Genomic DNA, 72,089 nt, shown 5'->3' with positions numbered 1-72,089 from the left:
GAATCAACGAGTTAACTCTAAACACCTACAAAAGATTCCTGAGGCCTTTAAAACTCCCAGCCTGGTTCATCACTCAAAACCCCAATCATGGGTAAGACTGCCGACCTGACTGCTGTCCAGAAGGCCACTATTGACACCCTCAAGCAAGAGGGTAAGACACAGAAAGAAATTTCTGAACGAATAGTCTGTTCCCAGAGTGCTGTATCAAGGCACCTCAGTGGGAAGTCTGTGGGAAGGAAAAAGTGTGGCAGAAAACGCTGCACAACGAGAAGAGGTGACCGGACCCTGAGGAAGATTGTGGAGAAGGGCCGATTCCAGACCTTGGGGGACCTGCGGAAGCAGTGGACTGAGTCTGGAGTAGAAACATCCAGAGCCACCGTGCACAGGCGTGTGCAGGAAATGGGCTACAGGTGCCGCATTCCCCAGGTCAAGCCACTTTTGAACCAGAAACAGCGGCAGAAGCGCCTGACCTGGGCTACAGAGAAGCAGCACTGGACTGTTGCTCAGTGGTCCAAAGTACTTTTTTCGGATGAAAGCAAATTCTGCATGTCATTCGGAAATCAAGGTGCCAGAGTCTGGAGGAAGACTGGGGAGAAGGAAATGCCAACATGCCAAAAGTCCAGTGTCAAGTACCCACAGTCAGTGATGGTCTGGGGTGCCGTGTCAGCTGCTGGTGTTGGTGCACTGTGTTTTATCAAGGGCAGGGTCAATGCAGCTAGCTATCAGGAGATTTTGGAGCACTTCATGCTTCCATCTGCTGAAAAGCTTTATGGAGATGAATATTTCATTTTTCAGCACGACCTGGCACCTGCTCACAGTGCCAAAACCACTGGTAAATGGTTTACTGACCATGGTATCACTGTGCTCAATTGGCCTGCCAACTCTCCTGACCTGAACCTCATAGAGAATCTGTGGGATATTGTGAAGAGAACGTTGAGAGACTCAAGACCCAACACTCTGGATGAGCTAAAGGCCGCTATCGAAGCATCCTGGGCCTCCATAAGACCTCAGCAGTGCAACAGGCTGATTGCCTCCATGCCACGCCGCATTGAAGCAGTCATTTCTGCAAAAGGATTCCCGACCAAGTATTGAGTGCATAACTGTACATGATTATTTGAAGGTTGACGTTTTTTGTATTAAAAACACTTTTCTTTTATTGGTCGGATGAAATATGCTAATTTTGTGAGATAGCAATTTTGGGTTTTCATGAGCTGTATGCCAAAATCATCCGTATTAAGACAATAAAAGACCTGAAATATTTCAGTTAGTGTGCAATGAATCTAAAATATATGAATGTTAAATTTTCATCATGACATTATGAAAAATAATGAACTTTTTCACAATATGCTAATATTTTGAGAAGGACCTGTACTGGAGTTAAAGCAAATGAGATGGCAGATAAGATGGCTAAGAAGGCAACACAAGATCCTTTCAATTTTACAGTACATTTAAGTAAATCAGAGGCAAAGAACATCATTAAACAGAAATTGAAGGAAGAATGGTAAACTGCGTGCAAATAGCAAAACCGAGAGCACAGTTTAATAAAGTGTGAGAATGGTTTTGTACAGGCTTTGTTTTTTTTTGCGACACTTGACGGGCTCCGTAAAATACAACAGCTGGAGCATCAGTTAAATGTGGATGAGGTGTCTGTACAGCTGGATGATTTTATTTATTTAACCAAAAACTAAAGTATTTTCACTTGCAGGCAATAAAGAACACTTAATGAAATAAAAGGACAAATGGAGTTTAAACAAAAATTCAACCTGGAAGACTCACCTCTACCTCCAGCTCCATTCAATTACTCCACCATGTGTCTCCACTTGAACCAATCAACGTCAAGTCCTCATCCCTCTCCAGCCAATCATCATTCAAGCTTTGCTTTAAAATACTTTCATTCATGGAGCCACCCGATCTTCGGCCGAGCCTCGACCTTCTTCCACCCCATCTCCACCATCCTGCTTCCAAACTTCTCCAGGCTCCCTTACCTCCTCTGGCCTCCACTCCACCACCAGTCAGATCCCAGGGGTAAGATATCTCTAATTCTAATTCTGAGATGTTCATTCAAGCTCACATCATTCTCAGCATTCAGGTCTTCCTCCGGGGTCCGAGTGCCAAAGAAATAAACTATTGCTAAAAGACTTTTCTAATTGTCATCTGTGTTTCTCTCATTTCTGAGTCTTTCCAGGTTGAAATGTCTTTACTTAGAGAAGTAATTGGCAAATCAGAAATTATTACACCTATGATTATATATAAACTCACCACGGGCAAGCCTAGAACTCAGTATGGAGTCATGCACAGACTCAGGCATTGGTGATAATGTGGGCTGCATCATACATGTTCTTCACAGACGCTATTTTAACTACATTTATATTAAATAAGTATTTAATACAGAAAAGGGTAGAAAATCCTTTATTGTCCCACAATAGGGGAAATGTGGGTTTGTCAGAAACAATGCAAAATGGAATAAAATCTAGGCTAGCATCTAGGCTCATAAATCACTAGAACCATAGAAAAAGTTACCAAAATAGACGCTAAAAGAACCAAACGGGAAAAACAGGAGTCACAAAAAGTTTGAAGAGGCTGTATAATAAAGGAGAATAAAACCCAAGAAACATTAAATATATATTTGAACAAACTGTGTGGTTATCAACAAAGCATACTCAGATTAATTAAATGAGAGGTGCAGCATAGTCAGATGACAGAATCAATGTTAACACTTGTTGAGCAGATGATAAACTCTGCAATATAATATAAAACAAATAAAAAACAATCTCAGTCATTCAGTGAAGGAGCAGTGAATATACAGTATCAGTTTAAGAGCAACAGTAACATTCCTGACAGCACGACAAACAGTTGCCTTTGAAGGATTTTCTGCATCACCTTTATTATACAAAAAAAAGCTGCTGTTGGCATAAAAACGACGTGCAGTCATTGTGTCATAGGAGCAATGTGTGGGCTGAGAATATTATTGAGATACATTGACTGTGGCAAAAAACAGTAACGCTCCAAAATATATTCATTTGAAAATGACAAGACATCTAAATGCAGTCTGATCACCCTCTCCTGACTAGGGATGGGTCCCTTTCACATTTGAACAGATATGGCACCAATACTTGGTACCTGGGAATTTAAACCGGTACTTGCTGGTACTTTACTGTGATGACTGAATTATTAACCTTCGGCCGTCTCAACATGAACCTCTGGTAAGATCTTTCAAGACTCTTTGGAAAACCATTTCAGGTGACCACCTCATGAAGCTCATGGAGAGAATGTTACGAGAACAAAGCAGTAATCACAGCAAAGGGAGGATATTTGGAAGAATCCAAAATAGAAAAATTATAGCTTTTATAGAAGCTGTTAATTTAATCTAAAATATAAAAATGTTGTTATTTCACATTTTTTGTTTACTACATAACTCTATATGTGTTCCTTCAAAGTTTTGTTGCCTTTGATGAGAATCTACAATGTAAACAGTCATGAAAATAAAGAGACCCATTAAGTGAGAAAGTATATCTAAAACGTTTGACCGGTAGTGTATGTATTTCTCAATATATAAACTTTATTGAATATATCAAAACAACATCCAGCTGTTTGTATTGTAACATCTCAGATGTTTCAAACATTTCTTCAACATTAAAACCCTTAACTACGCAGTTTTTGTTTTCTTAATAAGGCACAAATTTAATGCACAAATTGCATCCATTAGCAGGCGTGTTGACGGTGCTGAATGCAGGAGTTGTAGCTATATATCTGAGACTAACGAAAACTGTGAAGTCTTCAACCTTGATGAAAATCTGGTGCTTAACTAGGTGCTTCCTCAGATTAGAAGTATTCCCACCACTGGCCTTGAACTTCACATCACAAATTTTACAGCGAACGTGATCTGTTTGAGCATTTAAACCTTAATCATTTTCCTCTCTAGTGTGGATTCTCATGTGTCTGTTTAAACTTAATTTATGGCTAAATCTTTGTCCACATAGATCACAACAGAAAGGTTTCTGTCCCGTGTGGATTCTCATGTGTGAGTTCAAATTTGTTTTTCGGCTAAATCTTTGTCCACATAGATCACAACAGAAAGGTTTCTGTCCAGTGTGGATTCTCATGTGTGTGTTTAAACTTAATTTATGGTTAAATCTTTGTCCACATAGATCACAACAGAAAGGTTTCTGTCCAGTGTGGATTCTCATGTGTGAGTTTAAACTTCCTTTTTGGTTAAATCTTTGTCCACATAGATCACAACAGAAAGGTTTCTGTCCAGTGTGGATTCTCATGTGTGTGTTTAAATTTGTTTTTCGGCTAAATCTTTGTCCACATATATCACAACAGAAAGGTTTCTGTCCAGTGTGGGTTCTCATGTGTGTGTTTAAACTTAATTTATGGTTAAATCTTTGTCCACATAGATCACAACAGAAAGGTTTCTGTCCAGTGTGGATTCTCATGTGTGAGTTTAAACTTCCTTTTTGGTTAAATCGTTGTCCACATAGATCACAACAGAAAGGTTTCTGTCCAGTGTGGATTCTCATGTGTGTGTTTAAATTTGTTTTTCGGCTAAATCTTTGTCCACATAGATCACAACAGAAAGGTTTCTGTCCAGTGTGGGTTCTCATGTGTGTGTTTACACTTCCTTTTCGGCTAAATCTTTGTCCACATAGATCACAACAGAATGGTTTCTGTCCAGTGTGGGTTCTCATGTGTGTGTTTAAATTTCCTTTTCGGCTAAATCTTTGTCCACATAGATCACAACAGAAAGGTTTCTGTCCAGTGTGGATTCTCATGTGTGTGTTTAAATGTCCTTTTTCAGTAAATCTTTGTCCACAAAGATCACAACAGAAAGGCTTATGTCCAGTGTGGATTCTCATGTGTTTGTTTAAATTTGTTTTTCGGTTAAATCTTTGTCCACATAGATCACAACAGAAAGGTCTCTCTCCAGTGTGGATCCTCTTATGCATGTTTAAACTTCCTTTGTGGCTAAATCTTTGTCCACATAGATCACAACAGAAAGGCTTCTGATCAGTGTGGATTGTCATGTGTCTGTTTAAACTTCCTTTTTGGTTAAATCTTTGTCCACATAGATCACAACAGAAAGGTTTCTGTCCAGTGTGGATTCTCATGTGTGTGTTTAAATGTCCTTTTTCAGTAAATCTGTGTCCACAGAGATCACAACAGAAAGGCTTCTGTCCAGTGTGGATTCTCATGTGTGTGTTTAAATTTGATTTTTGGTTAAATCTTTGTCCACATAGATCACAACAGAAAGGCTTCTGATCAGTGTGGATTCTCATGTGTGTGTTTAAACTTACTTTTCGGGTAAATCTTTGTCCACATAGATCACAACAGAAAGTTTTCTGTCCAGTGTGGATTATCATGTGTCTGTTTAAATGTCCTTTTTGGCTAAATCTTTGTCCACATAGATCACAACAGAAAGATTTCTGTCCAGTGTGGATTCTCATGTGTGTGTTTAAACTTCCTTTTTCAGTAAATCTTTGTCCACATACATCACAACAGAAAGGCTTCTCTCCAGTGTGGATTCTCATGTGTGTGTTTAAATGTTCTTTTCGGCTAAATCTTTGTCCACATAGATCACAACAGAAAGGTCTCTCTCCAGTGTGGATTCTCATGTGTATGTTTAAAATTGTCTTTCGGCTAAATCTTTGTCCACATAGATCACAACAGAAAGGTTTCTCTCCAGTGTGGATTCTCTTATGTCTGTTTAAAGCGCATTTTCCAATAAAGGTTTTACCACAGTCTTCACAGCTAACCTTCACTCCTGTTTGGACTTTCTTTGGCGATTCCACATTTTTCTTCTCAGTGAAACAGTTCTTCCCATCCAGTGAGCTTAAAGCACCTATTTCTGAATTTATCATGTCTTTCTGAAGAAAGCCACGGCGAACAAATTGTTCAACAAACTCAGGGGAGCTAAAAGGTTTGTTAATGTTTCCATCGGACTCAGGAGCTCTGCTGTCCTTCCAGTCATCGTCCATGTCCTTAGATTTCAGTCCAGAGTCTGACAGGTGTTTGAGATCAGAGACGGGGTGCTTTACATCATCGGCCTTTTCATCCTTCTCAGTGTCTTCAGTTTCTGAGGAAATGGAACCATCTCCTTGATCTTGTATTCTGATGGATTCTTCTCCTCCATCGATGTCTTCTGGAAGCGCTCTGGTTTTAATTTGGTCTTGATAAAGCTGTGAGAGCAGAGGGGACTGTTTATCATCCTCAGTCTTTATGGGAGTAGCAGTGACTGGAAACCTGATGGCATCGATCTCCTCCTTCCCATTGAGCTGCTCTCCCCCCAGACTGGTGTAGACCTCCTCCTGTTCTTCCTTTCTGTGGTGGGGCTTTGGGTCATGTAGGCCAGCACAAGGTCTGTGGTTTACAGGAGTTTCTTCTTTAACCATCGGGATCTGCTTAACATCTGCAGGAAACACATCATGTATATTAGAAAGGTTTTTGACTTCAGCCTGGACTGAGTCACTTTTTAATAAAGATATTTAGGTGCTTTGATGACATAAAATTCTATGATTTAATTACCATTTATTCTTATCCTTTTATTTAGCAAGGTGACTTAATAAATTACAGATCTATATCCAATCTACCGTCCTCATCTACAATTCTTGAAAAAAGCTGCTAAACAAGTGTGTGAGCATTTACACAGCAATGATCTGTTTGAAGAGTTTCAGTCAAGTTTCAGAGCTCATTATAGCACTGAAACAGCTCTGCTGAAAGTCACTAATTATATTCTTATGGCCTCAGATAATGGACTTGTGTCTGTACTGGTTCTGTTAGATCTCAGTGCTGCATTTGAAAGTCGATCACAATATTCTCTTAGAAAGGCTGGAAAATGGTTTCTAGGATTTCCTTCTTTCGTTGCCAAAATTAGAAATATCCTACTCACGTTTAGACGCTGAAACATTTATCCATGAATCTGTTACTTCAAGGCTGCAGTATTGTAAGCCTTCAGCTGATTAAAAATGCTGCAGCAAGAGTTCTGATGATAATTAAAATGAGAGATCATATTTCTCCTATTTTAGCTTCCCTTCATTGGCTCCCTGTTAAATCCAGAATAGAGTTTTAAAATTTCCTCCTCACATAAAAAAAACTCTTAATGATCAAACTTCTTCATACATCAGAGATCTGATTGTTCCATATGTTCCTAACAGAGCACTTCAGTCTCAGAATGCAGATCTACTGGTGGTTCCTAGACGTGGGAGCCAAAATAGTTATCAGGCTCCTCTCCTTTGGAACCAGCTCCCAGTTTTAGTCTGTGAGGCAGACACCCTGTCTACTTTTAAGGCTAGACTTAAAACTTTCTTTTTTTGATAAAGTTTATAGTTAGAGTGGCTTAGGTTATTCTGAGCTATCTCTGTAGTTATGCTGCTATAGGCTTAGGCTGCTGGAGGACATAATGACCACTTTCACTCTCTCTGCTACATTCTCATACTACTCTCCACATTTGCATTATTTGCTGTTATTTCAGGTTTTAACTTTCTGTTCTCTCTCTTTTCTCTTCCTAGAAGCGACACCTAGCCTGACACTGTATCTACCTGTGACACCTTCCTGGAGGGGGGCATCGGCCAAGCTTCTGCTGCCAACAACTTGATGTTTACCTTCTACCGATGATACACTTGGTCCTGTCTTTCAGTGTTTAACCCTATCTTTCTCCTAGACATAGCTACTAACTGAGCTTTTACTGTGACTAACTACTAACCACTGTGACTAAATGTATGTGCTCTCTTTCATACTCATACATGCCTGCTGAGTATGAGGGATGGTGCAAAGTCAATGACAGCGACTGTCCACTGTCTCTAGATGCTAATCCAGGAGGAGTGAATGCTGCAAGTCACTGACTTGATGCAATCTGCTAGGTTTCCTTAGACAGAATTTTTTTTAACCAATTTAAATAGATAATTGAATTGACTGCACTGTTTGAAAGTTAGGATTAATTGGAACCTGGAAAAAGCAGGTACAGTTTTTCCCCAATTTTAATGTTTTCAACTGCAATGGTCTTCAGAATAGGTTCATACACAGAGGAGACAGAGAATAACAAGCCTACTAGAAGACATGAGGCAAGACGAGGAGGTATGAGCAGGAAGGCAAAAGAGCATTCACGGAAGGCTTGGTCCAACAAGTGTTTAGCAAGAATCATAGATGTAGCAACAGAAACTGGTTCATACACAATAAGTTGATCATGAAAACTGCTGGAACGTTGTGGCAAGGCAAAGAAATGATCTGGGATCGGAGGAGAAACAGGTAGAAATACTGGAGAAACAGGTGAGTGAAATGATCAGATAGTTGTGCTAAGCTGAGCAACATGGCCGATCACAAATCATGACACTAAGTCCTACTACGGTTTTCTGAAAACATATCGTTGATTGTTTTAATTTGATAATGAAACCTTTGGATGTCAGATGTTTGATTTTAACAGAACATAAATAGCAACAACCTCTGTGAAACGATGCACTTCATTAACTGAGAAACTTTATGTTTAGGGAAAAAAACAAGCCAATATTGCCTTTATGGTCTGGCTGCTGACTCCCGTATAGCTATCCGTGGTTGCCATGGCTGAAATCTGTGTTATGAATTGTGCAAAGTCATTAAAAAGTCATTAAAATCTATGCGTCTGGAAAGGTTTAAAGACATTTCAAAAGATTTGGGAATCCAGATAACCACCATGAGAGCCATCCAATATGCACTGGGAACAGGTCCGACTTAGTGCCGGCATGGCGGACCAAACTCCTGCTCCGCTCGTACAGGGACCGGATGGCCCCTAATAAAGGGCCCCCGATTCCATACTCCTGGAGCACCCCCCACAGGGCATCACGAGGGACACAGTCGAATGCCTTCTCCAGGTCCACAAAACACATGTGAACCGGTTGGGCAAACTCCCATGAACCCTCGAGCACCCTGTAGAGGGTATAGAGCTGGTCCAGTGTTCCACGGCCGTGAAGAAAACCACACTGCTCCTCCTGAAGCCGAGGTTCGACTATCGGTCGGACTCTCCTCTCCAATACCCTGGCATAGGCCTTACCAGGTAGGCTGAAGAGTGTGATCCCCCTGTAGTTGGAACACACCCTCCAGTCCCCCTTCTTATAAAGGGGGACCACCACCCCAGTCTGCCAGTCCAGAGGCACTGTCCCCGATAGCAACAACCTCTGTGAAACGATACACTTCATTAGCTGAAAAACTTTATGTTTAGTGAAAAAAACAAGCCAATATTGCCTTTATGGTCTGGCTGCTGGCTCCCGTATAGATATCCGTGGTTGCCATGGCAGATATCTTTGCTATGAACTGTGCTATGTTCCTGTCTCCCAGCCTCGTTGTTTCTTCCCTTGAATGTTACTCACTGCTTCATAATGTTGGTAGAAAAACCTGTTTCCAATGGAAAGCTGTTAAAAGAGCATACTCCTAGAATCTGAATACCACATTCATCCTGGTTCATAATAAAGTCATTGAAATCTATGCGTCTGGAAAGGGTTAAAGACATTTCAAAAGATTTGGGAATCCAGATAACCACCGTGAGAGCCATCCTCACCGTGGTTGAAGATTATTATTACATATTTATTTCTTTACATAAAACATTTATGTGAAAGTTGTAAAAATGTAATTAAAATAAATGTTCTGAAGGTCATTTTCCTGTTTTCCTCTTATATTCTCAACCGTTGCCAGGATCGGGTCCTTTCTGCTCCATTACCGTAATGCACCTTGTATGCGCAAAGCTAATCTTTAAGAGAGCTAGTGTCGGCTGGCGTGACCGCGTATTTCTGACTGTCGGCTCACTTGACCGCAGTGCAGCAACATATCTATAGGTTAACGCCATCTGTTCTCGACTTTTTAAAACAGAAAATCCACAGTTTCCCTAATCTTATGCTTAAGATTTACAAAGTTTCCCTCATCCCACTTTCTTACTCATCGTTGGTAAAATGGCGGAGTAAACAGTGTATAACAAGAAAATAAAGACACTAAATAATACTGCTGTTGAATGACTTACGTTGTGGTTGTGTTGTGGCTTTTGTATTTGTGTTGTGGCTCTTGTATTTGATCTGACACCTCTGGGCCACCGTACAATATTGCCTTTATGATCTGGCTGCTGGCTCCCGTATAGCTATCCATGGTTGCCATGGCAGAAATCTGTGCTATGAACTGTGCTATGTTCCTGTCTCACAGCCTTGTTGTTCCTTCCCTTGAATGTTACTCACTGCTTCATAATGCTGGTAAAAAAACCTGTTTCCAATGGAAGGCTGTGAAAAGAGCATACTCCTAGAATATGAATACTACATTCATCCTGGTTCATAACAAAGTCATTGAAATCTATGCGTCTGGAAAGGGTTAAAGACATTTCAAAAGATTTGGGAATCCAGATAACCACCGTGAGAGCCATCCTCCATAAAAAGAGACAATGTGGAACAACAGGGAACCTTTCCAGGAGTAACATGCCAACCAAAAAAAGTCAAGTCAAATTTATTTATATAGCGCTTTTCAGAAACAAGGCACTCAAAGCGCAGTACATGAGGAAAAACATTACAATGATACAGAAAAACAAATCAAATGATTTTAATAATCCTTGGGAGTTTACTGGTAAGAGCTGGTTCTAATGCAATCTTTCTAAAAGAGGTAATTAGCTCATTAAGTCCTCTGTGGTAAGGAATTCATCCGTTGCTAGAAGAAAAATTATAAATACTCCAAGAGAACTCATCTAATAGTTCATAACAAAACCCAGGACAACATCTAAACCACTGAAGGCATGACATTCCTTATTTAAGGTCAGTATTCTAGACTGAAATATAAGAAAGACCCTGGTTTAAAATGGCATCAATGGAAAGTTTCTATGGTGAAAAAAGCACAAAAGGGTCATCTCCCACTGGCCAAGTCAAACATGATGGAGATAAACCACCAAGACACCACTTTAGGCTTCACCATTTAGGCTTAGGCTAATAACATCATCATGTACAATACAGCAAATACTTATTCACCTCATTTGCATCTTCCTTCTATGTATTTAGTGTTTAGATTTATGTACTTTATCTTGTCTAGAGTTTGTATTTATGTATATTTTTTTCCCATTTCTGCCAAATATTTATTTTTGAAAGCATTTTACAGTCTAAATATTGAAATAATTCTGTACTATATGGTTTGTAATTCTGTTCACCTTTTAAATCATGGTTGTTTCTATTATTTATTTATGCTTCCTAATATTATTTTACTAGAGGCACATCTTTACCCTGTCCTGCCCAATTGATCTCATTGACTCCCATTATAACCACATATTTCTGACGTAAAACAGTAAACGCTTTGTTACTTGGTAGAAACGACTCACGTCTGCCATTTGATAGTGGTGAGTCGGTCTACGGGACCGATACAAGTCTGCTTAGAAACTGCGTTTTCTGTGTGAAAGAAGCTCTAAAACTTACTTTAACCCACTAGGCACCTTTGGTGACCAAACGTGTGCTTTCTGCTTTTTTTTTTAATTCTCAATATCTCAGACAATTTAAAGGTCAGTTCTATGAAACTTGGCCAGGATTTTCTTTTAACTTTTCTTTTTTTAATTAGTTTATTCTTTTGATTGCAAGGTACGTAGAACAAGAGCTACGAATTTAGCATACACTCTTTACCTTTGTTACTAATTTGGTCCCATTGACTCATTATGACCAAATATTTTTGATACACTGTAATCTTAGCATTTTATAATACCTTTCCCATGAGCACCAAAATAATCTAAGCCTCTACCTTCTTAATACAGGGAAAACTTGTTTTAGTTGTAATGACCCCCTTTAATAACCACGGGCACCATCGCTTCTTCTCTGGATACACAATGGATCCTTGGCAGCAGTGGAAGATTGTGTGCCTGGCAACGATGTCAGTCGAGGACATGGAAGATGTGTACATTATTGGATTTTTCATAATATGATTTCTGCTTTTTGGAGTTGCCAATTACTTGGCTTATTGAGTGATTCGCAAAACGTGGGCAGCTCTTCAAAGCAGTCCAAAGCTGCCTGCAATGTTGGATGGAAATTTACAACTGCCTAAACCAAAACATTTATTGTTTTTCTAAATTTGGTGCCCTAATATGGCCTTGGCAATTTCTACTGGCTGGCTTCAACCAAATTTCTCCTGGATGTTATATAAACATGACGCTCTCTCCCAGAACTCTCTGTACCAGCTGTGACCTGAATAGGACTTTGTGGCCGATTTATAAAATTTCCATCTCTTTTTTCAAGAACAATGGCGCTTCTATCAGTGTTAACAGTCTAATTCTTTCAAACACGCTCACACTTAAATATTTGCACCCTCAGGACTCCACCATGTCCTTGCGAAATCTTTGCTTAGGTGTGTGTTGCTTACTCGTGCTGAGGTTTTTTTTACTACTTCAAACTGTATCCAGCTAAGGATAGGGTTTGAAATATGATTTTTTCTTCCTATCTTACTTTAACTAAATGTGTGATTTAATTTCTTTTCATAGATTTTCACATTTCTCAAAAGGATTACCAGCGAAAGCCAAATATTAATATTAATAATTGAACATTTGGACTAAAGCTGTTTCTACACCAGTAACCCAGCTTCCATAGTTAGAATTAAATGGATTGCTTAGTTAGATCTCAGTGAATGCAAATTACTGTTATTGTTTGAATGATGGGACTACAAATGCATTATACCAGCGAGCACAAGGATCAATATTAACCTTTTCTTGCTTGATATTGCTTTATAATTATCTCTTTAGAAAGATTGGTTTAGAACCAGCTCTTACCAGTTTACCTCAGAGGATTATCAATGTAATTTGATTTGTTTTTGTGCTTGACTCTCTGTATCATATAAATAAACCCTAACCCATATTGTGAATATGGGACAGATGCATATACTGGATAAGCTTTGTGTATTTCTCCAAAACTCTGAAGTAAAATTCTAAAATATATATTGTGGTTATAGTATAGGTGACACAAAATCACCAAGAGATTGTGACTCTTGGTGACTGGAGTCACTAAGAGTCACAATCTCTGGATGAGCATTAGTAGGTAATTTGAACCAATATTTCTCCAAAAATCTACAAAGTTGGCTCAAATATTTACGTTTATGATTTACATAAATTCTTAAATTAACACCCTTTGTCAATCACATGAAAGCTTAGAGCAGTTGACCAATCAAATGGAGTCCTTCATGTGTTTTGCTAATCGGATGGATCTCTTTACATTAGATGCCAGCCCCCTATGTAGACGCAAATGGAGCGCAAAGAACTAAGCAATTTTAGTGAGAGTTGCTATGGCTGAGAGCAAGACAAGTGAGGAAACTGTAAGTAACGAAGAATTCGTGGTTAAAAAAAACTGCACGTTTCTTATTTGGAAATATTTCGGTTTTACGAGAGACTACGTTTTACAAACTGAGGTACTCTGCAAGGCATGCCGAACGCATGTAACAACTAGGAGAGGAAACACAATGAATCTTGATTGTCACCTCCAATACAACCACAAAGACTCGTATGAGGAGTTTCAAAAAACAAACGCTAGCAAAGTAAAAATAGCAGACGTCCATGTATCACTACTTATGAGAAAACATCAAAGCGATACAAAGACATAACTGAGGCCATTGCACGTTATTTGGCTAAGGACATGATGCCCCTGAATACAGTGAGCCAGGAGGGTTTCGTCAGTCTGATAAACCGAAGATACCACATCCCGTCACGGAATTACTTTTCCCATGTCACCATTCTGTAAATGTACGAAATATGCCGTAAGACAGTAAAATCCGAACTGAGCTGAATACTACGCAAGTACTACAGACCTTTGGTCAAGTCGCAAGACAGAGCCATACATGAGTTTTACTGTGCACTTCCTCACCGAAAACTTTGAACGGTGTCTAGAGCCTGTGTATTTTCCAGAGTTGCACACCGGTGAAAATAGATCCCTTGGATTATGTGAGGTGTTTGTCGAGCTGTGATCTTCAAAAAGACCAACAAGTATGTATCATCTCGGACATTGTGAAAGCTACAGAACTAAACAACTGGGTCAGGCTTCAGTGTTTTGGACACCGACTGCACCTTGCAATCTGTAAGTTTATTAATGGCTGTGGCAAAAAACATCTGTTTAGCACTGTAAAGGTGTTCTACATAATCAAATCATTTTGAATAGCTCTAATAGATTTAAATGAACATTTTTACTATATTATTGATAAGGATAGTGCTCAATTTGTCATGATTTTGTTTTCTTTTGTTACTGTATTAAAACGAATGTGAGAGAATGGAGTGGAGAGACCACAATGTACATACACAGATAAATTTATGAAGCTGATACTGTAGTGCAGTATAAAAGACATTAAACTGATAAAAAATTTACAGCAGATACAGTATTGGACAGCATGCTGCCTTATAATTAATTGAATTTCACATCATTTCTTTTTATTGCTTTAATTCGAATATCAGAATCAGCTTTATTGCCAAGTTCGTACATACAAACAAGGAATTTGCCTCCGTTACACTATGCTCTTTTGTTCTGTTTTTGCATTACAGAATATATATATTTACAATGTACAATATACACATATCTAATAAAAGGTGCATTTGCAACATCTGTATGCTGTTGTTTGGTACTCTATTGAATGTTCAACAGAGAAACAGCCTGGGGGAAGAAACTGTCTTTGTGGCGGCTGGTTTTAGTAAACAGTGCTCTGTAGCGACAGCCTGAAGGTAAAGCTCTAAACAGTTTATGTGCAGGGTGTGTGGGGTCTGCAGAGATTTTAGCAGCTCTTTTTCTGACCCTAGACCTGTATAAGTCCTGGATGGAGGGAAGGTCAGCTCTGATTATTCTCTCTGCAGTCCTGATTATTCGTTGCAGTCTGGACCTGTCCTGTTTGGTGGATGAACCAAACCACACTGAGATGGATGAAGACAGGACAAATTGGATGATGGCAGTGTAGAAGATGACCAGCAGCTCCTGTGGAAGGTTGAACTTCTTGAGTTGCCTCAGGAAGTACAGTCTCTGCTGGGCCTTCTTTCGAACAGTGTCTATGTGTGAAGACCATCTCAGGTCCTCAGAGATGGTGGTTCCTAAGAACCTGAAGTGGTCCACGGCCGATACAGTGTTGTTGAGGATGGTGAGGGGGGTGTATGGGGGTGGTGTTCTCTGAAAGTCCACCACCATTTCCAGTCTTGAGTGGGTTCAGTTCAAGGTAGTTCTGACTGCACCAGTGTACCAGCCGATCCACCTGCTGTCTGTATGCAGACTCATCACCGTCCTGGATCAGTCCAATGACAGTGGTGTCGTCTGCAAACTTAAGGAGTTTCACGGACGAGTCCGATGAGGTGCAGTCATTTGTGTACAGAGAGAAGAGGAGTGGGGATAGAACACACCCCTGGGGGGCACCAGTACTTATTGATCTGGATCGGGAGAAGATGCTCCCCAGTCTCACCTGCTGCTGTCGGTCCGTCAGGAAGCTGTTGATCCACTGACAGGTGGAGGCTGGGACGTTGAGCTGGGTGAGCTTCTGGTGGAGGATGTCTGGTATGATGGTGTTGAAGGCCGAGCTGAAGTCTACAAACAGGATCCTGGCGTATGTCCCTGGACGGTCGAGGTGTTGCAGGATGAAGTGTAGACCTAAGTTAACATCATCATCTGCCGACCTGTTTGCTCAGTAAGCAAATTGCAGGGGGTCCAGCAGGGGGCCTGTGATGTCTTTCAGGTGCTTCAACACCTGCCGCTCAAAGGATTTCATGACCACAGACGTCAGGGCTACAGGCCTGTAGTCATTTAATCCTACGATGGTGGGTTTCTTGGGCACCGGGATGATGATGGATCGTTTGAGGCAGGAGGGGACCTCACATTTCTCCAGTGATTTGTTGAAGATCCTTGTGAAGATTGGAGCAAGTTGATGTGCGCAGGCTTTCAGGCATGATGGGGAGACGTTATCAGGTCCTCCAGCTTTCTTTGTTTTCATGCGCTGAAAGAGCCTGTTGGTTGCTTTATGGGAGGAATTTGTTCCTGAATGGAATGTAGAGGGGATGATTTGAGGTGTGAATGGCTTCTTTTCATGTCTGCAGTAGAAGCCATTCAGATGGTTGGCCAGGAGACGACTCTGTTCAGGGTGGGTGGAGGGGCTCTTGTAGGCAGTCAGGTTTCTCAGACCGGTCCAGGGAACCTTTCCAGGAGTAACCTGCTTATATCAAATTCCATTCATTTTTAGTCGCTTCTGGGTGCGGGGAATCCAGGTCCTAACACGCTCATAAGGTAATGTCCAGACTGGGAGATAAGTTTGGGAATGCTCCCATTTATTAAATACAAGCTAAGTATTGAATGAAATCCAAAGTCCAGGGTGGCGGTTTAAACCAGTATACAACAGAGAGCGGTAACAAACTGCATGACCTCCACATACCCCAACCCCTGATGCCCTCTAAACCTGACACCTATATAGATTTCACCCACCAGTGGTAGAGTAAAATATAGGTCAGAGTGTCCATTCACATGTAAACCAAACACTGTCACCCAACCAAACCGAATTATCAAAACTAAATAAGACAGACCCAAACTATGACCAAACACAAAGAAAAAACTATAAATGACTCCTATACTGCCTACCAAAAAAAGTCTGAGAAAACTCATCTAATTGGTCACCAAAAAACCCAAGACAACATCTAAACCACTGAAGACATGATATTCCTTATTTAAGGTCAATGTTCTAAACTGAACAATAAGAAAGACCCTGGTTTAAAATAGCATCCATGGAAAGGTTCTATGGTGAAAAGAATCACAAAAGGGTCATCTCCCATTGGCCAAGTCAAACATGATGGAGATAAACCACCAAGACACCAATTTAGGCTTCACCATTTAGGCTTAGGCTACTGACATCATCATGTACAATACAGCAAATACTTATTCACCTCATTTACATCTTCCTTCTATGTATTTAGCGTTTAGATTTATGTACTTTATCTTGTCTAGAGTTTGTATTTATGTATATTTTTTTCGAGTTTTTCCCATTTCAGCCAAATATTTATTTTTGAAACCATTTTACAGCCTAAATATTGAAATATTTCTGTACTATATAGTTTGTAATTCTGTTCATCTTTTATTCATGGTTGTTTGTATTATTAATTTATCCTTCCTAATATTATTTTACTAGAGGCACATCTTTACCCTGTCCTGCCCAATTGATCTCATTGACTCCCATTATAACCACATATTTCTGACGTAAAACGGTAAACGTTTTCTTACTTGGTAAAAATGACTCAAGTCCGCCATATTGGTAGAGGTGAGTCGGGCTACGAGACCGATACCAGTTTGCTTCTGTGAAAAAAGCTCTAAAAATTACTTTAACCCATTAGGCCCCTTGGGAGACCAAATGTGTGCTTTCTGCTTGTTTGTCTTTCCCAATATTTCAGACAGTTTAAAGGTCAGTTCTATGAAACTTGGCCAGGATTTGCTTTTAAACTTTATTTTTTTTTATTTGTTTATCTTTTTGATTGCAAGGTTTGTAGAACAAGAGCTACGAATTTAGCATACGATCTTTACCAATTTGGTCCCATTGACTCTCATTATGACCAAATATTTTTGATGCATTGTAATCTTGGCATTTTATAATACCTTTCCCATGAGCACTAAAATAATCTAAGACTCTACCTTCATAATACATAATAATAATTCATAATAATACTCAAAATTCTACAAACAAATATGGATGTTAGGAATAACCTTTATTAATATGCTCATAGCTGTTTTTCCCATTTATACTATAGTGAAATAAAGTATAAGTTCTAATGTTTCCCTTTTGTTAGAATAGGATAAGAAGCTCATAAATATACAGTACAAGGATAAATGGCCCAAGGATTGTCATAAAGGACCTGAAGCTGGTATAACTGGGTTGATTAGAAACCTAGAGCACACTTAGATTAAGGATGGACACCAGCTACTACACAATCTAACAGATAGACACCACAATGGTGACACATAGTCTACTGATAATCACTGAGGGAGGAAACATCCATTGCATTGGAGAACCAGATATAAAACTACATGTGACCTTCTATCGAGGCTCTCTGATCTCTGTAATCATTCCTCTGCCTTAATTTAGATTAAAAAGAGATAAAAGTTAGAAACTGGTTGAGACTCGTTTCTTTAAGACTCTTTACATAGAGTGTTTGATCGCTTCATGGGGACCAAGGACCGGGAGGAAACTGACCGCCAACAGGGTGCGGTAGACCGGAAGAGGCTGTAACTTAACAAAATATGAAGCGCTGTGAATACTTTCCTGATGCTCTGTAAGTATTTGTTCATATATCACAAGTCATATCGTCATCACACTATTAGACACTGTTATCACACATCACAGGTTTCTCTAATATCATGCAGCCCTATTAATTAGTTTCTAAACAAACTTGTATCGGTGTCGAAGGACAACAAACCACTCAAAATGGCGGACGTGGGTCGTTCCCACCGAGTAACGAAGCGTTTACCGTTTTAAGTCTATGATGAACATTTGGTCTTTAAGAAGCTAATCCATTAGTCACCTAAAATGTTCCTAAACTGTAACTGACATGAAAACATACAAACCTAATCTGTGCAGCAGAACTTTAGGGTTGAAATCAGCCTCCAGGATGTTGAGACGCTGCTGATCTTCTTTGTCCTCTTTAGCTGTTTGGGAAATCTCTCCCACTGCTGCACTCTGCCACCGTTTGAGCTGCTGTCTCCACATCTTTGTTGTTAGCTTCTCTTCAAAAGATCCTTTAACAGTTACTGAGTAGTTATAACTCGGCTTCGATCCAAACTCTAGAGATGGAACATTTGAAGCAAAGCTTCGAGGAGTTTACAGAGTAAAAAGGTTCAATGCTTGTGTTGTCTTGCGGTAAACCACGTGACCGATGACAAACGATGTCTCGCATTTCCGTGAACACGTCACTGCTTCATTTCGCGTGTGGAATTTCAAAATAAAAGCGCGATGACACTTGTTGCTTCGTGGGTTGTTGTAGTGGTTTGGTCGCACGTCAGCAGAAATAGGAGCATCTGAGAAGAATGGAGGCAACAAAAAAAGGAAAACTTCTCCCATCTGGGAGTAATTTGAAATGTGTGCTCAAAACAAGGTTTGTGTAAAGTGTGTTTGCAGCACATTACCTGATTTTATTTCCATCATTACCAATAATTCTGTATCAATTAACTTTCATGTTTGTATTTCAGGTGAAGTGTTTGTTGTGCGCCAGAGAGCTGGTTTACAATAATAACACCTCATCAATGCTTAGACATTTCAGAGCCATACATGAAAAAGAAAAGACACACACTTCAAATCAAACGCAGACACCAGCCTGAGTATGACATATATCTTATAGGTTTATTTAAATTGTTTGTGATTTATTTTCATGCATCATACAGGTTCCAGAAAGCAGGTGTTGGATGATGCTGTGATCAATCTTATTGTAAAAGATTCACAGCCCTTTACTGTTGTGGAAGACGAGGCGTTCAGGGAACTTTTTCATTTGCTGGATCCCACCTATGTTCTCCCTACTAGAAAAGGTTTATGTGTGTACACAACAAGATCAAATGTAGTGCTAACCTATAATTGCAGTAATTTCAATTAATTTACTTTCCTTCAAGGCATGAAAGAAGATGGTGGAGGAAAAATATGAAAAAAGTAAAATGCCAAAGAGGACATGTAGAAGGTGTCTCCTGTGAGCCTGACAGCAGATATGTGGACATCAATAAATATGGAGGTGTACCTGGCAATAACATGCCACTTCGTTGATGCAGATGACAAACTGGGCATTGTGCTGCTTGGCGTTGAACATTTCCCTCATAGTCACACATCAGAAAATCTGGCAAGGGTAGTTCATACCCACATGGAGGAGTGGGGCATAACTAATAAGGTTACTTGCCTAGTCACTGATGCTGCATCAAACATGATTGCATGTGTTAAGGCCTTAAGGATCAGGTTCTCTGTGTGCATTGCTCATGTACTGAATTTGTTGGTAAGAAAATCATTTGACCAGGTCCCTGTTCTCTGTGACGTTCGGAAAAACGCCAAATGAATTGTAACATATTTTCACTCAAGCACCAAAGGTAAGGAAAAGCTAGAAGTAGTAGAGATACAGATAGGAAGACAGTCACAAACGTTTGTCACTGATATGGACACAAGCTGGAATAGCATAACCTCACTATCTTGTCAGGAGTATCAAACAATTGAGGAGTGCTTACCTGTATTATTCCCTTTTTACCAGACAACATTAGAGCTCCCACAAGAGAGAAGGGTCTCAATCTCAAAGATAACCCTTTTTTTTTTTTTTGCTATTTATAGGTGAACTGTGGTGTCTGCTAGATGAAACAGTGGACCAGAAGAGACAAAGCTTCAATGCTACAGCAGATGCCATAGTAGAGGTGGAGCGATACCTGGCAGAAGGTAACTTGAGGAGACATCAGGACCCCCTGGAGAACTGGCTTACATGAAAAAATGTGTATCCCTACTTGTACCGCATGTCACAGAGGTTCCTATGTTCACCAGCATCCTCAGTGCCTTGCAAGAGTGTGTTTTCCAAGGCTGGGGGGGTCATCAGCCGACGAAGAAACAGCCTTCAACCACAAACAGTGAAATAAGTCTTGTTTTTGAATAAAAATAATTAACACCCAAATACCTATCCACCAGCAATTTCACATTTAGTTTTTTGATCAGCAAAGACACATCAGTCTCACCCAGGAGAAACAGACTGAATGCTATTAAAAGAGTGACATTCTGTGTGCAGCTAACTATAAAAGATCTGAAGCAGAAGTCCCAGAAAAAGAATTCAAGTTTTTCAGGAAAGAAATCACAAACACAAAGCATACAGTGTATCTTTATTGTCAAATCAGTCCACATAAAAATCATATCACATGAAAGAAAACTATTACCACAGATGTCAGCATATTAGCAGAATTATTTTGGGTATAAATCATTTTAAGAACTAAAAAGAAATGACACATGGGTTTGAAAAAAACTTTATTGTGACAATACTGCAAACACTGCAATATTCTGATATTTGAAGTATGAAGGCTGTCACAGCAGCAGATGTCACTAATGAGAAATCAAGCATCAAGTAATGCACCTTTAGGCAAAAACAATGTGCTGTAAAGCTTCATTGCTTCATGAGGCTTCAATTGGCCATCACTAGCAAAGTCTTCTTCTTCATCTTCTTCTTTGCTGTTGACAGACAACAATTTGGTGCATTACCGCCACCAACTGGTGAGGAGTGTGAATCAGGATAAGCACGCTCCAAAAGAAATATGACCTGATCAACGCCAGGATGTATATGTGCACTGTCTGTTAGTGAATCATAAATGAAAGGGCAGTTTAGAGAGACCGATTACCCTAACAGGCATGTCTTTGGACTGTGAGAGGAAGCCGGAGTACCTGGTGGGAATCCACGCATGCATGTAGAGAACATGCAAACTCCATGCAAAAAGACCCTGGGCCAGAAGTCGAACCCAGGACCTTCTTGCTGCAAGGCAACAGCGCTACCAACTGCGACACTATTTTGAATCTCAAAAAAATAATTTTCCAAAAGTTTTCTCGTGTTGAATATATTTATGATCATCAGGAGCAGGAAGATAAGTTCAGAAACTAGTGGAGGGAGAAGTTGTCAGGAATGCTTATGGTTGAAACATGTTGGTCTGAGTTAAACCTGCAACCAGTCGAGTCAAACTAACATGGTGACCCTTCCTGAAAAATATTGTTTTGCTTCTTTGTTTTGTTGCTGTGTTTTATTTTTGAAAACTGTAGTTTTTAATTTTTTTTGCACTTTTTACATTTCTTTGAATCAAAGAGACAAATATGACAATTTTATATAACCAGGTATAAACCAGTTGTGATCCTTTTTGATCCTTTTGTCTGATGAAATAACTGGAGGGATGGATCGTCTCACTTAAGCTTTCCTGTCTGTCTTGGAGGTTCCTATCTTACTCGACAGATCCACCGGTCACATAAGGATGTAACCCTGTGGTACCAGACAGGAAACAAGCCCTCTTTAAAAAGGCTCACAACTGATGTGCTTCTGGTAACTGCGATGGTCAAAGCAGTCCTTTTTCATAGAGTTTGATTCACCTCTCTCCACCAGAAAGAAGGAGGCCATGCGGGGGGGGGGGGTGTTCATTATGAAAGCTCTACCAAATTCTCCTCACCTTCAAACAATGGCTCTGGGAGAACGACGGTATCAAGGGAGGGAACAGCATCACAGATGGACCCTTTTGTTACATCTACTACCAGAGCCACAGTTTTCCAGTAAAGAACATAATCTGTGTCCTCCTGGCTTCCTACACCTGGGCTGATGACTCACATCTCTTCCAGGTTGGGACTGATGAATAGCTGAAAGTGTTGGTCCTCAGGGACCTGGTGCAGATGCACGGCGAGTCCGTCCGCTCTCTCTGCACTGGTGTGATTGTGAAGGAGTGGAGTCTGGATCCATACAGCCTGGGTGCATTTGCTCTGTTTGCTCACTGAATGTAGGAAACAGAACCGCTGCTCAGCTGCAGTGACATAATGACATACAACTGACAAAGATTTGTTTGCAGTAATAAGAAACTGGACTGAATTTGACTATTTCTGTTTGGATTTAATCCCTTTGACATAAACATAAGAAATAAATATTGTCTCTGTTTAGCCCGATTATTATTAGAGCTGCACAATTTCAATCTCTGCAAACAACTTCTTAGATGTGGTACCTACTGTATACTCTAGGTGGTACATATGAAGTAAGCAGAGTTTACTAAAATTATATTTGGCCAGTTTGATAGACATGCACTGCATTTTATGCCCACATGATATATTTTCAATTCAGTCTATATATATAGTTCCAATTCACAACAAATGATACGTCAAGGCACATTACAGAACAAACAGATCTGATTCATATGCATAATTATTTGATCAAATCAGTCGATTGTATAAACAGATTTAAATAGCATACATTTCAGTTCTAGTTAAAATGCAGCGCAATAAATGTGGTTAAGTTTTCTAGTAAGGAAAACTCAGACAGAACTTTGTGACCAACATGCAACAATTGTTTGGGATCTTGCTGTTGCACTATTTAGCAATACTATCTTAAATCTGTGCAGCTTTCGTTAGGATATTTAAATTGGATTTTATTTAAAAGGAAAAACGACTCTTAAATTTAACTGGATGTCATGATCCTTAGGTGTTTGAGTTTGAGTTTCTGTTATGGTTCTGTTTTCATTCTTTCCCTGGTGTTTACATTCCTTAGACTCACCATTTTAGTTTATCCCTTTGTTTACTAGTTTCTTTGTTTTTTTTTGTTACATTTAGGCATTCCTGTTAGATTTCTTCCCATGTTTCCTCATTTGTTCCTTCTTAGACGTTGTTCCTTAAAAGTTTGTATTTTAAACCTTTACATATATATGCTGTATTATCTGTTGCATCTGTGTTGGACTTTATCAATGAGAGGATCAACAACTGAACTACACAGACAAAAAAATTGAAACTCAGAATCCCAGAATGCACTGTTTAAACCCATTCTCCTGCACAGCTCACAGAAAGGGTCAGAACAAGAATAATTTAAAGATAAGGGAATTACTTGAAAACTCATCAGGGGACATAGTTTTAATTGATATTTCTTTAATTTACTGACAAAAACAGGAATTTTAAAAGGAATTCATTGATGGTGCATCTATGGAAAACACCATAAAAAACAGAAGAAGTATCTACCAAAACTTTTGTGGATTAAATACATTACAGTGGATAAACAACTTCTGCAAACAGTTTTTAATGTGTGTATAAATTTATCAAGTGTAAACACAAAGCACCATATTTGTGTTAGTATTTGTATGATATTGAACATAAATAGAGTACATTTTAATTTATATGATCTTAAGCATCTGTTAGCCGAGTGTTGATCTGAACCAGATGCTCCACCAACAGGGCAGATTTCATGTGAATTCAGCCACTGACCTTAATGACCACAGTAATTTCTCTTTTTAAAGGTACCATAGCATTTTCTTATGTCTACAAAAAAAATTAATAACACAAAAATGTTAAATTATGGTTCATAAAGTTCCATTTTATAAATAAACAATGCAAGTGGCAATAATTGTCAGGAATTAAGGGATGAGCAACTGGATTCAAAACAATCCTCATAAGGACTGTCATTGTTTTAATAAAAGATGCTTCGTCTCTACAGTAATCATCATCACAGGGCCAGGAACCTGGAAAGATAGAAATATCATGAAAACAATGAATTTAATATTAATCCATTGTGATATATTTATCATGAAAAAATCTAAACAAACAAGACAACCTGATTCAATCATGAACATATTCAAAGTCAGTTGCACACATTCAAATTCAACCATAGTTATAAAACAGTGCAGTTATTATTTCATTTGATAAAATGATTTTAATAAGGAACCCAGTTGGTTGCATAGAGTCACTGGCCTTGCAGCAATCCCCCATCCACCTGAGTGAGCTTGTGGCAACAATGGACGGTTGATTTTATACTGATAATTTAAATGGAAGTATTTACATGGCTGCAAAAAAGTATATACAGGTCCTTCTCAAAATATTAGCATATTGTGATAAAGTTCATTATTTTCCATAATGTCATGATGAAAATTTAACATTCATATATTTTAGATTCATTGCACACTAACTGAAATATTTCAGGTCTTTTATTGTCTTAATACAGATTATTGTGGCATACAGCTCATAAAAACCCAAAATTCCTATCTCACAAAATTAGCATATTTCATCCGACCAATAAAAGAAAAGTGTTTTTAATACAAAAAAAGTCAACCTTCAAATAATCATGTACAGTTATGCACTCAATACTTGGTCGGGAATCCTTTTGCAGAAATGACTGCTACAATGCGGCGTGACATGGAGGCAATCAGCCAGTGGCACTGCTGAGGTCTTATGGAGGCCCAGGATGCTTCGATAGCGGCCTTTAGCTCATCCAGAGTGTTGGGTCTTGAGTCTCTCAACGTTCTCTTCACAATATCCCACAATGGACCGGCACAGCGCCCCCATTACTGTGGCAGCCGCACCGATCCGTCTGTCGATCTCCCGCTCCATTCTTCCCTCACTCGTGAACAAGACCCCGAGATACTTAAACTCCTCCACTTGAGGCAGGAACTCCCCTCCAACCTGAAGAGGACAAGCCACCCTTTTCCGGTCGAGTACCATGGCCTCGGACTTGGAGGAGCTGATCCTCATCCCAGCCGCTTCACACTCGGCTGCGAACCGCCGCAGCGCATGCTGTAGGTCTTGGCTAGAGGGGGCCAGCAGGACCACGTCACCCACAAAAAGAAGAGACGAAATCCACTGGTCCCCAAACCAGACCCCCTCCGGCCCTTGGCTGCGTCTAGAAATCCTGTCCATAAAAGTTATGAACAGGACCGGTGACAAAGGGCAGCCCTGCCGGAGTCCAACATGCACTGGGAACAGGTCCGACTTAGTGCCGGCAATGCGGACCAAACTCCAGCTCCGCTCGTACAGGGACCGGATGGCCCCTAATAAAGGGCCCCCGATTCCATACTCCTGGAGCACCCCCCACAGGGCATCACGATGGACACAGTCGAATGCCTTCTCCAGGTCCACAAAACACATGTGAACTGGTTGGGCAAACTCCCATGAACCCTCGAGCACCCTGTAGAGGGTATAGAGCTGGTCCAGTGTTCCACGGCTGGGACGAAAACCACACTGCTCCTCCTGAAGCCGAGGTTCGACTATCGGTCGGACTCTCCTCTCCAATACCCTGGCGTAGGCCTTACCAGGGAGGCTGAGGAGTGAGATCCCCCTGTAGTTGGAACACACCCTGCGGTCCCCCTTCTTATAAAGGGGGACCACCACCCCAGTCTGCCAGTCCAGAGGCACTGTCCCCGACCGCTACGCAATGTTGAAGAGGCGTGTCAACCATGACAGCCCTACAACATCCAGAGACTTGAGGTACTCAGGGCGGATCTCATCCACCCCCGAAGCCTTGCCACCGGGGAGCTTTTTAACTACCTCGGTGACTTCAGCCTGGGTGATGAAAGAGTCCAACCTCGAGTCCCCAGCCTCTGTTTCCACCACGGAATGCATGATGGCAGGATTGAGGAGATCCTGCCATCATGCAGGCCCGATAATGTCCTCAGTCGAGGTCAGCAGTCTCCTGCCCCCACTATAAACAGTGTTGGCAAAGCTTCCCCCCTCCTGAGGCGCAGGACGGTTTGCCAGAATCGCTTCGATGCCAACCGGTAGTCCTTCTCCATGGCCTCACCGAACTCTTCCCAGGCCCGAGTTTTTGCCTCTGCCACAGCCCGGGCCGCATCATGCTTGGCCTCACGGTACCCGTCAGCCGCCTCAGGAGTCCCACAAGCCAACCACAGCCGATAGGACTCCTTCTTCAGCTTAACAGCATCCCTTACTGCCGGTATCCACCAACGGGTTCTGGGATTGCCGCCACAACAGGCACCGCGGACCTTACGGCTGCAGCTATGGGCAGCAGCATCGACAATAGATGCGGAGAACATGGTCGACTCGGACTCTATGTCTCCAACATCCCCCGGGATCTGGTCGAAGCTCTCCCGGAGGTGGGAGTTGAATACATCCCTGGCCAAGGGCTCCGCCAGGCGTTCCCAGCAGACCCTCCTTGAACCGCCACCTTAACGTGGTGGAGGGGTTTGAGTGCTCAAATGATCCTAGAGGCTATGTTGTCTGGGGCCTAAATGCCCCTGGTAGGGTCTCCCATGGCAAACAGGCTCTAGGTGATGGGTCAGACAAAGAGTGGTTCAAGAATCCCTCATGAAGAACAAAATATCGAGGCACGTGACGTCACCCGGTACGGCGGAGCCGGGGTCCCACCCTGGAGCCAGGCCTGGGGTCGGGACTCGTCGGAGAGCGCCTGGTGGCCGGGTTGCTCCTCGCGGGACCCGGCCGGGCCAAGCCCGAACGAGAGACGCGAGGCCATCCCCCAGTGGGCCCACCACCTGCAGGGGGAACCGTGAGGGACCGGTGCAAAGAGGATTGGGTGGCGGACGAAGGTGGAGACCTCAGCGGCCCGATCCCCGGATGCTTAGGCTGGCTCTAGGGACGTGGAATGTCACCTCGCTGGGGGGGAAGGAGCCTGAGCTTGTGCGGGAGGTCGAGAGATATCGACTAGAAATAGTCGGGCTCGCCTCCACGCACAGCGTGGGCTCTGGAACCCATCTCCTTGAGAGGGGTTGGACTCTCTTCTACTCTGGAGTGGCCCACAGGGAGAGGCGGCGGGCTGGTGTGGCTTTGCTTGTTGCCCCCCAGCTCAGCCGTCTCGTGTTGGGGTTTACCCCAGTGGATGAGAGGGTCATATCCCTGCGCCTTCGGGTCGGGGAGAGGTCTCTGACTGTCATTTCAGCCTACGGGCCGAGTGGTAGTGCAGAGTACCCGGCCTTCTTGGCGTCCCTGTCGGGGGTGCTGGATAGTGCCCCTCCCGGGGTCTCCATTATTCTGCTGGGGGACTTCAACGCCCACGTGGGGAACGACAGTGACACCTGGAGAGGCGTGATCGGGAGGAATGGCCTCCCCGATCTGAATCCGAGTGGTCTGTGCTAGTCACGGATTGTCCATAACGAACACCATGTTCAAACATAAGGGTGTCCATCAGTGCACTTGGCACCAGGACAACCTAGGCAGGAGGTCGATGATCGACTTTGTTGTCGTATCATCAGACCTTCGGCCGCATGTTTTGGACACTCGGGTGAAGAGAGGGGCTGAGCTGTCCACTGATCACCACCTGGTGGTGAGTTGGATCCGCTGGAGGAGGAGAAAGCCAGACAGACTAGTGATCCATAAATTATACTTCCATAATCAATATTTGATCTAATTAATCCTGTATAAATTCTTTTTAATGCTGTTCGATCTGCTCCCCATTCAATACCAGCCATACATCTCATAATGTTTAATATTTTTTTGCATTTATCTATGATTCTTTCTATATGTACTTTCCATATAATTTTTTCATCAAACCATATACCTAAAAATTTTATATTTTTTACTTGTTCTAAAACTTGATTGTATAATTTTAGTTTTATATTTTCTCTTTTCCTTTTCTGTGTAAACACCATTACTTTTGTTTTTTCTACTGAGAATTTAAATCCCCATTGATTTGCCCATTGTTCTATTCTAATAATCTCATCCTGTATTTTCTTTTCAATAAGTTTGATATTACGACCCCTTTTCCATATAGCTCCATCATCTGCAAATAATGAGCATCCAACTTCTCTACCAATATTTTTAAATACATAATTTATCATTATAGAAAACAATAACGGACTTATAATACTTCCTTGAGGAGTACCATTATCTATTATATATTTACCTGACAATTCTTGACCAGTTCTTACTTGTATTGTTCTATTTGATAAAAAATCTTTAATCCAGTTAAACATTTTTCCAGTAATACTCATTTTATTTTATTTAATTAATAATCCTTCAACCCACATCATGTCATAAGTTTTTTCTATGTCAAAAAATACAGCTACTACATTTTCTTTGTTTATTTGTGCTCTCCTAATTTCATATTCTAAACATAATGCAGAGTCATTTGTGCTTCTCCCTTTTCGAAACCCATTTTTATTTCTAGATATATATTCAATAATATTTAATTAATATGTTAATCTATTATTAATCATTTTTTCCATTATTTTCCATTATTATCTTACCTTTGCTTGCTTTCTTTTGTACTCAATTAGGTTCTGATAAATTGGGTTACTTTTTAACATTTTAAATGCTTTATTTCTTAATTTTATTACTTCACTACATTCTTTTGTCCACCATGGCACAATTTTTTTATTGTTCTTTCTTCCTCCTTTTTTTATTGATTCTTCTGCAGCCTGTAAGATTTTTTTTACAGATATTTATATTGAAACTATTTATATCAATTGACTCATCTATTTCTTCCAATTTCTTTTGACTTGAATATTTAGATTTTTCCCAATCAGCCTTATTAATGTTCCATCTTTTATATAATCCTGTATTCCTGTTATTTATTAATATTCCTGTTATGATTTTAATGGGGTAATGATCACTGCCTACTGTTGTATCTTTGTCAATGTCCCACTCACAGTTATTGGCTAAACAATTTGACCAAGCCTGCCATGTATGCTCTTTTTCCTGCCTGTTCGTACCTCCTCGTCTTGCCACAAGTCTTCTAGTAGGCTTGTCATTCTCTGCCTCCTCTGTGTATGAACCTATTCTGAAGACCATTGCAGTCGAAAACATTAAAATTGGGGAAAAACTGTACCTGCTTTTTTCTAGCTCTTTCTTAGGCTTTCTGTGAGTGCTCCTTGACTCTTGGACAACTTGTTTGATTATTCTTTTGACTCCTTTGTCAGAATTCAGTTTTATTTATATAGCACCAATTCACAACACATGTCATCTTAAGGCACTTTACAAAGTCAATTCAATCAAATCATACAGATTTCAAGTCAGGTACATACATTTCAATTAATCCTGACTTTCAAACAGTGCAGTCAATTCAGTTATTTATTTAAATTGGTTAAAACATTTTCTATCTAAGGAAAGCCAGCAGATTGCATCGAGTCAGTGACTTGCAGCATTCACTCCTCCTGGATTAGCATGTAGAGACGGTGGACAGTCGCTGTCATTGACTTTGCAGCATCCCTCATACTCAGCAGGCATGTATGAGTATGAAAGAGAGCACATACATTTAGTCACAGTGGTTAGTAGTTAGTCACAGTAAAAGCTCAGTCAGTAGCTATATCTAGGAGAAAGATAGGACAACTGAAAGACAGGACCAAGTGTATCATCTGTAGAAGGTAAACATCAAGTTGTTGGCAGCAGAAGCTTGGCCGATGCCCCCCTCCAGGAAGGTGTCACAGGTAGATACAGTGTCAGGACTCACGGACTAAAACTGGGAGCTGGTTCCACAGGACAGGAGCCTGATAACTATTTTGGCTCCCACGTCTAGGAACCACCATTAGATCTGCATTCTGAGATTGAAGTGATCTGTTAGGAACATATGGAACAATCAGATCTCTGATGTATGAAGAAGTTTGATCATTAAAAGTTTTTTTTATGTGAGGAGGAAATTTTAAAACTCTATTCTGGATTTAACAGGGAGCCAATGAAGGGAAGCTAAAATAGGAGAAATATGATCTCTCATTTTAATTATCATCAGAACTCTTGCTGCAGCATTTTTTATCAGCTGAAGGCTTACAATACTGCAGCCTTGAAGTAACAGATTCATGGATAAATGTTTCAGCGTCAAACGTGAGTAGGATATTTCTAATTTTGGCAACAAAAGAAGGAAATCCTAGAAACCATTTTCCAGCCTTTCTAAGAGAATATTGTGATCGACTTTCAAATGCAGTACTGAGATCTAACAGAACCAGTACAGACACAAGTCCATTATCTGAGGCCATAAGAATATCATTAGTGACTTTCAGCAGAGCTGTTTCAGTGCTATAATGAGCTCTGAAACCTGACTGAAACTCTTCAAACAGGTCATTGTTGTGTAAATGCTCACACATTTGTTTAGCAGCTTTTTTAAAGAATTGTAGATGAGGACGGTAGATTGGATATAGATTTGTAATTTATTAAGTCACCTCTCAAAATAAAAGGATAAGAATAAATGGTAATTAAATAATAGATTTTAATGTAACCAAAGCACCTAAATATCTTTATTAAAAAGTGACTCAGTCCAGGCTGAAGTCAGAAAACGTTCTAATATGCATGATGTGTTTCAGTGTTTCCTGCAGATGTTAAGCAGATGCTGATGGTAAAAGAAGAAACTCCTGTAAACCATAGACCTTGTGCTGGCCTACATGACCCAAAGCTCCACAACATAAAGGAGGAACAGGAGGAGGTCTACACCAGTCTGGGGGGAGAGCAGCTCAATGGGAAGGAGGAGATTGATGCCATCAGGTTTCCAGTCACTGCTACTCCCATAAAGAGTGAGGATGATGAACAGTCCCCTCTGCTCTCACAGCTTTATCAAGACCAAATTAAAACCAGAGCGCTTCCAGAAGATATCAATAGAGGAGAAGAATCCATCAGGATACAAGATCATGGAGATGGTTCCATTTCCTCAGAAACTGAAGACACTGAGAAGGATGAAAAGGCCGATGATGTAAAGCACCCCGTCTCTGAGCTCAAACACTTGTTAGACTCTGGACTGAAATCTAAGGACATGGACAATGACTGGAAGGACAGCAGGGCTCCTGAGTCCGATGGAAACATTAACAAACCTTTTAGCTCCCCTGAGTTTGGTGAACAATTTGTTCACCGTGGCTTTCTTCAGAAAGACATGATAAATTCAGAAATAAGATCTTTAAGCTCGCTGGATGGGAAGAAATGTTTCACAAAGAAGAAAAATGTGGAATCGCCAAAGAAAGTCCAGACAGGAGTGAAGTTTAGCTGTGAAGACTGTGGTAAAACCTTTATTGGAAAATGCGCTTTAAACAGACACATGAGAATCCACACAGGAGAGAAACCTTTCTGTTGTGATCTATGTGGACACAGATTTACTGAAAAGGACATTTAAACAGACACATGAGAATCCACACTAGAGAAGAAAATGATTAAGGTTTAAATGCTCAAACAGATCACGGTCGCTGTAAAATTAGTGATGTGAAGTTCAAGGCCAGTGGTGGGAATACTTCTAATCTGAGGAAGCACCTAGTTAAGCACCAGATTTTCATCAAGGTTGAAGAGTTTACAATTTTCGTCAGCCTCAGATATATGGCTACAACTCCTGCATTCAGCACCGTCAACACGCCTGCTAATGGATGCAATTTGTGCATTAAATTTGTGCCTTATTAAGAAAACAAAAACTGCGTAGTTAAGGGTTTTAATGTTGAAGAAATGTTTGAAACATCTGAGATGTTACAATAGAAACAGCTGGATTTTGTTTTGATATATTCAATAAAGTTTATATATTGAGAAATACATACACTACCGGTCAAAAGTTTTAGATACACTTTCTCACTTAATGGGTCTCTTTATTTTCATGACTGTTTACATTGTAGATTCTCATCAAAGGCAACAAAACTTTGAAGGAACACATATAGAATTATGTAGTAAACAAAAAATGTGAAATAACTCTAAACATTTTTATATTTAAGATTACAGCTTTATTTTAGATTTACAGTTTCTATAAAAGCTATAATTTTTCTATTTTAGATTCTTCCAAATAGCCTCCCTTTGGTGTGATTACTGCTTTGCTCTCGTAACATTCTCTCCATGAGCTTCATGAGGTGGTCGCCTGAAATGGTTTTCCAAAGAGTCTTGAAAGAACTTCCCCGAGGTTCATTGAGAGACGGCCAAAGGATAATAATTCAGTCATCACAGCAAAGGGCGGCTACTTTAGGCAATCTAAAATATAAAACATATTTAAAGTTCTTTTACAATTTTACGTTTGCTACATGAATCCATATGTGTTCATTCACAGTTTAGATGCCTTTAATGAGAATCTATGTACAATGGAAATTGTAAATGGAAGAATTTTGAGATTTTATAACATTTAATGCCACATAACACTCATAAAAGTACCGAAAACTGGTACCAGCGAGTACTGGTTTAAATTCCCAGGTACCAAGTATTGGTGCCATATCTGTTCAAATGTGAAAGGGACCCATCCCTAGTCAGGAGAGGGTGATCAGACTGCATTTAGATGTCTTGTCATTTTCAAATGAATATATTTTGGAGCATTACCGTTTTTTGCCACAGTCAATGTATCTCAATAATATTCTCAGCCCACACATTGCTCCTATGACACAATGACTGCACGTCGTTTTTATGCCAACAGCAGCTTTTTTGCATAATATAATTGATGCAGAAAATCCTTCAAAGGCAACGGTTTGTCGTGCTGTCAGGAATGTTACTGTTGCTTTTAAACTGATACTGTATATTCACTGCTCCTTCACTGAATAACGGAGATTGTTTTTATTTGTTTTATATTATATTGCAGAGTTTATCATCTGTTCAACAAGTGTTAACATTGATTCTGTCATCTGACTATGCTGCACCTCTCATTTAATTAATCTGAGTATGCTTTGTTGATAACCACACAGTTTGTTCAAATGTATATTTAATGTTTCCTGGGTTTTATTCTCCTTTACTATACAGCCTCTTCAAACTTTTTGTGACTCCTGTTTTTCCCGTTTGGTTCTTATAGCGTCTATTTTGGTAACTTTTTCTATGGTTCTAGTGATTTATGAGGCTGGATGCTTTTATTTATTTTGCTTTGTTTCTGACACACCCAAATTTCCCCTATTGTGGGACAATAAAGGATTTTCTACCCTATTCTGTATTAAATACTTATTTAATATAAATGTAGTTAACATAGCGTCTGTGAAGATCATGTATGATGCAGCCCACATTATCACCAATGCCTGAGTCTGTGCATGACTACATACTGAGTTCTAGGCTTGTCCGTGGTGAGTTTATATATAATCATAGGTGTAATAATTTCTGATTTGCCAATTACTTCTCTAAGTAAAGACATTTCAACCTGGAAAGACTCAGAAATGAGAGAAACACAGATGACAATTAGAAAAGTCTTTTAGCAAAAGCTTATTTCTTTGGCGCTCGGACCCCGGAGGAAGACCTGAATGCTGAGAATGATGTGAGCTTGAATGAACATCTCAGAATTAGAATTAGAGATATCTTACCCCTGGGATCTGACTGGTGGTGGAGTGGAGGCCAGAGGAGGTAAGGGAGCCTGGAGAAGTTTGGAAGCAGGATGGTGGAGATGGGGTGGAAGAGGGTCGAGGCTCGGCCGAAGATCGGGTGGCTCCATGAATGAAAGTATTTTAAAGCAAAGCTTGAATGATGATTGGCTGGAGAGGGATGAGGACTTGACGTTGATTGGTTCAAGCGGAGACACATGGTGGAGTAATTGAATGGAGCTGGAGGTAGAGGTGAGTCTTCCAGGTTGAATTTTTGATTAAACTCCATTTGTCCTTTTATTTCATTAAGTGTTCTTTATTGCCTGCAAGTGAAAATACTTTAGTTTTTGGTTAAAGAAATAAAATCATCCAGCTGTACAGACACCTCATCCACATTTAACTGATGCTCCAGCTGTTGTATTTTACGGAGCCCGTCAAGTGTCGCAAAAAAAACAAAGCCTGTACAAAACCGTTCTCACACTTTATTAAACTGTGCTCTCGGTTTTGCTATCTGCACGCAGTTTACCATTCTTCCTTCAATTTCTGTTTAATGATGTTCTTTGCCTCTGATTTACTTAAATGTACTGTAAAATTGAAAGGATCTTGTGTTGCCTTCTTAGCCATCTTATCTGCCATCTCATTTCCTTTAACTCCAGTATGTGCTGGAACCCATAAAAATACAATTGTTAAACCCATTATTTGTAGTCTGAATAAAGTATACAGTATTTCTAATAAAATGTCTGGTCTGCAGTCTGAATGGTTATGTTTTAAACTCAATAATACTGAGCTTGAATCTGAACACACTATTGTTTTTAAAGGTTTTATGTCTTCCACCCACTGTACTGCTAATAGTATTACTAACATTTCACCTGTATATACTGATAAACCATCTGTGATTTATTTTCCTACTTTTATTTGAAATCCTGGTACTATGAATGCAATTTCTATTTTATTATTTGTTTTTGATGTATCTGTATATAATATATAAGATCTACCTTCACCTCTGGTACAATCCAGGGTGGTACAACAGCCAGAGGCATTATTGGACTTATTACTATATTTTGTATTTGAAATTCTTCTGTTATCTTTTTAACAATCCATCCAAAATGTCTTATCTTTTTGTTCTTTTTCCCAGCATGGTTTCAAGATGTCTCGTGTTGGGTGATCCCGGTTATTACCTTGTAAGTTTAACCAGTAATTTATTGTTAATTGTGTTCTCCTTAGATCTAACGGCATTTCTCCCATTTCTACTTCTACACTACGCTAATTCTCATTTTATTTTATTTAATCATCAATCCTTCAACCCACATCATGTCACAGGCTTTCTCTATTTAAAGAATACAGCCATTACACTTTCTCTATTTTCCAGCGCTCTTCTGATTTCATGTTCTAAACATCTTATTGGGTCATTAGTATTTCTCCCTGTTCTAAAACCACTTTGCAACTTAGTAATGTACCCATTCAACTCAGTTTATTTATATAGCGCCAATTCACAACACATGTTGTCTCAAGGCACTTCACAAAAATCAGGTACACACATTCCAATTAATCCCAACCAACATTTGATTAGCAACTATTTTCTCAAGAATTTTAGATAAGAATGGAAGATTGGATATTGGTTTGTAATTTTTTAAGTCATCTCGATCAAGCGAACTACAGCTACCTTAAAAGCTTGTGGTATATATCCATTTACTAAGGATAGATTAATCATATCTAAAATGGGGCTGGTAATCAGAGGGAATGCTTCCTTAAATAATTTGGTTGGGATTGGGTCTAACATACAAGTTGAAGGTTTAGATAAAGCTAATATTTCTGATAACTCAGGAAGCTCCACAGAATGAAAACAGTCCAAACACAGAACAAGTTCTTCATTTACTTCCAACGCTTTCTTACTTGCTACAGATGAAGTAATCATTTTCGAGTGTATGTCAAAGATTTTATTATTAATACAATCAATTTTATTTAAGAAGAATACCATAAAGTCATGACTGCTGAGAGCTAAACGAATGGATGGCTCAACAGAGCTTTGACTCTGTGTAAGTTTAGCAACTGTACTAAAGAGAAATCTAGGATTATTCTTGTTCTCTTCTATCAATAATGAGAAATAAGCTGTTCTAGCTTGGCGAAGTGTCTTTTTATACAACAGTAGGCTATTTTTCCAGATTAAGTAGGAATCTTCTAGATGTGTAGAGTGCCATTTTCTATCCAGTTTTCTAACGTTGTGCTTTATATGGGGTAAGAACACTGTCAAAAACAATGTGTATGTAAAGACGGAAATGTGTGCATATTAGTCAATAGTTGTGCATAAGTAAAATCCAAAAGAGGTATTGTATATTTTCTCTATAAGAATACAAAATAAAATGTGACAGCTTCAAAAATTACAAACACAAAGTTCAAGTTTACAGTTGTGGTTTATTCTTTATGAATACAATATGCTATAACAGTTTGTGAATACAATTTATTTTCTTTGAGAATACGAATTTACATCAGCGACTTGGTGTCACGTGATCTCAGGCCGGTTAGTGGAGCACAGAGTTAGTCGATTCGCGTTGCGCATGCGCTGTCACACTCCTCACCGCCAGTAAACGTAGTGCCGGAATGGGAGATAATTCAGTCTAAAAGGAATATTAGGAACAGAGGAGAGATAGGGGAGAAATCAAGAGTATTACAAATAAAACGTTCTTATTTTCATGAAATACAAAACTAAAACATAGAATATAGTGGGTGGATTTATACAATGATGTACAGTAGGTGGCGGGATGCACCACTGAATTTGTTGTGAACCACCAGCAGAAGAAGAAGAAGACGCAGCAGCACTAGGGGCAAGATGACGGACCAAGAGCATATATTAATGACATTAAGACATGTACAAACTTTTTAACATTACCTGGCTTTGTACCGTAGTTTCTTGGTCTGTCATCTTGGCGCTAGTGCTGCTTCTTCTTCCGCCAGCATGAATAACAATCTTACTGTATTTACGCTTATCCTTAGCCAGCAGTTTCAGGTAGAATTTGATGTCGCCCGTTCTGGCCCCTGGCAGACATTTGACTATGGTTCCTGGTGTCTCTAGTGCCATGTTTCTGACTATGGAGCTGCCAATTACCAGAGTTGGTTTCTCAGCGGGTGTGTCACTGAGCGGGAAAAATCTGTTAGAAACGCAGACAGGTTGGTGGTGACTTGTGGGCTGGGATCTAGGACTATGCTTTCTACGTACCGCCACCCAGCCGGCCTGAGGCCCCGGCTGCACGAGCTCTGCTTAAGGACTGCTATGGGGAGCTACCCTTGGTGGCCTCCAATTCTGACACCCTTGCCTCCAAAACTACAAAAATGCTACATTTATTACACGTACCATTATCAATAAAAGAGGCAGATGAATAACTGAACGTCTGACACAGAGAGCAGGAGAGAGGAAGAGACTCAGAGAGAGAAACAGCAGAACGTGTAGCCATGGTGGAGTTAAAGCTAACGCTAAGCTAGCGACGCCTTACCACAGAGAAATTGTAAGGAAAGGCAGAAGAGGTTTGGATAGATTGTCTTTTGGTTGTCTCAGTATCTCATAGGAACCTGGGACCTGGCAATTATGCCCTCTGCCAGGCATCTTTGCACTTCCTGGATGGCATCAGCTGTGGCACTTTTAGTCTGCCTGCCCACTTTGATGTCGAGATGTTGTCGAAAGTTATCTAAAAAACAACAAATTGGCATTTTAGTACATGATTTCCAAACAGCAACAAACAATTAATGCTGAATAACATGCCTGACGTGGGTGCAGACAGCTGTTGTGAAAACGGTCCTGGCTTGGGCTCATTTGTGCGTCCGATTACAGACGCACATTCTGACAGCAGTCTACTGATGGCCTCATTGCACTTGGAGGAACTGCGGAACCCGAGTGATTTAAATCTGGGGTCTAGAAGTGTTGCTAGGGTCAACACACTTAGTGACTCCATATTGGAAGCAGTGTCTGTGACTTGACACTTCAGGTGTTCATGTAGGTGTATGGCTGCCTGTGTGTGCAAGGTTGAAGCATTACCTCCCAGTGTAAGATAGAGCATTTTCATCATCTGGATGACCTTTGACCCTGACACTTGCCTCTCTTCACCTCTTGATGGAAAGAAGCAAGCACAATATGCGTTTCTCCTATGATGGTACCCAACAACTCTAACCCCATCAAACCTGTATGTGTTAATTTAGAGCAAAGAGAGAAAGGACAACAGCCTGAAGCACAGCAGAAAGTTCTGTCTAACATAATGTGAATCAGTTAATGTAGACCCTAAGTGTTAATTGTCTTTGTCCATCTTCTCTGCCCCCTATCTGTATCTGTACTACTTCTAGCTTTTCTTTACCTTTTGGTGTTTGAGTGAAAATATGTTAAAATTCGTTTGGCGTTTTTCCGAACGTCACAGAGAACAGGGACCTGGTCAAATGATTTTCTTACCAACAAATTCAGCACATGAGCAATGCACACAGAGTGCCTGATCCTTAAGGCCTTAACACATGCAATCATGTTTGATGCAGCATCAGTGACTAGGCAAGTAACCTTATTAGTTATGGTCCACTCCTCCGTGTGGGTATGAACTACCCTTGCCAGATTTTCTGATGTGTGACTATGAGGGAAATGTTCAACTCCAAGCAGCACAATGCCCAGTTTGTCATCTGCATCAACGAAGTGGCATGTTATTGCCAGGTACACCTCCATATTTATTGATGTCTGCATATCTGCTGTCAGGCTCACAGGAGACACCTTCTGCCTGTCCTCTTTGGCCTTTTCTTTTGTTTTTTCATATTTTTCCTCCACCATCTTCTTTCATGCCTTGAAGGAAAGTAAATTAATTGAAATTACTGCAATTATAGGTTAGCACTACATTTGATCTTGTTGTGTACACACATACAACTTTTCTAGTAGGGAGAACATAGGAGGGATCCAGCAAATGAACAAGTTCCCTGAACGCCTCGTCTTCCACAACAGTAAAGGGCTGTGAATCTTTTACAATAAGATTGATCACAGCATCATCCAACACCTGCTTTCTGGAACCTGTATGATGCATGAAAATAAATCACAAACAATTTAAATAAACCTATAAGATATATTTCATACTCAGGCTGGTGTCTGCGTTTGATTTGAAGCGTGTCTTTTCTTTTTCATGTATGGATCTGAAATGTCTAAGCATTGATGAGGTGTTATTATTGTATACCAGCTCTCTGGCGCACAACAAACACTTCACCTGAAATACAAACATGAAAGTTCATTGATACAGAATTATTGTTAATGATGGAAATAAAATCAGGTAATGTGCTGCAAACACACTTTACACAAACCTTGTTTTTAGCACACATTTCAAATTACTTCCAGATGGGAGAAGTTTTCCTTTTTTTGTTGCCTCCATTCTTCTCAGATGCTCCTATTTCTGCTGACGTGCGACCAAACCACTACAACAACCCACGAAGCAACAAGTGTCATCGCGCTTTTATTTTGAAATTCCACACGCGAAATGAAGCAGTGACGTGTTCACGGAAATGCGAGACATATTTGTCATCGGTCACGTGGTTTACCGCAAGACAACACAAGCATTGAACCTTTTTACTCTGTAAACTCCTCGAAGCTTTGCTTCAAATGTTCCATCTCTAGAGTTTGGATCGAAGCCGAGTTATAACTACTCAGTAACTGTTAAAGGATCTTTTGAAGAGAAGCTAACAACAAAGATGTGGAGACAGCAGCTCAAACGGTGGCAGAGTGCAGCAGTGGGAGAGATTTCCCAAACAGCTAAAGAGGACAAAGAAGATCAGCAGCGTCTCAACATCCTGGAGGCTGATTTCAACCCTAAAGTTCTGCTGCACAGATTAGGTTTGTATGTTTTCATGTCAGTTACAGTTTAGGAACATTTTAGGTGACTAATGGATTAGCTTCTTAAAGACCAAATGTTCACCATAGACTTAAAACGTAAACGCTTCGTTACTCGGTGGGAACGACCCACGTCCGCCATTTTGAGTGGTTTGTTGTCCTTCGACACCGATACAAGTTTGTTTAGAAACTAATTAATAGGGCTGCACGATATTAGAGAAACCTGCGATGTGTGATAACAGTGTCTAATAGTGTGATGACGATATGACTTGTAATATATGAACAAATACTTACAGAGCATCAGGAAAGTATTCACAGCGCTTCATATTTTGTTAAGTTACAGCTTCTTCCGGTCTACCAAGATTACAATGCATCAAAAATATTTGGTCATAATGAGAGTCAATGGGACCAAATTGGTAAAGATCGTATGCTAAATTCGTAGCTCTTGTTCTACAAACCTTGCAATCAAAAAGATAAACAAATTTAAAAAAATAAAGGTTAAAAGCAAATCCTGGTCAAGTTTCATAAAACTGACCTTTAAACTGTCTGAAATATTGGGAAAGACAAACAAGCAGAAAGCACACATTTGGTCTCCCAAGGGGCCTAATGGGTTAAAGTAATTTTTAGAGCTTTTTTCACAGAAGCAAACTGGTATCGGTCTCGTAGACCGACTCACCTCTACCAATATGGCGGACTTGAGTCGTTTTTACCAAGTAACAAAGCGTTTACTGTTTTATGTCAGAAATATGTGGTTATAATGGGAGTCAATGAGATCAATTGGACAGGACAGGGTAAATATGTGCCTCTAGTAAAATAATATTAGGAAGGATAAATTAATAATACAAACAACCATGAATAAAAGATGAACAGAATTACAAACTATATAGTACAGAATTATTTCAATATTTAGACTGTAAAATGCTTTCAAAAATAAATATTTGGCTGAAATGGGAAAAACTCGAAAAAAATATACATAAATACAAACTCTAGACAAGATAAAGTACATAAATCTAAACGCTAAATACATAGAAGGAAGATGTAAATGAGGTGAATAAGTATTTGCTGTATTGTACATGATGATGTCAGTAGCCTAAGCCTAAATGGTGAAGCCTAAATTGGTGTCTTGGTGGTTTATCTCCATCATGTTTGACTTGGCCAATGGGAGATGACCCTTTTGTGATTTTATCACCATAGAACCTTTCCATGGATGCTATTTTAAACCAGGGTCTTTCTTATTGTTCAGTCTAGAACATTGACCTTAAATAAGGAATATCATGTCTTCAGTGGTTTAGATGTTGTCTTGGGTTTTTTGGTGACCAATTAGATGAGTTTTCTCAGACTATTTTTGGTAGGCAGTATAGGAGTCATTTATAGTTTTTTTCTTTGTGTTTGGTCATAGTTTGGGTCTGTCTTATTTAGTTTTGATAATTCTGTTTGGTTGGGTGACAGTCTTTGGTTTATATGTGAATGGACACTCTGACCTATATTTTACTCTACATCTGGTGGCGGTGTGGGGGAAATCTATATAGGTGTCAGGTTTAGAGGGCATCAGGGGTTGGGGTATGTGGAGGTTATGCAGTTTGTTACCGCTTTCTGTTGTATACTGGTTTGGCTTCATCATATCCACATATTGACCATAATTGCCATCTTTTTGCATGCTGCCATAAACCGCCACCCTGGACTTTGGATTTCATTCAATACTTAGCTTGTATTTAATAAATGGGAGCATTCCCAAACTTATCTCCCAGTCTGGACATTACCTTATGAGCGTGTTAGGACCTAGATTCCCCGCACCCAGAAGCAACTAAAAATGGATGCAATTTGATAGTCGCTATAGGCAGGTTACTCCTGGAAAGGTTCCCTGTTGTTCCACATTGTCTCTTTTTATGGAGGATGGCTCTCACGGTGGTTATCTGGATTCCCAAATCTTTTGAAATGTCTTTAACCCTTTCCAGATGCATATATTTTAATGACTTTGTTATGATCCAGGATGAATGTGGTATTCATATTCTAGGAGTATGCTCTTTTCACAGCGTTCCATTGGAAACAGGTTTTTCTACCAGCATTAAGAAGCAGTGAGTAACATTCAAGGGAAGGAACAACAAGGCTGGGAGACAGGAACATAGCACAGATTTCTGCCATGGCAATCACGGATAGCTATACGGGAGCCAGCAGCCAGACCGTAAAGGATATATTGGCTTATTTTTCCTAAACATAAAGTTTCTCAGGTAATGAAGTGCATCGTTTCACAGAGGTTGTTGCTATTTATGTTCTGTTAAAATCAAACATCTGACATCCAAAGGTCTCATTATCAAATTAAAACAATCAACGATATGTTTTCAGAAAACCGTAGTAGGACTTAGTGTCATGATTTGTGATCGGCCATGTTGCTCAGCTTAGCACAATTGTCTGATCATTTCACTCACCTGTTTCTCCAGTATTTCTACCTGTTTCTCCTCCGATCCCAGATAATTTCTTTGCCTTGCCACAGCGTTCCAGCAGTTTTCATGATCAACTTATTGTTAATGACCCAGTTTCCGTTGCTACATCTATGATTCTTGCTAAACACTTGTTGGACCAAGCCTTCCATGAATGCTCTTTTGCCTTCCTGCTCGTACCTCCTCGTCTTGCCTCATGTCTTCTAGTAGGCTTGTTATTCTCTGCCTCCTCTGTGTATGAACCTATTCTGAAGACCATTGCAGTTGAAAACATTAAAATTGGGGAAGAACTGTACCTGCTTTTTCCAGGTTCCAATTAATCCTAACTTTCAAACAGTGCAGTCAATTCAGTTATCTATTTAAATTGCTTAAAAAATTATTTTGTCTAAGGAAACCTAGCAGATTGCATCGAGTCACTGACTTGCAGCATTCACTCCTCCTGGATTAGCATCTAGAGACAGTGGACAGTCGCTGTCATTGACTTTGCAGCATCCCTCATACTCAGCAGGCATGTATGAGTATGAAAGAGATCACATAAATTTAGTCACAGTGGTTAGTAGTTAGTCACAGTAAAAGCTCAGTCAGTAGCTACACTTTAACAAATTGCTGTAAAAACCACATCATGATTTTACAGTAAGCTGGCTGTGTTTTGAAAATACAGGTCCTTCTCAAAATATTAGCATATTGTGATAAAGTTCATTATTTTCCATAATGTCATGATGAAAATTTAACATTCATATATTTTAGATTCATTGCACACTAACTGAAATATTTCAGGTCTTTTATTGTCTTAATACGGATGATTTTGGCATACAGCTCATGAAAACCCAAAATTCCTATCTCACAAAATTAGCATATTTCATCCGACCAATAAAAGAAAAGTGTTTTTAATACAAAAAACGTCAACCTTCAAATAATCATGTACAGTTATGCACTCAATACTTGGTCGGGAATCCTTTGGCAGAAATGACTGCTTCAATGCGGCGTGGCATGGAGGCAATCAGCCTGTGGCACTGCTGAGGTCTTATGGAGGCCCAGGATGCTTCGATAGCGGCCTTTAGCTCATCCAGAGTGTTGGGTCTTGAGTCTCTCAATGTTCTCTTCACAATATCCCACAGATTCTCTATGGGGTTCAGGTCAGGAGAGTTGGCAGGCCAATTGAGCACAGTGATACCATGGTCAGTAAACCATTTACCAGTGGTTTTGGCACTGTGAGCAGGTGCCAGGTCGTGCTGAAAAATGAAATCTTCATCTCCATAAAGCTTTTCAGCAGATGGAAGCATGAAGTGCTCCAAAATCTCCTGATAGCTAGCTGCATTGACCCTGCCCTTGATAAAACACAGTGGACCAACACCAGCAGCTGACACGGCACCCCAGACCATCACTGACTGTGGGTACTTGACACTGGACTTCTGGCATTTTGGCATTTCCTTCTCCCCAGTCTTCCTCCAGACTCTGGCACCTTGATTTCCGAATGACATGCAGAATTTGCTTTCATCCGAAAAAAGTACTTTGGACCACTGAGCAACAGTCCAGTGCTGCTTCTCTGTAGCCCAGGTCAGGCGCTTCTGCTGCTGTTTCTGGTTCAAAAGTGGCTTGACCTGGGGAATGCGGCACCTGTAGCCCATTTCCTGCACACGCCTGTGCACGGTGGCTCTGGATGTTTCTACTCCAGACTCAGTCCACTGCTTCCGCAGGTCCCCCAAGGTCTGGAATCGGCCCTTCTCCACAATCTTCCTCAGGGTCCGGTCACCTCTTCTCGTTGTGCAGCGTTTTCTGCCACACTTTTTCCTTCCCACAGACTTCCCACTGAGTGTGCCTTGATACAGCACTCTGGGAACAGCCTATTCGTTCAGAAATTTCTTTCTGTGTCTTACCCTCTTCCTTGAGGGTGTCAATAGTGGCCTTCTGGACAGCAGTCAGGTCGGCAGTCTTACCCATGATTGGGGTTTTGAGTGATGAACCAGGCTGGGAGTTTTAAAGGCCTCAGGAATCTTTTGCAGGTGTTTAGAGTTAACTCGTTGATTCAGATGATTAGGTTCATAGCTCGTTTAGAGACCCTTTTAATGATATGCTAATTTTGTGAGATAGGAATTTTGGGTTTTCATGAGCTGTATGCCACAATCATCCGTATTAAGACAATAAAAGACCTGAAATATTTCAGTTAGTGTGCAATGAATCTTTAATATATGAATGTTAAATTTTCATCATGACATTATGGAAAATAATGAACTTTATCACAATATGCTAATATTTTGAGAAGGACCTGTACAGCTTTTTGCTGTGAACAGAGATGTGGATGGAAAGAATATGAGATTTAATTGGACCGCAGGATTACGTACAAAGCTGTAATGTTCATTTTAAACGTACAGTTGCATTGTGGGATATTAACCAACCGGCAAGAGGCGACTTTTCGCGGGCGAGAAAGCGAGGCCAAAAGGGACTTTCACAGGGTAAGTACCTTTTTAATCAAACATTTTCATTGCATTTTGTGTCTGTTAGTGGACAAAAACGTATTTTATATGGTTATATTGAGCTAGCTTCTCTCGCGCGTCTATCAGTTTGTTTGCTAAAGCTAACTTTGATTATTTCTAAGCTAGCTTCATGTGCAACACAAGTGCTGTTTGGTTCCATTTTAACGTTTGTTTTCCATCCAGAATTGCCAGTGGTTACATTATTAGTTAATACTAATATTGGCAGTGACTTCGGGGTAAATCCTTCATTTTTTTCTGTTATGTCCGGTGGCAGCCTTAAACTGGCATGTTCTGATCCCAACTCTGGCATACTGTCTCAGGCGACTTTACAGTGGTTTGTAAGTGAGCATAATCCAGACAGTTGTGTGTTAATCGCTGCTTTGTCTGGTTAAACTGTAATTATTCTTCCCAAAAATAATTAGCATTTTACACTTATGTTCAGGCAACTATTGTAGTATTTTATAATTGCGGACCAGACATCTTGTCACTGCGATCACACTCAATCAATGTAGTTGCCATACTCCACCAATGAAAAACAATTGTACTTTGCTGTACTTAACAAATGCATTTAATCATAAAGTTTATTCTGCCGTGCACCCATCTTACACTTAAAACTGTTGTCAGAGTAAGCGCATCTCACTCCGATGATTTGATGTCAGAGTTTAGGCTGCCTCTCACTGAAGTGATACTGAGCTGTTGCTTAAATAAAAATAAAAAAATTCGTTTTCTTGTAGTGTTCTTACATTCAGTTATGGGTTACTGCTACATTATTGGATTTTAAGTTGGGTGACACAAAGATATAGGTTCTCCGTTATAATAGTACAATCAGCAGATTAATTATTACTATTTTTTTCTTGTTTATATGACAACTAACATTTAGCTGTGGAAAAAAAACAATAGATTTGCGCCCTTTTTTCCCTCCCGCCTTTCAGGCACGGTGCCTCCACTGTGAGTTTTTTTTTAATTACACTTTACTGGCAGCTTGAATGAGCGCTCACATATATTATTTAAAAAAAATCCCTACTATTCACAGTTAGTTTTTTTGTTTGTTTGTAGTGGTTGTAGACAATCCAGATCAATTTTACTGCTGAACTGTTTGAGTCTGCACTCTGGACTAAAGTAACTTGTATAAGTTCAGGATCAAGATGATTTCCTGTCAGTTTTGCCCACATAAAACTGAAACTCTTTTTGCCTATGTGAGGCACATGAAATTTCACAGGAATTTGCCAAATGTCATTTTTCAATGTGGAATGACAAACTGCAGCATGGTGTTCAAGAACTTCAGTGCTTTCAAATCACACACATACCGATATCATAAGCAGCAACCTGCAGCTATGGCTCCAATCTACACCAATGATTTAACCTGTCATGTTGAATATTGCACTGTACATTGTGATGACCTAATCAGCTTTCTTTCACATTTAAAAACTCATTTGAAGGAAGGTAAAGGTGTAACCTGTCCATTTAAAAAGTGCAAAATAACTTTTACTATTTTGTCTACATCACATCACATGTTTTTGTTGTGGGTAATCGTATGTTGTGACTTCACTTTTACAGAGGTGTGCTACAGCTGCAGATCTTGAAGGAACACACAACCTGCCGCCAAGTCCATGACTCATTGCCCTTGGTAAGTACAACATATATTGTACAATGTATTGTTCAGTGTGTCTCACTGTATCTCCTATCCCTCCGTCTATAGACAAATGGATGTCAGATACATTGGGACTCTGTCATCTTGCTGTGTGTGTCATCCCTATTTAAAAACTGAAGATGCAGTGAGATGATGTGGAGAAAACAGTATGTGGACAGAGACAGGATGTATCTGAGGGTTGGTAGATACATCCCTTCAGAGGGTGGGGGATAGACAGGGATGTATCTGCCTCCCTTCTGTCTCTGTCTATAGAAATGTCCTTCTATAGACAGTGGAACACTCCACATCATCTCACTGTGTCAACCAAGAAAATTGTGGAAACAAAGAACCTGAACATCAAATTAAAATAATATCTGTTAATATTGTTTATTTTTTTGTTTTTTTCTAGGAGACGACTTTATCTTTGACCAATGGATGATAAGCATTGAGGGTGAAATTGTTTCTGAGGGGACTCAACCTCCTGGCTCGTCTTGCGGCACTTTTTGCTACCTTCTATGTATTTAACCTTGAGTATCCAGAGGAGGCGACATGCACACTGGAGTTTATTCAAAGGTGAGAACTAATTCACTAATGCTTTTGCTAAACGTATTTTGTATTTTAGAAGCGTCTGATTTAAAAATGCAATATGTACCTTAAAATAAAGAAATAGGTAGTTTGAACGTTCTCTCCGGGTACTCTGGTTTCCTTCCACAGTCCAAAAACATGACTGTTAGGTTAATTGGTCTCTCTAAATTGCTCTTAGGTTTGAATGGGTGTGTGCATGGTTGTTTGTCTTGTGTCTCTGTGTTGCCCTGCGATAAACTGGTGAGCTGTCCAGGGTGTACCCTGCCTCTTGCCCGTAGTGCACCAGCTCCCTGTACAAAAGAAGCAGGTGTAGAAAATTGATGGATGGATGGTAGTTTGAATTCTGAGCTATGTCTCTCGTCTGTTTTTAGGCGGGTTTTTAGGCCTCAACCCTGAAATAAGAACAAAAGCAGCAAAAGGAAAAGTGACATCGAAAACAACAGGAAGACCTGTTCAAAAGAAACAGACGGCAGTGAACCCACGTCTCCACTCTCCTCTGCCAAGTCATGGACTACCAGTGGAACTTTTAAAATGGTAAGATTACACATTTACCCACAATCTGTTCTCTCTGTTATGTGCTTTTTGTTTTTTTCTCTATTCTACCAGCTTCAGGAGACCAACCACTGTTTTAGACTCTGTTTAGGGAGAGTCTAAAACAGTGGTGAGATACAGTAAAATATCTGTCTCTCTCTCTCTGTGACATAACTGCGGTTAAATCTGCTGTACATTTCATGTGTTGAATAAAATTTTTTTCTTTTCTTTATCCTCTAGCAACCCTTTGATGAATTACTTGGATCAGCAGCAGGACCTGGATCAGTCTACCTTATTTTCAGAGGTGTGTTCAGGACTCATTACTTGTTCTCGTTGGTTTTGTTTGGCTGTTCACAACGTTTTAAACTGGCTGACATTTTAAAGATGTACCAGCATGGTTCTTATGCAGTGTGTATGTGATTTAAATATTTTACAGTTCTGGATTAGTTTGATGAAGACAACATAGTATTGAAATTGCTTATATTCCTAAACTTTATTCCCTGTTGCACTGTCCATTATTTTTCCATCCATCCATCCGGTCTGGAAATTGTACATTATAAGCTTGTAAAGCTTTGTTCTTATGCCTTTGGTTGACAAGTTTTTTTTTTTTTTGTAACTTTTAACCTTTGGCACTTCTACTTTTCTGGTTATTTAACAGCTTGTGTGCATTATGTTATAACCATGGGAGTTATGCATTTAAAACGGTGTATGAATATATATTTTTCAGTCAATTCTTGAGTATTTTTACATTCAGGTTGCAATACCTTTTGACATTTATGTCAAAAGCAAATGTTGCTGTTCTTTAAAAATGTAATATTTTGTTGCACTGCTGTGTGCCGGTTTTAAACATTAACACTGAAATAAAGTATGTTTAAAATGTATTGTTTTTTGTTTCCTTGAAATAACAATTGCTGACATTTATTTTGAGTTTGTTAAATTAAGTTGAATTTTGATATTTCAATTTTAACAGCTAGCAATAGCCAGTCAGTTCAATTACTGTTGAAATTACAATTTAGGAAGTGTTCTTAAATGGTAAATGGACTGAACTTATATAGCGCTTTTCCAGTCATACAGACCGCTCAAAGCGCTTTACACTAGAGCCACATTCACCCAATCGCACTCACTAACTTGAGGTTAAGTGACTTGCCCAGGGGACATATGGCAGGAGAAAGCTGGAATCGAACCCACAACCTTCTGATTGCAAGACGACTACTCTTCCTACTGAGCCACAGTAGCCACAGTTACGGAATTACAGTAAAACTGTAATAAAATCACAGTAAAATTGTAATAAAATTACAGTAAAATTGTAATAAAATTACAGTAAGATTCTAATAAAATTACAATAAAATTGTAATAAAATTACAGTAAGTTACTGTAAAGATTGCAGTAAAGTACTGGCAACCCTGCTGCCAGTATTTTACTGTAAATTTTACAGTTACTTTTTTTACAGTGTACATCTAGGAGAAAGATAGGGTTAAACACTGAAAGACGGGGCCAAGTGTATCATCGGTAGAAGGTAAACATCAAGTTGTTGGCAGCAGAAGCTTGGTCGATGCCCCCCTCCAGGAAGGTGTCACGGGTAGACACAGTGTCAGGCTAGGTGTCGCTTCTAGGAAGAGAAAAGAGAGAGAACATAAAGTTAAAACCTGAAAAAACAGCAAATAATGCAAATTTGTAGAGTAGTATGTGAATGTAGTAGAGAGAGTGAAAGTGGTCATTATGTCCTCCAGCAGCCTATGCTTATAGCAGCATAACTACACAGATAGTTCAGGATAAACTAAGTCACTCTAACTATGAGCTTTATCAAAAAGGAAAGTTTTAAGTCTAGCCTTAAAAGTAGACAGGGTGTCTGCCTCACGGACTAAAACTGGGAGCTGGTTCCACAGGACAGGAGCCTGATAACTATTTTGGCTCCCACGTCTAGGAACCACCATTAGATCTGCATTCTGAGACTGAAGTGCTCTGTTAGGAACATATGGACCAATCAGATCTCTGATGTATGAAGAAGTTTGATCATTAAGAGTTTTATATGTGAGAAGGAGAATTTAAAACTATTCTGGATTTAACAGGGAGCCAATGAAGGGAAGCTAAAATAGGAGAAATATGATCTCTCATTTTAATTATCATCAGAACTCTTGCTGCAGCATTTTGGATCAGCTGAAGGCTTACAATACTGCAGCCTTGAAGTAACAGATGCATAGATAAATTTTTCAGCGTCTAAACGTGAGTAGGATATTTCTAATTTTGGCAACGAAAGAAGGAAATCCTAGAAACCATTTTCCAGCCTTTCTTAGAGAATATTGTGATCGACTTTCAAATGCAGCACTGAGATCTAACAGAACCAGTACAGACACAAGTCCATTATCTGAGGCCATAAGAATATCATTAGTAACTTTCAGCAGAGCTGTTTCAGTGCTATGATGAGCTCTGAAACCTGACTGAAACTCTTCAAACAGGTCATTGCTGTATAAATGCTCACACATTTGTTTAGCAGCTATTTTCAAGAATTGTAGATGAGGACGGTAGATTGGATATACAGGTCCTTCTCAAAATATTAGCATATTGTGATAAATTTCATTATTTTCCATAATGTCATGATGAAAATTTAACATTCATATATTTTAGATTCATTGCACACTAACTGAAATATTTCAGGTCTTTTATTGTCTTAATTCGGATGATTGTGGCATACAGCTCATGAAAACCCAAAATTCCTATCTCACAAAATTAGCATATCATTAAAAGGGTCTCTAAACGAGCTATGAACCTAATCATCTGAATCAACGAGTTAACTCTAAACTCCTGCAAAAGATTCCTGAGGCCTTTAAAACTCCCAGCCTGGTTCATCACTCAAAACCCCAATCATGGGTAAGACTGCCGACCTGACTGCTGTCCAGAAGCCCTCTATTGACACCCTCAAGCAAGAGGGTAAGACACAGAAAGAAATTTCTGAACGAATAGGCTGTTCCCAGAGTGCTGTATCAAGGCACACTCAGTGGGAAGTCTGTGGGAAGGAAAAAGTGTGGCAGAAAACGCTGCACAACGAGAAGAGGTGACCGGACCCTGAGGAAGATTGTGGAGAAGGGCCGATTCCAGACCTTGGGGGACCTGCGGAAGCAGTGGACTGAGTCTGGAGTAGAAACATCCAGTGCCACCGTGCACAGGCGTGTGCAGGAAATGGGCTACAGGTGCCGCATTCCCCAGTCCTGGGCTACAGAGAAGCAGCAGTGGACTGTTGCTCAGTGGTCCAAAGTACTTTCTTCGGATGAAAGCAAATTCTGCATGTCATTCGGAAATCAAGGTGCCAGAGTCTGGAGGAAGACTGGGGAGAAGGAAATGCCAAAATGCCAGAAGTCCAGTGTCAAGTACCCACAGTCAGTGATGGTCTGGGGTGCTGTGTCAGCTGCTGGTGTTGGTCCACTGTTTTATCAAGGGCAGGGTCAATGCAGCTAGCTATCAGGAGATTTTGGAGCACTTCATGCTTCCATCTGCTGAAAAGCTTTATGGAGATGAAGATTTCATTTTTCAGCACGACCTGGCACCTGCTCACAGTGCCAAAACCACTGGTAAATGGTTTACTGACCATGGTATCACTGTGCTCAATTGGCCTGCCAACTCTCCTGACCTGAACCTGAGAATCTGTGGGATATTGTGAAGAGAACGTTGAGAGACTCAAGACCCAACACTCTGGATGAGCTAAAGGCCGCTATCGAAGCATCCTGGGCCTCCATAAGACCTCAGCAGTGCCACAGGCTGATTGCCTCCATGCCACGCCGCATTGAAGCAGTCATTTCTGCAAAAGGATTCCCGACCAAGTATTGAGTGCATAACTGTACATGATTATTTGAAGGTTGACGTTTTTTGTATTAAAAACACTTTTCTTTTATTGGTCGGATGAAATATGCTAATTTTGTGAGATAGGAATTTTGGGTTTTCATGAGCTGTATGCCACAATCATCCGTATTAAGACAATAAAAGACCTGAAATATTTCAGTTATTGTGCAATGAATCTAAAATATATGAATGTTAAATTTTCATCATGACATTATGGAAAATAATGAACTTTATCACAATATGCTAATATTTTGAGAAGGACCTGTAGATCTGTAATTTATTAAGTCACCTTGCAAAATAAAAGGATAAGAATAAATGGTAATTAAATCATAGAATTTAATGTAACCAAAACACCTAAATATCTTTATTAAAAAGTGACTCAGTCCAGGCTGAAGTCAAAATATTTTCTAATATGCATGATGTGTTTCAGTGTTTCCTGCAGATGTTAAGCAGATCCCGATGGTTAAAGAAGAAACTCCTGTAAACCACAGACCTTGTGCTGGCCTACATGACCCAAAGCCCCACCACAGAAAGGAGGAACAGGAGGAGGTCTTCACCAGTCTGGGGGGAGAGCAGCTCAATGGGAAGGAGGAGATTGATGCCATCAGGTTTCCAGTCACTGCTACTCCCATAAAGAGTGAGGATGATAAACAGTCCCCTCTGCTCTCACAGCTTTATCAAGACCAAATTAAAACCAGAGCGCTTCCAGAAGACATCGATGGAGGAGAAGAATCCATCAGGATACAAGATCATGGAGATGGTTCCATTTCCTCAGAAATAGAAGACACTGAGAAGAATGAAAAGGCCGATGATGTAAAGCACCCCGTCTCTGAGATCAAACACTTGTCAGACTCTGGACTGAAATCTAAGAACCTGGACAATGACTGGAAGGACAGCAGAGCTCCTGAGTCAGATGGAAACATTAACAAACCTTTTAGCTCCCCTGAGTTTGCTGAAAAATTTGTTCACCGTGGCTTTCTTCAGAAAGACATGATAAATTCAGAAATAGGATCTTTAAGCTCACTGGATGGGAAGAAATGTTTCACAAAGAAGAAAAATGTGGAATCGCCAAAGAAGGTCCAGACAGGAGTGAAGTTTAGCTGTGAAGACTGTGGTAAAACCTTTATTGGAAAACGTACTTTAAACAGACACATGAGAATCCACACTGGAGAGAAACCTTTCTGTTGTGATCTATGTGGGCAAAGATTTAGCCGAAAAGGAAATTTAAACACACACATGAGAATCCACACTGGACAGAAACCTTTCTGTTGTGATCTATGTGGACACAGATTTACTGAAAAAGGACATTTAAGCAGACACGTGAGAATCCACACTGGACAGAACCCTTTCTGTTGTGATCTATGTGGACAAAGATTTAGCCGAAAAGGAAATTTAAACACACACATGAGAATCCACACTGGACAGAAACCTTTCTGTTGTGATCTATGTGGACACAGATTTACTGAAAAAGGAAATTTAAACACACACATGAGAATCCACACTGGACAGAAACCTTTCTGTTGTGATCTATGTGGACAAAGATTTAACCAAAAAGGAAATTTAAACACACACATGAGTATCCACCCTGGACAAAAACCTTTCTGTTGTGATCTATGTGGACAAAGATTTAGCCGAAAAGGAGGTTTAAACACACACATGAGAATCCACACTGGACAGAAACCTTTCTGTTGTGATCTATGTGGACAAAGATTTAACCAAAAAGGAAATTTAAACACACACATGAGAATCCACACTGGACAGAACCCTTTCTGTTGTAATCTATGTGGACAAAGATTTAGCCGAAAGGGAAATTTAAACACACACATGAGACTCCACACTGGACAGAAGCCTTTCTGTTGTGATCTATGTGGACACAGATTTACTGAAAAAGGAAGTTTAAACAGACACATGAGAATCCACACTGGACAGAAACCTTTCTGTTGTGATCTATGTGGACAAAGATTTAGCCACAAAGGACATTTAAGCACACACATGAGAATCCACACTGGACAGAAACCTTTCTGTTGTGATCTATGTGGACAAAGATTTAACAAAAAAGGGAATTTAAACACACACATGAGAATCCACACTGGACAGAAACCTTTCTGTTGTGATCTATGTGGACAAAGATTTAACCATAAATTAAGTTTAAACAGACACATGAGAATCCACACTAGAGAAGAAAATGATTAAGGTTTAAATGCTCAAACAGATTACGGTTGCTGTAAAATTAGTGATGTGAAGTTCAAGGCCAGTGGTGGGAATACTTCTAATCTGAGGAAGCACCTAGTTAAGCACCAGATTTTCATCAAGGTTGAAGAGTTCACAATTTTCGTCAGCCTCAGATATATGTCTACAACTCCTGCATTCAGCACCGTCAACAAGCCTGCTAATGGATGCAATTTGTGCATTAAATTTGTGCCGTATTAAGAAAACAAAAACTGCGTAGTTAAGGGTTTTAATGTTGAAGAAATGTTTGAAACATCTGAGATGTTACAATACAAACAGCTGGATGTTGTTTTGATATATTCAATAAAGTTTATATATTGAGAAATACATACACTACCGGTCAAACGTTTTAGATACACTTTCTCACTTAATGGGTCTCTTTATTTTCATGACTATTTACATTGTAGATTCTCATCAAAGGCAACAAAACTTTGAAGGAACACATATAGAGTTATGTAGTAAACAAAAAATGTGAAATAACTCTAAACATTTTTATATTTTAGATTGGATTTACAACTTTTATAAAAGCTATAATTTTTCTATTTTAGATTCTTCCAAATAGCCTCCCTTTGCTGTGATTACTGCTTTGTTCTCGTAACATTCTCTCCATGAGCTTCATGAGGTGGTCACCTGAAATGGTTTTCCAAAGAGTCTTGAAAGATCTTACCAGAGGTTCATGTTGAGACGGCCAAAGGTTAATAATTCAGTCATCACAGCAAAGGGCGGCTACTTTAGGCAATTTAAAATATAAAACATATTTAAAGTTCTTTAACAATTTTTCGTTTGCTACATGAATCCATATGTGTTCATTCACAGTTTTGATGCCTTTAGAGAGAATCTACGTACAATGGAAATTGTCATAAACATAAAAAACATTGAAAGAGAAAGTGGTTCTAAAACTTTTGACAGGTAATGAATGTTAAATGGAAAAATTTTAAGATTTTATAACATTTAATGCCACATAACACTCATAAAAGTTCCGAAAACTGGTACCAGCGAGTACTGGTTTAAATTCCCAGGTACCAAGTATTGGTGCCGTATCTGTTCAAATGTAAGATGGATCCATCCCTAGTCAGGAGAGGGTGATCAGACTGCATTTAGATGTCTTGTCATTTTCAAATGAATATATTTTGGAGCGTTACCGTTTTTTGCCACAGTCAATGTATCTCAATAATATTCTCAGCCCACACATTGCTCCTATGACACAATGACTGCACGTCGTTTTTATGCCAACAGCAGCTTTTTTGCACAATATACAGGGGTTGGACAATGAAACTGAAACACCTGTCATTTTAGTGTGGGAGGTTTCATGGCTAAATTGGACCATCCTGGTAGCCAGTCTTCATTGATTGCACATTGCACCAGTAAGAGCAGAGTGTGAAGGTTCAATTAGCAGGGTAAGAGCACAGTTTTGCTCAAAATATTGAAATGCACACGACATTATGGTTGACATACCAGAGTTCAAAAGAGGACAAATTGTTGGTGCACGTCTTGCTGGCGCATCTGTGACCAAGACAGCAAGTCTTTGTGATGTATCAAGAGCCACGGTATCCAGGGTAATGTCAGCATACCACCAAGAAGGACGAACCCCATCCAACAAGATTAACTGTGGACGCAAGATGAAGCTGCTGTCTGAAAGGGATGTTCGGGTGCAAACCCGGATTGTATCCAAAAAACATAAAACCACAGCTTCCCAAATCAGGGCAGAATTAAATGTGCACCTCAACTCTCCTGTTTCCTCCAGAACTGTCCGTCGGGAGCTCCACAGGGTCAATATACACGGCCAGGCTGCTATAGCCAAACCTTTGGTCACTCATGCCAATGCCAAACGTCGGTTTCAATGGTGCAAGGAGCGCAAATCTTGGGCTGTGGACAATGTGAAACATGTATTATTCTCTGACGAGTCCACCTTTACTGTTTTCCCCACATACGGGAGAGTTACGGTGTGGAGATGCCCCAAAGAAGCGTACCACCCAGACTGTTGCATGCCCAGAGTGAAGCATGTGGGTGGATCATTGATGGTTTGGGCTGCCATATCATGGCATTCCCTTGGCCCAATACTTGTGCTAGATGGGCGCGTCACTGCCAAGGACTACCGAACCATTCTTGAGGACCATGTGCATCCAATGGTTCAAACCTTGTATCCTGAAAGTGGTGCCGTGTATCAGGATGACATTGCACCAATACACACAGCAAGACTGGTGAAAGATTGGTTTGATGAACATGAAAGTGAAGTTGAACATCTCCCATGGCCTGCACAGTCACCAGATCTAAATATTATTGAGCCACTTTGGGGTGTTTTGGAGGAGCGAGTCAGGAAACGTTTTCCTCCACCAGGATCACATAGTGACCTGGCCACTATCCTGCAAGAAGAATGGCTTAAAATCCCTCTGACCACCGTGCAGGACTTGTATATGTCATTCCCAAGAATTGACGCTGTATTGGCCGCAAAAGGAGGCCCTACACCATACTAATAAATTATTGTGGTCTAAAACCAGGTGTTTCAGTTTCATTGTCCAACCCCTGTAGGTGATGCAGAAAATCCTTCAAAGGCAACTGTTTGTCGTGCTGTCAGGAATGTTACTGTTGCTCTTAAACTGATACTGTATATTCACTGCTCCTTCACTGAATGACGGAGATTGTTTTTTATTTGTTTTATATTATATTGCAGAGTTTATCATCTGCTCAACAAGTGTTAACATTGATTCTGTCATCTGACTATGCTGCACCTCTCATTTAATTAATCTGAGTATGCTTTGTTGATAACCACACAGTTTGTTCAAATGTATATTTAATGTTTCCTGGGTTTTATTCTCCTTTACTATACAGCCTCTTCAAACTTTTTGTGACTTCTGTTTTTCCCGTTTGGTTCTTATAGCGTATATTTTGGTAACTTTTTCTATGGTTCTAGTGATTTATGAGGCTGGATGCTTTTATTTGTTTTGCTTTGTTTCTGATACACCCAAATTTCCCCTATTGTGGGACAATAAAGGATTTTCTACCCTATTCTGTATTAAATACTTATTTAATATAAATCTAGTTAACATAGCGACTGTGAAGATCATGTATGATGCAGCCCACATTATCACCAATGCCTGAGTCTGTGCATGACTCCATACTGAGTTCTAGGCTTGCCCGTGGTGAGTTTATATATAATCATAGGTGTAATAATTTCTGATTTGCCAATTACTTCTCTAAGTAAAGACATTTCAACCTGGAAAGACTCAGAAATGAGAGAAACACAGATGACAATTAGAAAAGTCTTTTAGCAAAAGTTTATTTCTTTGGCGCTCGGACCCCGGAGGAAGACCTGAATGCTGAGAATGATGTGAGCTTGAATGAACATCTCAGAATTAGAATTAGAGATATCTTCCCCCTGGGATCTGACTGGTGGTGGAGTGGAGGCCAGAGGAGGTAAGGGAGCCTGGAGAAGTTTGGAAGCAGGATGGTGGAGGAGGGTCGAGGCTCGGCCGAAGATCGGGTTGCTCCATGAATGAAAGTATTTTAAAGCAAAGCTTGAATGATGTTTGGCTGGAGAGGGATGAGGACTTGACGTTGATTGGTTCAAGCGGAGACACATGGTGGAGTAATTGAATGGAGCTGGAGGTAGAGGTGAGTCTTCCAGGTTGAATTTTCGTTTAAACTCCATTTGTCCTTTTATTTCATTAAGTGTTCTTTATTGCCTGCAAGTGAAAATACTTTAGTTTTTGGTTAAATAAATAAAATCATCCAGCTGTACAGGCACCTCATCCACATTTAACTGATGCTCCAGCTGTTGTATTTTACGGAGCCCGTCAAGTGTCGCAAAAAAAACAAAGCCTGTACAAAACCATTCTCACACTTTATTAAACTGTGCTCTCGGTTTTGCTATCTGCTCGCAGTTTACCATTCTTCCTTCAATTTCTGTTTAATGATGTTCTTTGCCTCTGATTTACTTAAATGTACTGTAAAATTGAAAGGATCTGTTGCCTTAGCCATCTTATCTGCCATCTCATTTCCTTTAACTCCAGTATGTGCTGGAACCCATAAAAATACAATTGTTAAACCCATCATTTGTAGTCTGAATAAAGTATGCAGTATTTCTAATAGAATGTCTGGTCTGAATGGTTATGTTTTAAACTCAATAATACCGAGCTTGAATCTGAACACACTATTGTTTTTAAAGGTGTTATGTCTTCCACCCACTGTACTGCTAATAGTATTGCTAACATTTCAACGCCAGAATAGAGGGAAACGGGCTGGGGTGCTGGTACGTCTTCGCCAGCGTGGACTACGAACACCGTTACCTGGAATATTTCTCTCTAACGTGCGCTCACTTCCCAACAAAATTGAGGAACTACAACTGCTGTTGGGGAAAAACAGGGACTTTTATTCATTGGCAGTTTTGTGCTTCCCGGAGACTTTGCTGTGGGGATTAATACCGGACTCTGCGCTGCAGCTGGCAGGATTCCAGCTCTATAGAGCGGACAGAGACACGGAACTCTCCGGCAAAGCGAAAGTTGGAGGAATCTGTTTCTACCTCAACAATGGTTGGTGCAACGACGTGACAGTGATTCAGCAGCACTGTTCTCCAGACCTGGAAGCCTTCATCATAAAGTGTAAGCCTTTCTATTCCTCCTGGGAGTTCACTTCGTTCTTCCTGGTCGGTGTTTACATCCCACCGCAAGCTAACGTGCAGGTCGCACAGCGCATGCTCGCTGACCAGATACTGAGTGTGGAGCGGACCAACCCGGACTCCTTAGTTATCGTCGTTGGCGACTTTAACAAAGGTAATCTCACCCACAAACTTCCCAAATATAGACAGTTTATAAAATGTCCGACCAGAGAGGACAACATTCTGGATCACTGTTACACCACCATCAGAGACGCTTATCACGCCGTCCCACGTGCTGCACTGGGCCAATCCGACCACATCATGGTCCACCTGATTCCTGCATACAAGCAGAAACTAAAGCTCTGCAAACCTGTTGTGAAGACAAGGAAGTGGAGCAGTGAGGCTGTGGAGAATCTCCAGGCGTGTTTAGGCTGTACAGACTGGGATGTGTTCAGGACTACTACCAACAGTCTGGACGAGTACACAGAGGCTCTGACTTCCTACCTCAGATTCTGTGAGGACAGCTGTGTACCATCATGCACCAGGGTGAGTTACAACAACGACAAACCCTGGTTCACAGCCAAACTCAGAACGTTAAGACTGGATAAGGAAGAGGCCTTCAGGAGTGGGGACAAAGACATATACAGAGAGACGAAGTACAAGTTTGGCAAGGCAGTGAAAGAGGCCAAACGACTGTACTCTGAGAAGCTCCAAAACCAGTTCTCAGCCAACGACTCTGCATCTGTGTGGAAAGGGCTCAGGCAGATCACCAACAACAAGCCGAAAGCCCCCCACTCCATCAACGACCGACGCCTCGCCAACGAACTGAACGAGTTCTACTGCCGCTTTGAAAGGCAAAGGGACAGTCCTCCAACCATCCCCCACGACACCCCCCAACACCTACAGCCACAATCCACCACCCCCACCTCCCCAACCTCAAGAGGGGCCTCGGCACCTCCAACCCCCACCCTGAAGTTCCCCCCCACCAGCCCCCTACCCACGGCTCTTTCCATCCAGGAGAGGGACGTCAACAAACTCTTCAGGAGACAGAACCCCCGGAAAGCTGCTGGACCGGATTCTGTCTCACCAGCCAGCCTGAAACACTGCGCTGATCAGCTGTCTCCAGTCTTCACAGACATGTCATGTGCCAGCCTGCTTCAAGTCCTCCACCATCATCCCTGTTCCCAAGAAGCCAAGGACCACAGGGCTTAATGACTTCAGACCAGTCGCCCTTACCTCTGTGGTGATGAAGTCCTTTGAGCGCCTTGTGTTCTCACACCTAAAAGACATCATCGACCCCCTCCTGGACCCCCTGCAATTTGCCTACAGAGCCAACAGGTCTGTAGATGATGCAGTCAACTTAGCCCTTCACTTCATCCTCCGGCACCTGGACTCCACAGGAACCTACGCCAGGATCCTGTTTGTGGATTTCAGCTCTGCCTTCAACACCATCGTCCCAGCTCTGCTCCAGGAGAAGCTCTCCCAGCTGAGTGTGCCCGTCTCCACCTGCAGGTGGATCACTGACTTCCTGTCTGACAGGAAGCAGCGCGTGAGGCTGGGGAAGCACGTCTCTGACTCCCTGACCATCAGCACCGGTTCCCCCCAAGGCTGTGTTCTCTCCTCTGCTCTTCTCCCTGTATACCAACAGCCGCACCTCCAGTCACCAGTCTGTCAAGCTTCTGAAGTTTGCGGACGACACCATTCTGATCGGACTCATCTCTGATGGTGATGAGTCTGCGTACAGATGGGAGGTGGACCATCTGTTGGACTGGTGCAGCCAGAACAACCTTGAGCTCAACGCTCTAAAGAAAGTGGAGATGGTTGTGGACTTCAGGCAGACTGCATTTGACAAATAAACCATATCAATGACATATCAGTGCTGTTTGTTTTATGAGCAGTTTGTCATCTGTGCTGCTGTTCCAAAATGCCGAACGCAAAAGTATTGCGTGGGGACGCAAAATAAATAAATTTCCCCATGTCCCCTCTCGGGCTCCGTACCTTTCCCTTCTACTGTGGCAAAGGCTCTTAAATCTTTAGAGCACATGGAGCAATTTTGTTGGTCAGATGAGACTTGACACATGATGGTACTTTTGGTTTGACGAATGGAGAGATGCAGGGCTGATTCAATCCAGAATCTGCCTTACAAGTATCCCTTAATCACTGGTGAACTTGATTACGACTAAACCCGTTTTACAAGCAGCAGACTGTGTTAACACCGCTGCATCCAACTCTCCTGAACTTCGGTAATATTTGCGACTTTCCTGTCAGCTCTATGAGTTTAATAGATAAGTCCTTACTTCTGACTTTAAAATCCAATTTTACCACATCCAGTTCTCCACCTGCGTTTGCTCCCTCCATCCTGAACGCAGGTGGAAAACATCGAGCAGAAGCACTGTTGGCTTGTGGGTCCTGTAGTTTGTTTGACGCGCATTATACTATAGGCTTCTTGGAAAAAAACTACACAATGGTGGCGTCGATCCAAGTTTTCTTTTCTTAAAGTTTATAACAAAGTCTCAGTTTTACATTTCCAAGGACAATTGATCCTAGTTTATTTTCCCTTCTATTGGTTAGCTTCTGTAAATTTTTTATATTGTAAATATGAACCTGAGAATATTATTTAATATTTAATATTAATATTTTAATTTTAATATTTTACCAAATAATATTCCGGTCTGTTAAGGATTGTCCTGTGAATACCAGCCCCATTAAGGCGATGGTATTAGGACAGAATAGAAAGGTGTGAGTCGAGCTCTGGCATTATTGAACAGCATAAACTCTGCACACATATGGAATGAATTCACACAATTTCTTAAAATACAAGAATTTATTAACAAAAATAAGTCAACTCAAAGTCAAACATATTTCAATCAACAAACTCTTTACTATGCTAAAACAATCCAACTAAACTACCAAGCAGAATTAAAGAATAATGAAGACTAATGGGCTATGTACAATATAAACAAGTTGATTAAAGATGATTAGAAATCATGACCAAAAAGAGTGATGCAACATTACCATGCAATGTTTATGTTTGAGAACCAAGGATTATCTTGAAGAATCTGGAAGTGAAGTTAAGTTAGTTTTTGAACTAACTTAGAAAATGATCAGCAACATTTAGACAACCCTTCACAATGCAAGATCAGATTAACTATTATTTTAATAAAATAATGTTTTAAATAATGATCTGCTGAATAAAACCAACTTCCTGGATGACTAATTCTCAACGGTGTCTAATTAACTGCCATTATTTATTAAAATAATATTTGGAGAAATATTGAGTATTTTGGAAAAGAGCCAAATCTTTCTGGAGAAATGGGGCTTAATGGTGTTTACTTAGTTATCAACTCTAGCAAATGATGTTCAGGGACTATTATTCACTAGCTTGAAAACTAACAACCTTTCTGTTGACTAGCCTTAATGCTAGCACACGTGTTCTTACCGGCTGGCCGTTGGGCTAACAAAGAAGCTAGCTAAAGTGCTAAGCTAGAAGATAGCTTAGCACCAGAATCAACACATACCTTTAAAATACCAGGGTTAAAATGCATAAGCGCTGACGGCGCATTATGAGCAATGTTCTGGTTAAAACCACCCTTTAAATAAAGTTTATCTTAGCTTTAAAACATACAAAAAACACGGAACCTCTGCATTCGCTCTGCAGAGCTCCGGAGGGCTGGGCGGCTGTGAACAAAGGTTAGCTTCCCGCTAACCTCCAGCTGTGGATGAAGAACGAACGTTGTCCGCTGCGGTCTCTGCCGTCTTCGGGGCTTCTCTCGAACAGTTTTGCTTCTGTGGGGCCTCGAAGAGAAAATGTAAGCAACTCTTACACCTTAATTTCCCCGTTCATGAATGAAAATACCGGATACACAGACAGTATTTCATTCTACTTAACTTTGCATATGATCGGTGATCGGTCCTTGGATCCAGTTGAATTTATGTCTTTTTACCAGCAAAAGACATTCGCGCACTGGGACTCTCCTGAACCGTCCTCCTCGGAGGCCGTGTGGAAAAAGAGCGACTTGTGGAAAGGTGGTGGCTTATATGCGGGCAGTCCTCTGCTACCCCCCTTTCCCCTTCGGAATTGTGCTTTTATTTGGGTAATGGTGCCACAGGAAGTCCGTAGTTATCCCAATTTCTGGCTGTGCCGGAAGAAGGTTAATGCACTTTATTTTGAAAAGTTCCAGAAAAGTATGTACCGGAGTTTTGGTGTCGAAATCCATGGCTGTATGGTCCCAACATTTATCCTGTACCGTCCCAATCAAGTGATCTTTACTGATGCTGTCTCCCGTCCCGCGAGTTTCCCATGGGAATCCCGTGACCCGTGGGACTCCCCAAAAAATGTCAGCCTCTAATGCTGAGCTGTATTTTTATTTGCTGCACAAGCGCTGCTGAATCGTGTGTGGTTAATGTTTTGTCCAGGAGAAGTTGAAGATAGCCAGCCATCAAGGCCATGCAGGGGAGCCAGATTCAGAAAAACAATAATTATTTGGGTTAGGCTGACTCTTAATTTTCCGTCAGCCTTGAGAGTCTCACTGGTGCTTCTCAAAGGCGAATCCAAACAGCCAAATTCCCTGTCTTTCTGCCAGGTCTGAACGAACAACTTTCTCCAAGATTTATCCCATTTCACCCCTGAGTCCAGGAACCGCAACCTGCCTGCAATCCTGTGTAAGGATCACATCCAGTCTGCGATTCAGCTCACATAACATCTCAGTCTGAGTGTTGATTGCTCTGAAGATCCCATCATACATGCCAGGCAGCCTTACAATGGCCAGAACAGCTGCTGACATTCTCCGAATTTCTCAATATGCCAGGTAACCGCTGACTCCAAAAAGCAGAAATCCTGATATCAAACATCCAATTATATACACATCTTCCACATCCTCGACTGACATTATCGACAGACACACAATCCTCCATTTCTGCCAGGAGTCCATCGTGTATCCGGAGAAAAATGTCCCGTCCGGGCAAGTGGGCTCTCCCGACCCCTGTCTTCTCGAGAAAATTTGATCAATTGCATTGAGAGACCAGCTGACCAAATCCATATTTTGGAAGAATTTGGAAGATGTGCAAAAAGAGGCCCCAAAAAAGACAAGACACACAGCTGAAGTAGGACAGATATGGGAGGGGTGCGGGAGACAGAGAAAAAGCGTCCACCTCCACCGAGAGCAGAAAAAGAACCAGGAAAAGGAAAAGATCAAACAGGGAAATGGGTGTGCTGGGAAGATGAGACAATAGAACATGTTATTTTGCATTGTAGGAAATATCAGGTCCAGAGGAATAAGTTGGTTAGGAATCTTAGTAATATGAAAATGAAATTAGACATTGTTGATTTATTGCAAAAGATTCAGAACACAGAGGATATCAAGTTATATTTTATTTTTTAAAACAGTGTAAGTTGTATAATAGGATTTAGTGTATGAAGGGGTTTGTATAAGTATGTATAGATGTCATGTGGTTCACACTCCTTACCAGTTGGTGGCGGTAATGCTTCCTTCAGTTGTTCGCCAACCGCCATTATAAGAAGAAGAAGAAGAAGAAAAAGAAGAAGAAGAAGAGGAGGACTCGTTTGTCATCGGTCACGTGGTTTACCGCAAGACAACACAAGCATTGAACCTTTTTACTCTGTAAACTCCTCGAAGCTTTGCTTCAAATGTTCCATCTCTAGAGTTTGGATCGAAGCCGAGTTATAACTACTCAGTAACTGTTAAAGGATCTTTTGAAGAGAAGCTAACAACAAAGATGTGGAGACAGCAGCTCAAACGGTGGCAGAGTGCAGCAGTGGGAGAGATTTCCCAAACAGCTAAAGAGGACAAAGAAGATCAGCAGCGTCTCAACATCCTGGAGGCTGATTTCAACCCTAAAGTTCTGCTGCACAGATTAGGTTTGTATGTTTTCATGTCAGTTACAGTTTAGGAACATTTTAGGTGACTAATGGATTAGCTTCTTAAAGACCAAATGTTCACCATAGACTTAAAACGTAAACGCTTCGTTACTCGGTGGGAACGACCCACGTCCGCCATTTTGATTGGTTTGTTGTCCTTCGACACCGATACAAGTTTGTTTAGAAACTAATTAATAGGGCTGCACGATATTAGAGAAACCTGTGATGTGTGATAACAGTGTCTAATAGTGTGATGACGATATGACTTGTAATATATGAACAAATACTTACAGAGCATCAGGAAAGTATTCACAGCGCTTCATATTTTGTTAAGTTACAGCTTCTTTACAAATTGTATTAATATCTATCCACCAAATTTCTACACGTACTCCGTATTTGTTTGTAGAAATTTGAGGCAATAGATTAATACAAATTTGAATGAGGCTGTAACAACAAAATGTGATGCGCTGTGAATACTTTCCTGATGCAGTGTTTGTCTTTCTGCTCTGGGTTCATAGAAATATATCAATTAAATATATAATTTCCATTCCAACACGTCAGTTTTATTTAAAAAATGTCCGAGCTACCGCACCCTGCTGGCGGTCAGACGCCTCGGAGTTCCTCCGGTCCTTGGTCTCCAGAAGCGATCACACTCTATATAACACTGACTCTTAAAGGAACAACTCTTAAACTGTTTCTATCTTTTAGAACATTTAATCTGAATTAGGCAGAAGAATGATTACAGAGATCAGCGCTGAGGCTCCCGAAAGAAGGTCACATGTAGTTTTATATCTGGTTCTCCAATGCAATGGATGTCCACTCCCTCAGTGTTTATCAGTAGACTATGTGTCACCATTGTGGTGTCTATCTGGTAGGTTGTGTAGTAGTGGGTGTCCATCCTTAATCTAAGTGTTGCTGCAGCTTTCTAATCAAACCCAGTTCCAGTCTGCTCCACCATCAAAAACCCAGTCCACTAAGCCTCAGGTCATTCATAACGAACTTTGGGCCATTTCCTTGTAACGTGTTGATGAGCTTCCTTATCCTACTCTAACAAAAGGGAAACATTAGAACTAAAGCTTTATATTATTATAGTATAAGTGTGAGAAACAGCTATGAGTCATATTAATAAAGGTTATCCTTACAAAAAAATGCAACCAGACATAGCGTCTGTATTAGCATTGAAACAACAGACTGCATGATATAGTTTCTTAATGACTTCAAAACATCGTCCCCATAAACATTTTCTGATGTTCTAAATACAGAGAAACACCATTTAATATCAGGATTTTTAAATAAATAAATAAAAACTTAAAATACGTTGAAGAACTTTAAATAAAAGTTAACATAACTTAAATTCAACTACAAATCCTCCCATTGCAGTTGTTCTACATTTTCTCTACACACCAAGTGGTTATAAGGCTGTTGTATTACTGGAGACAGGACTTTGCTAGATCAAACTAGGAGAAGGTTAAGGTACTGGTCAACAACGGTATGAGCAACAATGTAGGTAAACTCAAGAAACTCTTTTTAAAGTCTTATGTGTGGTGAACTAAATTATAGTTTTATTTATTGTGTTTCTGTGTCTCTCATCCTGAGTGAATATGTTTTATTAGGGCAGGTTCTTGGTAAAAAGAAAAACCCAACATGTTCACTTTGCAAGGTTTTATACATGTGTGCTGAGATGTTATTATATTTCCTGATGTACCAAAAAGTCTCTCTGAAGGTGAACTACTTGCAGGTATGCAGAGATACTTTCTCACTATCTTGCTCAGCCGTGGCAAAGTAATTTGGTGGAGTTTCCGCCATACCAAGGGGTCTCCCTCACTGTCTATGGCAGGAGACAAGTAACTGTTAAGCTCAGCTTCTACAGCTTGTGAACGTTGCACAAAAGATGAGGCAGGAAGTGGTGCTGTCTTGAAGAAACTGCCCAGTGATTTATTTGCCTTCTTTGTGGTGGCACTGGGTGGATCATTGGTCTGGGCCTCTGGATCAGCTTCTGTCCTAGAACAGAGAAAATAATATAGAGGAAATAAACGCTTTAATTATCATGATGTACATATATCACGTCATTTGTTTTTATTGTTTTAATTCATAGACAGACAGAGAGATTTGAAAATAAAATGATGAATAGAATTTGATAGTCGCTATAGGCAGGTTACTCCTGGAAAGGTTCCCTGTTGTTCCACATTGTCTCTTTTTATGGAGGATGGCTCTCACGGTGGTTATCTGGATTCCCAAATCTTTTGAAACATCTGTAACCCTTTCCAGACGCATATATTTTAATGACTTTGTTATGAACCAGGATGAATGTGTTATTCATATTCTAGGAGTATGCTCTTTTCACAGCGTTCCCTTGGAAACAGGTTTTTCTACCAGCATTAAGAAGCAGTGAGTAACATTCAAGGGAAGGAACAACGAGGCTGGGATACAGGAACATAGCACAGATTTCTGCCATGGCAACCATGGATAGCTATACGGGAGCCAGCAGCCAGAAAATAAAGGAAATATTGGCTTGTTTTTTTTCCTAAACATAAAGTTTCTCAGTTAATGAAGTGCATCGTTTCACAGAGGTTGTTGCTATTTATGTTCTGTTAAAATCAAACATCTGACATCCAAAGGTTTCATTATCAAATTAAAACAATCAACGATATGTTTTCAGAAAACCGTAGTAGGACTTAGTGTCATGATTTGTGATCGGCCATGTTGCTCAGCTTAGCACAACTGTCTGATCATTTCACTCATCAGTTTCTCCAGTATTTCTACCCGTTTCTCCTCCGATGCCAGATCATTTCTTTGCCTTGCCACAGCGTTCCAGCAGTTTTCATGATCAACTTATTTTTAATGACCCAGTTTCTGTTGCTACATCTATGATTCTTGCTAAACACTTGTTGGACCAAGCCTTCCATGAATGCTCTTTTGCCTTCCTGCTCGTACCTCCTCGTCTTGCCTCATGTCTTCTAGTAGGCTTGTTATTCTCTGCCTCCTCTGTGTATGAACCTATTCTGAAGACCATTGCAGTTGAAAACATTAAAATTGGGGAAAAACTGTACCTGCTTTTTCCAGGTTCCAATTAATCCTAACTTTCAAACAGTGCAGTCAATTAAATTATCTATTTAAATTGGTTAAAAAAAAATTCTGTCTAAGGAAACCCAGCAGATTGCATCGAGTCAGTGACTTGCAGCATTCACTCCTCCTGGATTAGCATGTAGAGACAGTGGACAGTCGCTGTCATTGACTTTGCAGCATCCCTCATACTCAGCAGGCATGTATGAGTATGAAAGAGAGCACATACATTTAGTCACAGTGGTTAGTAGTTAGTCACAGTAAAAGCTCAGTCCGTAGCTATGTCTAGGAGAAAGATAGGACCACTGAAAGACAGGGCCAAGTGTATCATCTGTAGAAGGTAAACATCAAGTTGTTGGCAGCAGAAGCTTGGCCGATGCCCCCCTCCAGGAAGGTGTCACAGGTAGATACAGTGTCAGGACTCACGGACTAAAACTGGGAGCTGGTTCCACAGGAGAGGAGCCTGATAACTAATTTGGCTCCCACGTCTAGGAACCACCAGTAGATCTGCATTCTGAGATTGAAGTGATTTGTTAGGAACATATGGAACAATCAGATCTCTGATGTATGAAGAAGTTTGATCATTAAGAGTTTTTTTTATGTGAGGAGGACATTTTAAAACTCTATTCTGGATTTAACAGGGAGCCAATGAAGGGAAGCCAAAATAGGAGAAATATGATCTCTCATTTTAATTATCATCAGAACTCTTGCTGCAGCATTTTTTATCAGCTGAAGGCTTACAATACTGCAGCCTTGAAGTAACAGATTCATGGATAAATGTTTCAGCGTCAAACGTGAGTAGGATATTTCTAATTTTGGCAACGAAAGAAGGAAATCCTAGAAACCATTTTCCAGCCTTTCTAAGAGAATATTGTGATTGACTTTCAAATGCAGCACTGAGATCTAACAGAACCAGAACAGACACAAGTCCATTATCTGAGGCCATAAGAATATTATTAGTGACTTTCAGCAGAGCTGTTTCAGTGTTATGATGAGCTCTGAAACCTGACTGAAACTTTTCAAACAGATCATTGTTGTGTAAATGTTCACACACTTGATTAGCAACTATTTTCAAGAATTGTAGATGAGGACGGTAGATTGGATATAGATCTGTAATTTATTAAGTCACCTTGCAAAATAAAAGGATAAGAATAAATGGTAATTAAATCATAGAATTTAATGTAACCAAAGCACCTAAATATCTTTATTAAAAAGTGACTCAGTCCAGGCTGAAGTCAGAAAATGTTCTAATATGCATGATGTGTTTCATTGTTTCCTGCAGATGTTAAGCAGATGCTGATGGTTAAAGAAGAAACTCCTGTAAACCACAGACCTTGTGCTGGCCTACATGACCCAAAGCCCCACCACATAAAGGAGGAACAGGAGGAGGTCTACACCAGTCTGGGGGAAGAGCAGCTCAATGGGAAGGAGGAGATTGATGCCATCAGGTTTCCAGTCACTGCTACTCCCATAAAGAGTGAGGATGATGAACAGTCCCCTCTGCTCTCACAGCTTTATCAAGACCAAATTAAAGGCAGAGCGCTTCCAGAAGACATCGATGGAGGAGAAGAATCCATCAGGATACAAGATCATGGAAATGGTTCCATTTCCTCAGAAACTGAAGACACTGAGAAGAATGAAAAGGCAAATGATGTAAAGCACCCCGTCTCTGAGATCAAACACTTGTCAGACTCTGGACTGAAATCTAAGGACATGGACAATGACTGGAAGGACAGCAGAGCTCCTGAGTCAGATGGAAACATTAACAAACCTTTTAGCTTCCCTGAGTTTGCTGAAAAATTTGTTCACCGTGGCTTTTTTCAGAAAGACATGATAAATTCAGAAATAGGATCTTTAAGCTTGCTGGATGGGAAGAAATGTTTCACAGAGAAGAAAAATGTGGAATCGCCAAAGAAAGTCCAGACAGGAGTGAAGGTTAGCTGTGAAGACTGTGGTAAAACCTTTATTGGAAAATGCGTTTTAAACAGACATAAAAGAATCCACACTGGAGAGAAACCTTTCTGTTGTGATCTATGTGGACAAAGATTTAACCAAAAAGGAAGTTTAAACTCACACATGAGAATCCACACTAGAGAGAAGCCTTTCTGTTGTGATCTATGTGAAAAAAGATTTAACCAAAAAGGATGTTTAAACAAACACATGAGAATCCACACTGGACAGAAGCCTTTCTGTTGTGATCTATGTGGACAAAGATTTAGCCTAAAAGTAAATTTAAACACACACATGAGAATCCACACTGGACAGAGACCTTTCTGTTGTGATCTATGTGGACAAAGATTTAACCAAAAAGGAAGTTTAAACACACACATGAGAATCCACACTAGAGAGAAGCCTTTCTGTTGTGATCTATGTGGGCAAAGATTTAACCAGAAATCAAGTTTAAACACACATGTGAGAATCCACACTGGACAGAAACCTTTCTGTTGTGATCTATGTGGACAAAGATTTAATCAAAAAGGACATTTAACCAGACACATGACAATCCACACTAGTGAGGTAATTGGTTAAGGTTTAAATGCTCAAACAGATTACGGTCGCTGTAAAATTTGTGAAGTGCAAGGCCGGTGAACAATTTGCACACTTTTGGTCAATTTCATGAGGTGGTCACCTGAAATGGTTTTCCAAAGAGTCTTGAAAGATCAAAGGGCGGCTACTTTAGGCAATATAAAATATAAAACATATTTAAAGTTCTTTAACAATTTTTCGTTTGCTACATGAATCCATATGTGTTCATTCACAGTTTTGATGCCTTTAGAGAGAATCTACGTACAATGGAAATTGTCATAAACATATAAAACTTTGAAAGAGAAAGTGGTTCTAAAACTTTTGACTGGTATTGTATGTTACATGGAAAACCTTTAAGATTTTATAACATTTAATGCCACATAACACTCATAAAAGTACCGAAAACTGGTACCAGCAAGTACCGGTTTAAATTCCCAGGTACCAAGTATTGGTGCCATATCTGTTCAAATGTGAAAGGGACCCATCCCTAGTCAAGAGAGGTTGATCAGACTGCATTTAGATGTCTTGTCATTTTCAAATGAATATATTTTGGAGCGTTACCGTTTTTTGCCACAGTCAATGTATCTGAATAATATTCTCAGCCCACACATTGCTCCTATGACACAATGACTGCACGTCGTTTTTATGCCAACAACAGCTTTTTTGTATAATATAATTGATGCAGAAAATCCTTCAAAGGCAACTGTTTGTCGTGCTGTCAGGAATGTTACTGTTGCTTTTAAACTTATACTGTATATTCACTGCTCCTTCAATGAATGACTGAGATTGTTTTTTGTTTTATATTATATTGCAGAGTTTATCATCTGCTCAACAAGTGTTAACATTGATTCTGTCATCTGACTATGCTGCACCTCTCATTTAATTAATCTGAGTATGCTTTGTTGATAACCACACAGTTTGTTCAAATGTATATTTAATGTTTCCTGGGTTTTATTCTCCTTTACTATACAGCCTCTTCAAACTTTTTGTGACTCCTGTTTTTCCCGTTTGGTTCTTATAACGTCTATTTTGGTAACTTTTTCTATGGTCCTAGTGATGTATGAACCTTGATGCTTTTATTCCATTTTGCTTTGTTTCTGACACACCCAAATTTCCCCTATTGTGGGACAATAAAGGATTTTCTACCCTATTCTGTATTAAATACTTATTTAATATAAATGTAGTTAACATAGCGTCTGTGAAGATCATGTATGATGCAGCCCACATTATCACCAATGCCTGGGTCTGTGCATGACTACATACTGAGTTCTAGGCTTGCCCGTGGTGAGTTTATGTATAATCATAGGTGTAATAATTTCTGATTTGCCAATTACTTCTCTAAGTAAAGACATTTCAACCTGGAAAGACTCAGAAATGAGAGAAACACAGATGACAATTAGAAAAGTCTTTTAGCAAAAGCTTATTTCTTTGGCGCTCGGACCCCGGAGGAAGACCTGAATGCTGAGAATGATGTGAGCTTGAATGAACATCTCAGAATTAGAATTAGAGATATCTTACCCCTGAAATCTGACTGGTGGTGGAGTGGAGGCCAGAGGAGGTAAGGGAGCCTGGAGAAGTTTGGAAGCAGGATGGTGGAGATGGGGTGGAAGAGGGTCGAGGCTCGGCCGAAGATCGGGTGGCTCCATGAATGAAAGTATTTTAAAGCAAAGCTTGAATGATGATTGGCTGGAGAGGGATGAGGACTTGACGTTGATTGGTTCAAGCGGAGACACATGGTGGAGTAATTGAATGGAGCTGGAGGTAGAGGTGAGTCTTCCAGGTTGAATTTTCGTTTAAACTCCATTTGTCCTTTTATTTCATTAAGTGTTCTTTATTGCCTGCAAGTGAAAATACTTTAGTTTTTGGTTAAATAAATAAAATCATCCAGCTGTACAGGCACCTCATCCATATTTAACTGATGCTCCAGTTGTTGTATTTTACGGAGCCCGTCAAGTGTCGCAAAAAAAACAAAGCCTGTACAAAACCGTTCTCACACTTTATTAAACTGTGCTCTTGGTTTTGCTATCTGCACGCAGTTTACCATTCTTCCTTCAATTTCTGTTTAATGATGTTCTTTGCCTCTGATTTACTTAAATGTACTGTAAAATTAAAAGGATCTTGTGTTGCCTTCTTAGCCATCTTATCTGCCATCTCATTTCCTTTAACTCCAGTATGTGCCTGAACCCATAAAAATACAATTGTTAAACCCATTATTTGTAGTCTGAATAAAGTATGCAGTATTTCTAATAGAATGTCTGGTCTGAATGGTTATGTTTTAAACTCAATAATACTGAGCTTGAATCTGAACCCACTATTGTTTTTAAAGGTTTTATGTCTTCCACCCACTGTACTGCTAATAGTATTGCTAACATTTCACCTGTACAGGTCCTTCTCAAAATATTAGCATATTGTGATAAAATTCATTATTTTCCATAATGTCATGATGAAAATTTAACATTCATATATTTTAGATTCATTGCACACTAACTGAAATATTTCAGGTCTTTTATTGTCTTAATACGGATGATTTTGGCATACAGCTCATGAAAACCCAAAATTCCTATCTCACAAAATTAGCATATTTCATCCGACCAATAAAAGAAAAGTGTTTTTAATACAAAAAACGTCAACCTTCAAATAATCATGTACAGTTATGCACTCAATACTTGGTCGGGAATCCTTTTGCAGAAATGACTGCTTCAATGCGGCGTGGCATGGAGGCAATCAGCCTGTGGCACTGCTGAGGTCTTATGGAGGCCCAGGATGCTTCGATAGCGACCTTTAGCTCATCCAGAGTGTTGGGTCTTGAGTCTCTCAACGTTCTCTTCACAATATCCCACAGATTCTCTATGGGGTTCAGGTCAGGAGAGTTGGCAGGCCAATTGAGCAC

The 72,089-nt window shown here is 40.2% G+C and overlaps 1 protein-coding gene and 2 long non-coding RNA genes across 4 annotated transcripts; 2 read left to right on the top strand and 1 right to left on the bottom strand.

Moving 5' to 3' along the window:
* Positions 1–17,974: 17,974 nt before the first annotated feature.
* On the top strand, positions 17,975–32,367 carry LOC124880978. The gene is made up of 4 exons (XM_047386448.1): positions 17,975–18,229; positions 20,254–20,355; positions 30,660–31,181; positions 32,363–32,367. Exons 1-4 carry the CDS (start codon positions 18,223–18,225, stop codon positions 32,365–32,367), a joined length of 636 nt encoding a protein of 211 aa, XP_047242404.1. The 5' UTR covers positions 17,975–18,222.
* A 4,340-nt stretch (positions 32,368–36,707) lies between these two features.
* LOC124880161 lies at positions 36,708–39,271 on the bottom strand. Its single transcript, XR_007041250.1, has 3 exons — positions 38,895–39,271; positions 38,468–38,610; positions 36,708–38,388 (listed from the first exon to the last, which is right to left on the bottom strand). It is a non-coding gene; the product is annotated as an uncharacterized LOC124880161 (long non-coding RNA).
* Positions 39,272–44,088: 4,817 nt separating this feature from the next.
* On the top strand, positions 44,089–47,936 carry LOC124880160. Of its 2 annotated transcripts, XR_007041249.1 has the most exons (5): positions 44,089–44,308; positions 45,887–45,956; positions 46,369–46,532; positions 46,916–47,078; positions 47,316–47,936. It is a non-coding gene; the product is annotated as an uncharacterized LOC124880160 (long non-coding RNA). The 2 variants fall into 2 exon arrangements; XR_007041248.1 differs by having other exon boundaries at positions 44,089–45,956.
* The last annotated feature ends 24,153 nt before the right edge of the window (positions 47,937–72,089 follow it).

The sequence above is a fragment of the Girardinichthys multiradiatus genome, chromosome 14, assembly GCF_021462225.1.
Source record: "Girardinichthys multiradiatus isolate DD_20200921_A chromosome 14, DD_fGirMul_XY1, whole genome shotgun sequence".
NCBI lineage: Eukaryota > Metazoa > Chordata > Actinopteri > Cyprinodontiformes > Goodeidae > Girardinichthys > Girardinichthys multiradiatus.
Note: the sequence above shows the minus strand (reverse complement) of the source record. Positions and strands in the feature narration are given on the sequence as shown.

What these genes read in the sequence shown, in the direction of transcription:
- LOC124880978 (XM_047386448.1), top strand. An exon ending in GGAGCGATACCTGGCAGAAG is followed by an intron (nt 20,356 to 30,659) that starts GTAACTTGAGGA and finishes GATGTGTTTCAG; the next exon opens with TGTTTCCTGCAGATGTTAAG.